Source organism: Prorops nasuta, unplaced genomic scaffold (genome assembly GCF_024137725.1).
Source record: "Prorops nasuta isolate Cenicafe-Biocafe unplaced genomic scaffold, Cenicafe_Pnas_1.2 PNAS00001, whole genome shotgun sequence".
Taxonomy (NCBI): Eukaryota; Metazoa; Arthropoda; class Insecta; order Hymenoptera; family Bethylidae; genus Prorops; species Prorops nasuta.
In genome coordinates this window covers 13,323,351-13,395,439 of record NW_027116798.1, presented here as the reverse complement: position 1 = coordinate 13,395,439, position 72,089 = coordinate 13,323,351, and the positions used below count along the sequence as shown (strand labels likewise).

Sequence of the window (72,089 nt, the reverse complement as noted above, 5' to 3'; positions counted from 1 at the left end):
TACTAAAAGTATGTCGTTGAGTGATAGACCACTCTTAGTTTTAGCGGACGCGTTAAATACGACACGTATTTTCTGTTTTCCATTCTCGAGTTTGAACAATGCGTGATGAGACAGGTAAACCAAGGAGTCTGCGTCAATCGCGTTTGTTGTGACCTTCTCCATATGTCCTAACTCCTCGTATTCTCTAATGAATTTAGCATAGCTTTCGGACTACTCAGGAGATTTGTTAATACGACAGAGATCTCGCTTTAAAGCTGATTCGGCTATGCTGCGACAGGTTCCCAATGCCGATTTGGAGGACTCTGTCTTGAAAGGCAATGCAACCTGATAACGGCCCGATGGTAATTGAGTAACGGTGCTCACGAAAATATCATAGAATAATTGATCTACAGGGGTCAGACTACAGCTACTAGCAACTTCTTCAATCTCCCATAAATCTCGAAGCGTTTTATCGAGGTCACAACAATGAAGAACGTTTACCGTAGCAGTATTCACGTGAGACGCAAGCGTACCAGACACAACCCAGCCAAATAACGTAGCTTGGGCTATCAGCGTATGGTTCGATGAATGAATTGTTTGATTCAGTACAAGCTGAGGATAATAATCGGCACCAATTAAAATATCAAGTAGATTTTTAGCAGAAGCATATTCGTCCGCTAGGTCCAGAGAACCTAATTGGGGGAATTCAAGAGGTGAATAAGACCGAGGACGATAATTCGTGATTTTTGGTAAAATTAATGCCGTCACCTTGAGTGAGGCTTCATCGGGTTTAACTGACTGTAAGATGAGTTCAGCTTCGCTCGAGACGCTATGCACAGCACCTCCTGTTACTCCGTAAATCGTTGCATTAACTTTGTGACGTGTAACTCTTAATAACTGGGCTAGGTTTTCCGTAATGAAAAACGTTTCTGAGCCCGGGTCGTCTAAGCCTCTAATAATAATTTGGCGGCCATTTGGTGCTTTTGCTTGCGCGAGAAAAGTCGCAAGAAGTACCGTGCGTTTATCCATAGCACTCACATGAGCAACCACCGAAGTCGAGGACTGATCAATGGTTAGAAGACTGGTGGGTGCACTAGATTGAGATAGATTGCGCTGAGGCGACGGATTAGATTGTTTCTCAAAATGCAAAAGCGTATGATGTGCCTTGGAACATTTTGTACACCGAGAATTGCTTCGGCAAGACGATATCGAATGTCCAGGTCTCAAGCAATTGATACAAAGTGAGTTGTTTAGCGCTGCTTTATACCTGGCTTGAGGGTTCAAGGCAATAAAACTTTTTCATTGATAGAAAGGATGATCCGCGTCACAATAAAAGCATTTTGTTTTGTCAACAGTTGCGTTGTGTGACTTCAACGACTGAGGACGAGAAGTTTTATATGTGGTTTGTTTACCACCTTTGAATTTGGTACTAACCGATTCGAGCATATTAATCTGGTCGGTGATAAAATCTACAAACTGAGTGAAAGAAGGATATTTTAATACACGTCTTATTTCCTTCTCCCACTCCACACTAAGAACTTGATCTAGCTTGTTTGTGAGTATGTGGACCAGTATGGCACTCCAACCATCAACTGGATATCCTAATTTCCTCAAGGAGTCAAGCGCAACTATAGTTGTATCGCGCAGTGTTTTCATGGATATGAGATTGTCAGAATAGACTTTTAGAATGAGCGTTAGTTTGCCAAGAAGGTTGGACGTAATGATTCGTTCATTTGTGTACCTAACTATCAACGCATTCCATGCTGTTAAGTAACTATCGTGACTGGCGGCTAAGGATTGAATTACTGAGCTAGCTTCTCCTTGAAGACATGCTTTTAAATATTGAAATTTTAGAACACCTGGTAATGTCGAATTATCGTGAATCATTGATTTGAAGGAGTCATAGAATGTTGACCACTCAGAATAATCACCACTAAACTTGGGTAAATCTAACTTAGGAAGTTTCAATGAGGGAGCATGGGTCTGCCTAGCTGTGGTAGGAGCGACTTGCTCACCGTTTAAAATCTCGATTTGTTCTAAAATGTATTCTTCTGCAGTCAAATACGCCGTGATAGCTCGCTCATAAGTATTCTGCGTCGTATAGTTAAGTTGTTGCAAATCTTTCTCCGACAAATAATTGGTAATCGTTACGTGATTCGAATGTATTTTCGCGAGTTTCCTTCGCACTAGCCAGACGACTATTTAAATAAGAAACGGTAAAATTACTTACACCACGGTTTTTGGTGTTGACTAGTAGACGATCTAATTCTGTGCGATAAAGGTCAACGTGACCCGCGCACATGAGTATTTCCTCCTGCGTTACCATTTTGCCACCAGAGACACTTTCCCAGCTACTTCGAAGAATCACCAATCAAAATTCAACTCAATTGAATATGTACCGATTATATCCGGCTCGAATGACCAGAAATTTGTTGGAAAGTTGACTGGATGATATCTTCTAATAATTATAGGAGAGGAGGACTCTAGATGATAAAATAACGCTGAGAAAATCTGGTATAAAGTTTGTTTATTTAATATCCAGGTAATACAGAATACAGAGAATAAACATCGCTCACAAGGAATCTGAGTATATCGTAATAACACACCCACAATAACGCACTGACTAGCTACGTAATCCCAACCTTGGATAAGACCCCAGGTCCCCGAGTAGGATACCTCGCACTTGAGATTCCCAGGCAACGAAGTTAGAGCAGAAAGGACGACGTTCTCCTGGAGACCAAGAAACCGACGTGGAAGAAGAATTGCGAGCTAGGAGTCCTAGTGGTGTCGCAGGAAGGAAGGAATGGCTAAGCTGCTAATGATACAAATGTTTTGACAGAGTCTAGAGCCTAGACTGACTGAAACGAGCCGCGCTTATCACGGAACTCTTGGGCAGTTATATATACAATGGGCCCAAATCATAGCGAGAGAGAGAGAGAGAGAGAGAGAGCTCCGCGCCGTGGGCGACCTATCGACCTCTGTTGGAGGTAGGACCAAGAGAGGCAGAGTGTGAGCGGGAGTGAGAGAGCCTGAGAGTCCCAGACCACTCGCACCGACACTCCAATCTCCAACATCAGTAAAATGTGCAGTGAGCGATTGCGCATTAATATGGCAAACCATTGGTCGACGGAGGACGAGGATGTCAATTTAATGTAGCTATAACGGATGAGTGGATAGACACCGGACGAGAGGAATAATTTTTCCTAATCTTAATGATACGCTGTCATCAATTCATGGAAACTGATAACGTAATTTGCGTGAGGCCTCAATGGTAGCAGTAAAAAGTTTATGCAATTCCACAGGCAGCTGTCGATTAATATAAATAGGAGAACTTGGAAAACTACTGTCCAAGGTGGATGCCTTTAGAGAAGGAGTAGAACGCTTAGCTGCAAGGAAAGCAGAGGTAATTGCCGGTGAGCCTAATTCAACTACCAGAGTGCTGGGACGATCGGTTTTCTCAGCCCGAAGCCGACGGAGACGCTTAATGGCAGAATGTTCGAGACTGACCTTGTGATTCCTGGACAACTTCAATAAAAGCTCCACATCCGCAATCGTCTCATGTACAGGAATGCCAGAGAATCTCAAATTCGTATGAGACTGCTGAAACTCGATACGCATGAGTCGAGTGGATAAGTCAGCAACTGCCTCATCATGGTTAGAGTTTGTAGGCGGGTTGGTCTCAATTAATGATACCCTTTCACGTAGTTCAGCCAAATCAGTTTCATTCTTAGCCACACGCTCCGATATGTCATTCATGCGAGACGGAAGTAGTTGAATGTTGCTGTTTATGGTGTCCATATGGTTTAATTTATCCATCATGGGCATCATGGAGTCGATCCTAGTATTTACCCCATTAATGAGGGTATTAATGAGACCAGCCAAGGAGCTGTTGTCCACAGAAGCATCAGCTGGCTCAGTTGGCACCTTGAGAGATAACAACAATACGGCAGAGTAGGCTGATAATAGAACAGGTCCTCTCCCGCTAAGAATTAAGATGTCCCAACAATTAGATGGAGGTTAGAAACGAATCCAATACTTCAATGCCAGATTTCAGACTTAATACTCCAAGACTTTGTTGAGTAAATATCTCAGAATAAAGCAGGAGATCTCACAAAGCAAATCCGCAATAACACGCCCAAGTAGGGCAAGAACAGATAGCAGTATCGTGTTTGAAAGTAAGAGCAAAATAGTGACAAGTAGGTCTACTTACAGAGAGCGAGAGAGCGAGAGAGAGAGAGAGAGAGAGAGAGAGAGAGAGAGAGAGAGATAGCCAGCCCTTACGAGCTGAAAAAGGGGTGAATATTCGTTTGGTTAGGAGTCGTGTAATGTCCCGGGGTGTGCTAGGGCTTCAGGGCTCGTAGCACCGATCGGTTTTACAGGGAACCGCTGTTCCTGCTCACCTGTTACGGGTAAGCGGGCAACCTAGCGAAATGGTCATTCCGTCGGACCTATAAACGAAAATCATAGTGTGTAGAGGCGCGAATTAAAAAATGTTCGCGATTACCTAAGTTCATTGTCAGTTTCACAGTTGACGTGATCGTTCCCTTGAGTCGGTTCAAAACCGCGGATTTAGTATAAATTCCGTGAGGACTCGCGACCTTAGAATCAGAACCAATACTATCCGGGTGGTTGTGTGATAGAGTACGCGGGAACTTAGTGAGTGTGAATAACCGTCGAGTAACGCGCACGCGCGAGAATAGGGACTCCTCCGCGTAGTAGTTGGCGCGAGGAATACCGCGCGACTAAGTAGATTCCGTCGCGAACGCCGACTAGTGGCTCGAGCGCGAGGCTAGCTACTTCATCATCGGGACTTCAGCCGCGTTCGCACAACTTAGGCGCAGTGAAGCCAGACTGGGTCTAAAATGCTTCCCTACTCTGCCTCCATAGGCTCACTAACACGTAGAGTTACTGAAGCATCCGTGAGAGCACCCTACTTCTGCCTCCTCGAACGTTGCACGCATACCATTACGGCAGTACGTGCATGTTTCGGTCTCCTTCGTATAGCTTCGGTATATTTAGAGTACGAGAAAGAGAGGTATACTTTTTTCGGAACTCTTTTTCTCGCGCTCCACCTTCGTTCGTTTAGCCAACGAGTCTAAACGAGAGAAGCCGAACTAGCCGAAGAAAATTATGGAATGTCTTTTTCGCGGCCAGCTATGATAAAAGCTGACCACACGCTAAATGAGAATATCAAGATAAAATATTTATAAACAAACAGCCATTAACTTATTAGATTTTATAATAAATAAGGAAATGCGATGATGTTACGTAATATTGGACAATTTTTTTAAGACTCATATGTAACGTATTATTGTTAAAAATATTTTATTTTCTTAATTTATTATTTAATTTAGTAGGTTAATGGTAATAAAAAAAAATTCATGACGAAAAAAAAAATTAAAAAAGTTTGCATGAATCTGCGGGAATCGAACCCGAGTCCACGTAAGTAGCAAGCAAGCGCCTTACCATCTGCGCTACGGGACGCACTTGTTAACCAAGAAGCTTAGTGGCCTGTTAGATCGATGGAAGCTTTCTCTATGAAATTCAATTTGCAGAATAAAATATCAATTATAATCGTATATATATTTATTTCGTATGTCTTTTCCTAATGAAATAAAATATTTTTTTTGCATATATCTAATCATTAATGACTTTAACAGCTGTAGCTTCAAAAAGTGACTCCAAAATTACGAAGAATATTTTTTATGCCTGTGGAATTAAAAATAAGTAATCCTAGATTTGTATTTGGGATTTAATTTATTATTTCTATTGCAATCAATTTATTTTGAAATAGCTCATATATAGAAAAACGATTCATCGTTCTTGACAAATAAACGCGCATGACTGACAGAGATAAGACGATGTAGCCAAACAAAGTATTTATATAGCATATATACTGTATTAAAAGGCTATTAGAATATAAAACTTACATATTGAGTAAGTACAACAGAGATAGCCTGTGTTATGCAGCGAATAGGTAAACTAAAGCTTGCGCTAGAGAGAGAGCCCGCTATTTAAAGTGCGAGAAGAAGACAGACTGATAAACACACAACATTCGGGTAAATGCCGCAAAAACCAAAGGCTATTGAACCCAGAGTAATTGCTTTGAAATCAAACAGCTGATCTGTCAAATAGATCGAAAAATGATTCCTTCTTCTCTAATATTCACATATGGAAGGAGAAAATCATTTTAACTTTAAACATAGCACAATTGTAAGTAACAATATTTCTTAAAGATATAAATGCATATATTGATGCTCTGTGGGTATAATAAGTATTTATTTTAGCAGACACATAGACATCCACTGTTATTATCGGACAATCATTTTCTGATTATGTCTGTATTGATATTTATTAACTCCTTTGTGTTTCAAAGTTAAAGGAGTATATGCGTCAGTATCCGAAAGATACTTATATATGTTTCCAACGATTTATTAACCAACTGTTTTACATTTATTTTAACGTTTATTGGGATGGGATTTATTTTTATTTTTTTTAAAGAGGTTAAAATGCCTTAATGCACACCATGAAGCAGACTTATCATTATAATTCTTGTCTCCTTGCTGGTAGTGTGAGACTCACGACCCCCAGGAATTACCATTGCTCCGATTATTTCAAAGTTGGTTCAAGCTCCCTGATTCTTTAAGGTCTAAACACTACCCACTAAACAATCCTCCTTTCATTACCCTTCACAAATTCGAAGAATTATTACGAAAATAGGATAGGATAAGATGAATATGTAGACCTGATTACATTTTAATATAAATTTTATTTAAAAATTGAAATAAAAATTTTTTATTTCCCCGCACCTCTGTTTTCCTGCACCTCATCCATTTCCTCTCCATCCTCCTCTTCCACGACCTCCATTGAATCCTCTCCTTCCTCTCGATCCTCCTCTTCCTCTAAATCCTCCTCCTCCTCTTCCTCTCCCAACTCCTCCACCGCGCATTTGCGCCCAATGGCGCCGGGCCTTACCCCCTCACGAAGTTCCCGCAATATAATACATGTAATGAATTAATAATTAATTTAATAATAGAATTTTTCCTTTTTTATTCAAGTACAATTATTTATAAACGTATACAGAGTTCAAGAAAATTTAAATTTTTTTATCAAATGGCTGAAAGTATTTTAAAAAATTTTTAATCTTCAACAACTGCAGTTTTTTATTGCAATTTTTTATACATTAAGGAATGAATCTGAACCTATACCTATTTCAACCAGTTGGACCGCGGGTATGATAATTTTAATAATTTAATAAATATGTATGCTTACGGGTTCGCTCGTCTGTGGCCACCGCCTGCCCCATTCCCTCACCCACATCGTTTTGTGGGTGGGAGGGCCTTTCTCCCGGCCACTCCAGCTGCGGCTGTTGCTGCCGTTGTTGTTGCTGTTGCTGCTGTGGCTATGTCTGAGGCTGTGGCTGTTGCTGTTACTGGCGCACCAGCAACGCGCACACCATTCGCTCCAAGGTTTGGAGCCGTTCGCCAATGCTGCGGTTGTCGTCTATTGATGATACAAATTATAATAAAAAATGAATATAATTTTATAATTTAAAATTATTTAGATTATGAGAGAAATATGCTTACTTTCTGAGGCTTCCTCTATGTATGGCATTCCGGAAAACAAAACAAACGAATTTTTAAACCAAGAATAATACACACTGTTTTGATAAGAATTGCGATTATCTTTCAAATTTTAGAAAATTGATATTTTAAAGTTAAAGTTTTTAATTGTAACACTCAAACAAAAATATTATTATAAATTGTTTTTAAGTATTAAAATTTGTCATTAAATCTGAATATTTAGGACAAAATGAAGTTAGAGTACTTACGCTTCAAACTGACGGGCCAGCTGATCCATTGGAAATGAGGCATCTATTTCAACCAGACCTCACACTGGCTGCCAATATTTGTTTACTTTCGCACCAAATTGATACTGGTAAAGGCTCACGCTTAAGGCTTAAGCAGGATGATCCAGTTATATGTGTTATGTATCTCTTATTAGAAAATGCAAACAATAACATGATTCTCCAGCTAATGTATATATTCATCGTTCAGTCGGTTTCAATCGTCTACATTGAACGACTTAAAATAATAACGCGAATAAAGATTACACAAATTGAGTAATTAAGTGACCGTGTTGTGCCTTTTAAAAATTATTAGTTTTTGAAAAGATATTTATAATAATTACTAGGTTCATTCAAGTGTTTTAACTTTGGTGACTAGTGATTTTTATTAAAGAAACGATAAAGGATTACCTGTAGAGGAATACATTAATATTGTGAGTACAATATATTAATAATAATATAAATAGAAAATGGAAGAAAAGAGGAAATCATTAATCTCCAGACGGAAGCGTTTTCAACCTCAATGGTTTGATGAAAACCCTTCTTGGAAGATTTGGCTACGGAGCGTCCCCAACGACGATTATAAATTTTTTTGCGTTGCTTGCAAAAAATATTTTGAAACCGGTAAAGCAAAAGTTATTCAGCATGCTAATTCCAAAATTCATAAAGTAAAAATAAAAGAATTAGATATTGTAGAAGACGAGGAAATGACATATCCTGGTACTTCTAAAGAAGGTCGCCTTGATTTCAATGATAAAGTTAAAGTCACTGAAATCAAGCTAGCAACTTTCTTCGTGGAACATAATATTCCATTTACGTACAGTGCAGAGTTGTTGACAATCTTCAAAGAAATTGGTAAGGAACCGGATGTTCTGCAATCAATGTCTTTGGGGAAAACAAAACTAAGAAATATTATTACTAATGTCTTATGTCCTTATGAAACTGCACGGATAACTACTAAGTTACAAAATCATAAGTTTTCCGTATTTGAGGATGAAACTTCAGACATTAGTAATGAGAAAAAATGACACTACTTACGCGATACGTGGACAGTAAATCATTACGCGTGGAAGTAAATTTACTTCAATTAATAAACTTAGATGCAAGCGACTGTTCAGCAGATAAACTGTTTAAAGCATTTAGTAGTGAACTTATAAAAAAAGAAATACCAATATCACAGATAATTGGATTAAGCTGTTATAATGCATCGGTAATGGTTGGAAAGCACGATTCATTCCAAACTAGACTTTTAAAGAATTGTCCACGATTAGTAACAATGCCATGCATTTGTCACTCCTCTGCACTAGTAGCTTCTAATGCATGTAAAACTTTGCCAGTAGAATGCGGAAACTTTATAAAAAAAAAGTCACTTTTATAAATGGAATTCCTAAAAGGACAGCTATTTTTAAAGATTTTCAGCAATCTTTTGAGAAAGAGACTAAAAATTTATTAAAATATGCAGAAACGCGTTGGCTCTCTCGTCATACATGCATAGAACGGATTTTAGAACAATGGAACATTATTCATACTTTTTTAGTAGAACAAATGTCAGAAAATAAAAGTCAAGCAGAAGAAATGCTTTTATTAATGAATAATCCAGAAACAAAGGTTTACTTATATTTTCTGGAAAATGTATTGAAAAAATTTAATTCTTTTAATGCATTTTTTCAAGCAAGCGAAACTAGAATTCATGTACTGCATAAATCGTGCATGAAATTCTTAATGTTTTTGTTACAAAAATTTATCAAGCCTGCTTTATTAAAAGATGAAATCTTAATTCCTTATTTACGGAATTTTGATTTTGGAAGAACTGATAACCAGCTTCCCCTTCAGTCAATAGATTTCGGCCCTGATTGTGCTGAATATTTAGAAGATGGATTGATTGAAGAAAAATTGAACGAAGAACAAATTCAATTAATTCGTCAAAACTGTTTATCTTTCTTAATAAAAGCCAGTCAAGAGGTTCGTAATCGTTTTCCAATATTTGATAAATTTTTGGAAAATCTAAATATATTTCAAATGGAAAAAGCATTTTTTGATGAGGATCGAGAAACCAGTAGTATAAAATTACTGGAAATTTGCCGTCGTTTATGATATTTTGATGAACATTCAATCAAAATTGAATGGACATCTCTATATTCTAATGAAACATGTGATGTAAAGACATACTGGTCGAAATTATCATTCGATAATATGTGGCAAGCAATATGTTCAACAAAAAATAGCAATAAAGAGCTGAGATATCCACAATTACGAGCATTACTAAATTTAGTAAGATCTCTTCCTCATTCAAACGCGGAAGCAGAAAGATGTTTTTCTATCATACCTGATAGTAAAACAAGAAAAAGAAATAAAGTTTCACATGAAACATTGATTGCAATTTGCGTAGTAAAATACGCCCTTCGATCCAAAGAAGAAACATCACTATCAATGACTGTAACAAAACAGCACTTAGAATTAATGAAAAATTCATTATATTCTTCAAAACTTGTTACAGCTAAAAGTAACTTAAATCTGCATGCATATGAAGATAGTGATGATGGTATCAAAGTATAATAAAATGTGAAAGGAAAGTCTGCACTTAGCGACTACTTTGCAAAGCTTCAACAAATTATTTCAGTCTGCATTTAGCGACTACTTTGCAAAGCTTCAACAAATTATATCAGTCTGAATTTAGCAACTACTTTGCAAAGCTTCAACAAATTATTTCAGTCTGCATTTAGCGACTACTTTGCAAAGCTTCAACAAATTATTTCAGTCTGCATTTAGTGACTACTTTGCAAAGTTTCAACAAATTATTTCAGTCTGCATTTAGCGACTACTTTGCAAAGCAAAATGAATAAAATCATTACAATTGTAAAGAGTAATGAAAGGAGGATTGTTTAGTGGGTAGTGTTTAGACCTTAAAGAGCCAGGGAGCTTGAAACATCTTTGAAATAATCGGAGCAATGGTAATTCCTGGGGGTCGTGAGTCTCACACTACCAGCAAGGAGACAAGAATTATAATGATAAGTCTGCTTGATGGTGTGCATAAAGGCATTTTAACCTCTTTAAAAAAAGAAAAAAAAATCCCATCCCAATAAACGTTAAAATAAATGTAAAACAGTTGGTTAATAAATCGTTGGAAACATATATAAGTATCTTTCGGATACAGAAGCATATACTCCTTTAACTTTGAAACACAAAGGAGTTAATAAATATCAATACAGATGTAATCAGAAAATGATTGTCCGATAATAACAGTGGATGTCTATGTGTATGCTAAAATAAATACTTATTATATCTACAGAGCATCAATATATGCATTTATATCTTTAAGAAATATTGTCACTTACAATTGTGCTATGTTTAAAGTCAAAATGATTTTCTCCTTCCATATGTGAATATTAGAGAAGAAGGAATCATTTTTCGATCTATTTGACAGATCAGCTGTTTGATTTCAAAGCAATTACTCTGGGTTCAATAGCCTTTGGTTTTTGCGGCATTTACCCGAATGTTGTGTGTTTATCAGTCTGTCTTCTTCTCGCACTTTAAATAGCGGGCTCTCTCTCTAGCGCAAGCTTTTGTTTACCTATTCGCTGCATAACACAGGCTATCTCTGTTGTACTTACTCAATATGTAAGTTTTATATTCTAATAGCCTTTTAATACAGTATATATGCTATATAAATACTTTGTTTGGCTACATCGTCTTATCTCTGTCAGTCATGCGCGTTTATTTGTCAAGAACGATGAATCGTTTTTCTATATATGAGCTATTTCAAAATAAATTGATCGCAATAGAAATAATAAATTAAATCCCAAATACAAATATAGGGTTACTTATTTTTAATTCCACAGGCATCAAAAATATTCTTCGTAATGTTGGAGTCACTTTTTGAAGCTACAGCTGTTAAAGTCATTAATGATTAGATATATGCAAAAAAAATATTTTATTTCATTAGGAAAAGACATACGAAATAAATATATATACGATTATAATTGATATTTTATTCTGCAAATTGAATTTCATAGAGAAAGCTTCCATCGATCTAACAGGCCACTAAGCTTCTTGGTTAACAAGTGCGTCCCGTAGCGCAGATGGTAAGGCGTTTGCTTGCTACTTACGTGGACTCGGGTTCGATTCCCGCAGATTCATGCAAACTTTTTTAATTTTTTTTTTCGTCATGAATTTTTTTGTATTACCATTAACCTACTAGATTAAATAATAAATTAAGAAAATAAAATATTTTTAACAATAATACGTTACATATGAGTCTTAAGAAAATTGACCAATGTTACGTAATATCATCGCATTTCCTTATTTATTATAAAATCTAATAAGTTAATGGCTGTTTGTTTATAAATATTTTATCTTTATATTCTCATTTAGCGTGTGGTCAGCTTCTATCATAGCTGGCCGCGAAAAAGACATTTCATAATTTTCTTCGGCTAGCTCGGCTTCTCTCGTTTAGTCTCGTTGGCTAAACGAACGAAGGTGGAGCGCGAGAAAGAGAGGTCCGAGAAAAGTATACCTCTCTTTCTCGTACTCGAAATATACCGGAGCTATACGAAGGAGACCGAAACATGCACGTACTGCCGTAATGGTATGCGTGCAACGTTCGAGGAGGCAGAAGTGGGGTGCTCTCACGGATGCTTCAGTAGCTCTACGTGTTAGTGAGCCTATGGGGGCAGAGTGGGGAAGCATTTTAGACCCAGTCTGGCTTCACTGCTTAGGCGGCGCCCACATTCGGGACTTCGCGTTAGTGTAACTAAACCGCGCTATATAGACCATTGTATTATACTGGTTACGAAAGTTATAATAAAGAGAGTTTAACCGGAATTGGAAAATTACTAATTTTAGCACCTCATCCCCTAAAGTTGCATACGAGGGTTAGAACCCCCTCTGTTAAAATAAACATTCGGTTTTATATTAATAGTACATCAAAGGCGCCCGGATCTTGTAGGAAGTCGCCCATTAGCACGCGAACGCGATCGGTGAGGGATCACACCTCCCTCCTCTTCTATGCTATCCTCCTGGATAGACAGTAGCATCACAACGCGAATAATTAATATTATTCTTTTATATATATCTAAAAATATAGATAATTAAACGCTTACGTTATTTAAAAATAAGCAGATTTTTTGCTTTTCTTACATTTAATTCTATCTGTAGGATCATAGCGGAGAATTTTTAACTCTCATTTTGAATAATTTAATCGAATCTCTTAATATTAATTCAAAATGATACTTGAAAAACAAAAAAACAATCAAGGAAATGTAACGTAGGGGTCAGCCACCTTGCCGAACCAAAGTAGATCGCACGCATCCGTGTGCAATACCGGTAGTATTGCACATTGCTGATACCCGGACTTCTTTTCCGGAAGTGCGTCAAACTTTGGGCATCGGCCGTGGATGTCGAGACTTTTCGGTTGTCAATGTGTCAAAAGATCATGGCGTTACTGACGACACATGACCTATTAAGCCTCCTATATATATGCGAGTTCCGCGACCTTCGAGTTGAGTCTTCTTCTATGCAAGCATAGCCGCTGCCGGATCATCCGCGTTCCAAGGTCGTAACTATAGTGTTCGTTCCACGGGAGCACAGTACTCCACCATATTTTAGTAAATCTCTTGCCCAATCGCCGTGTACTGGTAGTTCAGTCTAGTAATATTCAATCCGAACCAAATCGTATAGTAATCATCGCGAGTGCGCATCTTTCAGTCGTGCCTGACACGTACCGTTCTGAAAGATAACAACAACTATTACGAACTGATCATAGTTAACTAGTGCGAGTATTCCACAACCATAAGAGAGTCTAGTCTCTCTAATAGTTGTGACGAATAGTAAATAAGACTGCGAAAGCTGTTGCAGAATAATTAGCGTTTACTGTAAGTATAATTGTAATACCTGAAAATACATAGTTTTGTGTCAAATCTGCTGTTCCAACGTATGTTTTTACATATTATCATTCACCCCGAATCTTGCCAATTCATTACATTCTTACCGCTCGGAGTGTAATATTTTAGTTCATTGTACTGTGAGTCGCAAAGCTCAATCAGCGCTTCTACTGACCCAGACCGTAGTGTCAAGTCAGCCGAAACTCGACCGATAGGCGACCACGACTATCCAGTACGTAACAAATCTGGTGACAGCAATGGGATTTCGCAGGAAATTCTGCTCCCATAGAATTTCCTCAGGGTGTGAACAGCTTTTTTGACACAGTTTTATTCACAATTTTCTACTAACTTCCTATATAAAATGGCTGTTACCCCTACACGATCACCACCTGGGCCTCCACTTCTTCCATACGCTGACGATAGCAACGGCGGCAATGTGTCCGGTTATTTAAATGTTTCCAACGGAATTTGCTCTCCCCGAGGAAAGGTGTTAATTCAACTTCAAACAGTACCCTCATATAATGGCTCCCGCGACGATCTGGGACCTTTTATAGAAAATTTAGAAAATATTTATTCCACCCTGTCGGACGCCGCACGTCAGGAATTCGTTCCGTTGGTATTGGCAAAGCTAGTTGGTTATACTCGTGTGAACGTTACTGGTAAATGGTTCCCTACAGTCAAGGACTTGATCACTCAGTTTCGAGGAAAATTTCAGCCTTCCCGGACTTTCATAGATTTGGTCACACAATTGTAACGTTATTCCCGTCAGTGTGAGGGGCCACTTACACTACGGGTTTTCCCATTACCTTCGCCCGTCCTTATTTATCGGTATCAGGGCGCCAGTTGGTCAGTTGGGTGGCCAACAACCCTACGTTATCATTTGAGTCTTTCGACTCCATGCTCTATGCATCTTATACGGCCCTGCGGCCATGCATTTGGACAGTAGCGGTAGCCAGGGTCGCTCAGTATGCTAGGTCGTGGAGAGAGGGGAGGGTTCCTTGCGGAAGTCCGAGCCTCGCAGGCCTACCTGCTGAGGGACATATATCTATCCCTCACCACCCACACACAGGTGGTGGTGAGGAGTGCGGGAAAATGCGGTATCATTGCCAAGCATAGAGTTTGCCAGGAGTGGACCACCACAGAGGCAATGTTCGCGGCCCGTCCAGCCATAGCGCAAGCCTATGGAATTACGGAGGGCACCGGGACACATTCCAACGGGCCAACTACGCCCCAGCACAACCCACTATGTATTGACCGGTATCTAGTCGTGACGTACAATGACCGGCAGAAATGGCGTCCCTTGATGCGTTTAGGAACCGCATTTTAGGATCCTTCACTGTATACTCTATTCTGCTAGGCGGAGATAGGGGAATGGAACGCGATAACTATAGTAGTTAGTTTATCTCGCTCTAAATGCGTGAGTGCGAGAGAGAGAGCTTTATACGGCATAGCAGGGCAAGCCAGGCGTCCCGAGGCTTATTTCTATCTGTGCCATTGCCTATGGCTATCTCTCTCGCTCGGTAAGAATCATTCGTCCGTCCTTGTTTAGGTCAGTTCTACGCCAATGGATACTCTCTAAAGAAGATTTTCTCAGGCGACACCATTGAAGACTGCGATTACAGCGGGGATTTTAAAATACTGTGCACCTGTCACTGTCAAACGTCAGTATGAAAGATTATTGTCGTTTACAGCGTTTGGTGCAATTAACATTATAAGTCTGGATTATTATGTGATATTCTGTAATGCACATATATATATACATATGTTAATTTACTTTTAATTTTTTAAACCAATAAGTTATTGGCATTATAGAAGAAACTCATTTAAATATAAGAATATACTGGTTTCCACTTATGTAACTTTTCTTGTAAATATAACATAATTTTAATTAATAAAATTCACTCGTTTATTAATCAGACAAAGAAGAGTTATTTCTTTTAAATTTTAACATGTATAGAATAATATCCTAAACGCGCACACTTAACTAATTATTATTAGAGAAATATTTTTATAATCGTTACACATTGATAATAATATATCTTAATATCCTTCAGTTTAAAATATCATTTACATTGAAGAAATCTTGATCAATGGTCATGAAGAGTTCGTGGCTCAATGGCTAGGTCGCTTGCCTCGAAGATTAGTTAAAGCGCTTTTGTCGGTGGCTCGAGTCCCGCGGGAGATATTTTTTTTTCGTTTTAAAAGCATTATTATCTTTTCTTTTTGTTAATTATTTGGAAGCATTGCTACTGCCTCCAAACATATTTTTGCAAACCTTAAAATATATAATGTTATATTTATGCTTTTTTTGTAATCTAATCCATATGAGCAGGAGCTCGCTTCTTCGGCATTTGTTTTTGTGCATTACAGAATATCACATAATAATACAGACTTATAATGTTAATTGCACCAAACGCTGTAAGCGACAATAATCTTTCATACTGACGTTTGACAGTGACAGGTGCACAGTATTTTAAAATCCCCGCTGTAATCGCTGTCTTCAATGGTGTCGCCTGAGAAAATCTTCTTTAGAGAGTATCCATTGGCGTAGAACTGACCTAAACAAGGGCGGACGAATGATTCTTACCGAGCGAGAGAGATAGCCATAGGCAATGGTACAGATAGAAATAAGCCTCGGGACGCCTGGCTTGCCCTGCTATGCCGTATAAAGCTCTCTCTCTCGCACTCACGCATTTAGAGCGAGATAAACTAACTACTATAGTTATCGCGTTCCATTCCCCTATCTCCGCCTAGCAGAATAGAGTATACAGTGAAGGATCCTAAAATGCGGTTCCTAAACGCATCAAGGGACGCCATTTCTGCCGGTCATTGTACGTGCAGGCTGGCCTATAGCACACGCCTCACGTACGCGAACGGACCCATGGCTACTGAGTACCGCGCACGCGCTCACCAGCACGCACGGAAACATCAGCACAGTCCCATGGTCGCGTTCCGACTGCCTGTTATGGCAGTCTGCGCACGACATTCGCGCAGCCTGCTTGAAGCGCGTAACCAGCGTTCAAGCCAGACTCGATGTTCTATCCCCTCTCCTCGTGGTGACTTATAGACACGGTCATTCTTTTTAGAACTATCCAAGGCCGTTTCTCCTTATCTCAGGTTGCCTGGTTTGTTTGGGGCATGGCCTTGCCTTACTTCCCAGGACAACCTAGACATCGTTTCCTGGAGCGCCGGTCTTTTCATCCGGGCCTCTGCCTGTCAACGAGGTTTATCCTCGACGTTAGCTATAATCTTCTCGTGAGCCAATCTCACGAGTCGGTAATGTAGGGATTAATAATATCCACTGTTCGGTAGCTTTTATACTTTTTATTCGGTATCTCGTATACGTAACGGGGAACTTCATTACACATTTTATCACTCTAACTGTCAATAATTTAGAGAATTCACAACACAAAACCAGCAAAATCAAGCAAGAAATCGATATTACTTGCTTTCAATAGAAATCAATTTTTGATAAACAAAGAAAAAAGAGAAGGTTTATTTCGACCTCTAAATTACAAAATCGCACAACCGGAGACCTATTCAACTAATCCGTTCCAATGACCGTTTATTGTGACACTTTAAACGGCAATAATCATCTATCGAACACCTGCTGATATTTGGCAATGTCAATCATATTGTTCTTTTACTGAGAATGTTCGTTGGGGGACTTAAAATGAGACTAAAATATTTAAATCTTATAGTCAACCTCCTGAGTATAGTAACAATACAGGGTGTTCGTTACAAAAGTTTCCAGCTGATTATCTCGAAATCCAATAATTTTTCAAAAAATGTTTCATACAAAAGTTTTATGGTTCAGAAGAGGACATAAAATGTTATCATTAGTTTGATTTTCAAATTGTGTTTGAAAAACATAAGAAGGTCACCTTGAGTTTTCTAAATAACCTACCATTTTTTATTGCATATTCTCTTAGCTTATCTCAAGAGCTTTCCAAAACACTATATGAAAGTAACATTCCTTCTAGCAGTTCACTAGATATCTCAAGTTAAAAGTACATGTAGGTGTGAATTTGCTCAAAGTAGTGTGCGTACCGCTGTGCACATTCTCGTAAAATTGCGTCTCATTTGTCATTACAAACCAGCAAAAGTTTCAAAATTTCTTACAGAACAAAAAATATGCATTCTTCTTGTGAATTAGCTTTAATAACAATAGATTAACGAATGACCTTCATAATGTCAATTATTAATTGCAAACGTCAAAACAGTCTATTTCTCAATTGATCAGATGTATTAATTCCTTCGGTGCAAATTTTAATGTATGTTTAGGCATGATTTAGTATTTAATACTTTTCCTCACATTGCCGTCTGTAGATATTTACTTCAAGAATCTGCTCCAAATACTTGCAACTTTAAGAAGCAATTCTATGTCTATTCAAAAATTTTAGGCTCAAAATTTTTTCTGTTTAAATCTACCTATTTGCGTGAATATGTTCACTTTCGAAACTGAAACAAATTAAAAATGATTTACGATTTTCCATTAATGATTCCACTTTGGCTACTTTTATGCGAACATATTTGACTAACACAGCGAGATAGATACTTCTTCATTAGTTCCTCGAATCACAACATATAAACCAAATTAATGTTTCATTTCTCTTGTTGTTAATTACAGTAGATTAAACCTACTGGAGATACTACTTAAAAAAGATGCATCATTAAAAGTACCTTCTGGGTGATGTGGAAATCTATTAAGAATCTGTCATTTGATCATTGAAACAGTCTACAACATTAAAACAGATAGATATATAAGTACAGGTATATCTTTCATGTAAAAAAATGGTAAATATTATTGTATTCGTACGTATATTTATTTTTAGTAGCAGAACTACTATAGAGAAAATAATACTGCAATTTGCGTACTTTTAATAGTTACAAATTCAATACACAGGGCCACAACACTATTCTTTTATAGGTCGAATAAATTAAATGTTTATTAAAATCAACTAATAACATTAGTGTAACACTTTCGACTTATATTAGTAGACATGCTAGGCCGGTTCTGGCCCCCCCCCACTCCTGTCCACTCGGCTGAGCCTGGTTGCGAGGTAGTGGGGGGAGCCAAGAAGTGCTAAGCGGTGGTGGTGGGGGAAATCGGAGGCTCCACGTGAGCTCGCAGCAAGTATGGGCGAGAGGGTTGCGGGTGTGCGGGAGGATACTTGCAGCATTTTGACATCACACCCCCACTCCTCTGACGTCAGGTCTCAGTTAGTAAAAGCAATTTCCTAGATGGTAAAACAGATTCTCCCTGCGTTTTTTTTTTGCTCGCGTAACCTTGAATCTTTGCAGCATGCTACTACCCCGTTGAACCCCCTTTACCCTAAATGTAGCTGAGTATGTTACTTTTTTCCATAGCTCAGCAATTTTTGAACTAATATATAATAGCATGCACAAACACACAATTGATTCAAAGCATACTTGGTGCAATGTACTGTTCCGTTTTCTCGGTTAAATAAATCCGAGGATAGGGGCCAGGGGACGCGTCAGTTTAACACAAATTTTTCGAAAGATCGTAATCAAAACGATGGTTCCTACATTCGTGGACTTTCAAGGGTTTCGATTGAAAGATAATTCTTTTATAGTGAAAGAGTTTGCAGTTTTGCGCGATAAAAAAGTGTTTCACATTTTATTTTCACCACCATTTCCATATTCTTGGTTAAATGAGGCAGAGATAAAACAAGCAAAGTAAGTGAAATTGTTTAATTAAAACAGAAGCTTTTTACTGTAATATTTTTATTTTTACTTCTAGCTGGTTATATTATAACCATCACGGCTTAAATTGGACAGATGGCTATTCACCGTATTATAGGTATAAAGATGTTATAAGGAAATATGTGATAAATGAAGAAGAACAACAAGAGATATTCGTGAAAGGACTAGAAAAAAGGAATTGGCTTAGTGGTATCTCTGATTATACAATAAGTAATGCAGATGAATGCGAGTGGGGAGATTTCAAATTGAAAGACAGCAAAGACAAGTTGGATCTTTCTATGTGCATGAATCATGAAGGTTTATGTGCATTGAAAAATGTTTATTTTATGAAATGTATGTATGAAAGAGAAATGTACAATAAATAAGAAACAAAATAAAATTACGTTTCAGTTATTTAAACAGATTCCTACAACAGTCTTTTTGAAACGATTTTTAACACGTGTTTAAATTGAAGAATAAGCATATCGAGTTTCTACAGTAATTCTATTTTAAAACTAATTTTTACATACACACACATACACGCACACACACACATACCAATTGATGACTAAGTATATTAAATTTCATCTCAATATGTGAATTATAAAAAGATGTATCATGGATGAAATGTTTCACTCATTCCACTATAATCGGACTCGAATCAATCTTCCTCTTCTCCCATTTTTCGCATCAATTTTACATTCTCAAAATGTATACCGAACTTCGAAAAAAGTTTAGCTTAATTAAAACTGAGCACGAGTACTCTACATGGGTACGTGAATGTCGTGACCGTATCCAGGAGCTGAGGAACGATAATCGGAATGCATCAGTGGGTACACGACAGAAACATTTTGCTGAAATCGCGAACATCAAGTGCCTTCTGCTTCGTGCATCAAAGGATAAAAGCTCCATTAAATTTGGTTCTGGTTCTCATAATGCGGGAGAACTTATCTGGGAGGAGCTCGAATCAGCGTTTAATAGCCGAATATGTAGTGGTATGGTGATAAATAGTAGTTACATAGAACCACGCAGCTTTCTATTAGATGCAGAAGAAATTGTGTACACCCGTGTAAACCAAGTATTTGATAGTGTAAATAGTGTTAAGATAAACTGTGTATTTAATGGACAATTTGTTTCTAAGGACATTAGTGATGATAAGCATGTATGTACAAAGAATAGCGTATTGTATAAAACTGATAATTTTAAGGAATGGTATAGGCTAAATATTGTAGAGATTTTACTAAAAGAGTTGAGTGAGTTTCAAGAACGTGATAGTGGTTGGGCTCTGGAGAAAATTCTGAGTTTAATAGTTAATATTAATCATTACAATCCACTACATGCTGGATGCAGAATTGAGCTTCCAGCCGCTATTTTACATAAAAAAGCTGTGATAAACATAGACAATGAAGATAGCGCATGTTTCGCATGGGCTGTGACAGTGGCACTATTTCCAGCAATTCCACCTGCCAAATCCTACCGAATATCCTCCTATCCACATTATCGGTCTGTTTTAGATGTAGGAAGTATAACGTTTCCGACCACTCTAAAACAAATTCCGAAATTTGAGGTGGATAATGACATTTCAGTTAATGTCTTTACCATGGAGGAGGTAGAGGAGGAACATGATTGTAAAGCCAAAGTGAACATTGTACCGCTTCAGATAACAAAGATGAAACGTTCTAGGCATGTTAACCTCCTCCTCATCACGGATGACCAGGGAACTGCACACTTTCTTTGTATAAGAAATCTTCCAAGGTTGATAAGCAGCCAAATAAGTAAAAGAGAACACAGTGCTCATATTTGTGATCGGTAAGTAAGAATTATACTAGAGATATTAATATTTTATAAAAAAATACTAATAATATCAATAATTCATTTCAGCTGTTTACACTATTTCCGTACTGCAGATAAGCTACAGTCGCATGAGAGGGATTGTGTGCAGCTTAATGACAACCTGCACGTAATTCTACCAAGGAAAGCTGAAGACTGCTGGGTATCTTTTAAAAACCAGAAGAACAGTGAAAGAGTGCCGTTTGTCGTCTATGCAGACTTTGAATGTTTACTACAGAAAATTGACAATAGTAGTAATAGTAGTAAAAATAGTTACGATTATCAGAAACATGTACCTTTTAGTGTAGGGTATTATTTGAAAAGTGCTCGCGATGCGTCACTCTCATGTTATAATTCACATCGAGGTGCTAATTGCATCGAATGGTTCGTATGCGAGCTCGAGAGCATTGCACGCATCGTCAGCGAAAAATTGAAGACTGTAATACCGATGAATACTCTTAGTGATGTTGAAATTTCGCGGCACTACAGTGAACCTAATTGTCACATTTGTGGAAAACCGTTTCTTCCAAATCAAGTGCGTATTCGCGATCATGATCACCAAACTGGTAGATATAGAGGACCGGCTCATAATAATTGCAACTTAAACTTTAAAGACTCGCATGTTATTCCCGTAATATTCCATAATTTATCCGGCTATGATTCACATTTTATTTTTGAGACGATCGTGAATACGTTTGAGGGATCGGTATATTTGCTGCCTGTAAATAAGGAAAAATACACTTCATTTAGTAAATATCTGCGAAAGTATAATATACAGCTAAGATTCATCGATTCGTTCAAATTTATGGCATCCAGTTTGGATAAATTGAGTTCATATCTGAATAGATCTCAGCTGAAAAATTTAGAGTCACAATTTTCGGAATTAAGTATTGAACAGTTCAGCCTGCTTACGAGAAAAGGTATTTTTCCTTACGATTATGTGGATAACATTACTCGCTTGGAAGAAACGGTTTTACCTGCACGAGAGTTGTTCTACAATAGACTGTCCGATAGCGATATCACGGAAGAAGCATATAATCATGCCAAAGAGGTATGGACCAAATTCTCTGTGACAACACTCGGGGAGTACAGCGATCTTTATTTGAAGACCGATGTCCTATTGTTGGCCGATGTTTTCGAGAGTTTTCGCGATAGCTGCATGAAAAATTATAGTTTAGATCCCGCTCACTATTATACGCTTCCAGGCTTCACTTGGGACGCGATGCTCAAGCATACGGGAATCCGTCTGGAACTCTTCACCGATGTGGACATGTTGCTTTTTATTGAACGCGGTATACGCGGTGGTTTGAGCCAGTGCTCCCACCGCTATGAGAGGGCCAACAATCGGTACATGCGAAACTACGATCCGGCGGAACCGTCGAAATACTTGATGTATTACGACGTTAATAATCTATATGGATGGGCAATGTGTCAACCGTTGCCTACCCACGGTTTCCAATGGATCGATGACGCTGCCAATCTCGACATCCTTAATGTGTCCGAGGATTCGTCCGAAGGCTATATTTTGGAGGTGGACTTGGAATATCCACGCGAGCTTCACGACAAACACTCCGATCTACCATTCTGCCCGGTGCGTGAGAAGCCGCTAGGTTCACACCAGGAGAAACTGCTCGCAACCGTCGACGATAAGACGCGTTATGTGATACACTACCGTGCTCTACAGCATTGTATACGTAACGGTATCGTCTTAAAACGCATTTATCGCGGTTTAAAGTTCCGGCAGTCCACCTGGCTGAAGGCGTATATCGAATTAAATACACGCTTGCGGACAGCCTCGAAAAACGATTTCGAGAAGAATCTCTTCAAGCTAATGAACAATGCAGTATTTGGTAAGACTATGGAAAATGTTAGGAATAGAGTTGACGTGAGGCTCGTAACCAAGTGGGAGGGAAGATACGGGGCGGAAGCGTTGATTTCCAAACCGAATTTTCACAGTCGTGCGATATTTAAAGAGAATTTGGTCGCTATTCAATTGTCGAAATTATCCGCGAAGTTTGATAAGCCCGTGTACGTGGGCATGAGCATTTTAGATATTTCAAAGACCTGTCTGTATGAATTCCATTACGATTATATGCTTCCTACATTCGGCAGTAAATGTAAAGCGATGTATACCGACACGGACAGTCTAGTGTACAGTATCGAGTGTGACGATGTTTACTCGGTCATGAAACGTGATCTGGTCAAATTCGACACCAGCGATTACCCTGCTGATAATCGGTACGGCTTACCTCGAGTCAATAAAAAAGTGCCTGGGCTAATGAAGGATGAGAACAATGGAAAGATCATGACCGAGTTCGTTGGATTGAGAGCGAAAATGTATACCTTTAAGGTGCAGGACTGTACGAAAATTACCAAAAAGGCTAAGGGGGTCAAAGGTTATGTTATCGATAGAAACATAACTTTTGACGACTACAAGGATTGTTTGGATAATTTCACCGTACAGTCCCGTAACCAAAATTTAATTCGTTCGAAATTGCACAAGGTGTTTTCCACTACTCAGCGAAAAATTGCTCTCAGTCCGTATGACGATAAACGTCACATAACACCCGGTTCTGTAGCGACTCTACCTTGGGGACATTATAGGTTAAAAGAGTAGATTTTAATAGCTGTATTTATTGTATTATAATATATTACATAAATTATTATTATTACAAAACATTATTCTTATTTATCCACGAATTATGCGTTTTATCCATTCCTAACCATTTTACAAATACCTTATTCCCTTTCTTACGCAATATCTTCTCTACCAAGTATACATCAGGATTACCTGTTTTTAAAAGTTCATATTCATAAAATCCACCATGTATGTCTGTACCACGAGAATCTCTAAGTAGATACGTGGCAGGATTTGTCCTTTGCACTTTTGTAATTTGAAATATTTCAGTAGTCCAGTTCAGTGTGTAACCTTTAGCAAACGCATTTTTGTATTTACTGATTCGCACGAAATCACCAGCCTTGAACTTGGTACGTCCAACGATCTTAATGTTGCTATATACAGTAGCAAGCAGATGCTCAGCATGCTCAGGTTTCACGTCAACGGGCCGCATTCCTATAGTACGATGTCTTCGCGCGTTATAATCATCTACCAGCTGTTGCAGTATATTTCGCCATTTGTAACTACCGTCCAGTGTAAAACGTTTCCACATTTCGGTTTTTAACGTTCGATTCCAACGCTCGACTATTGACGCTTTTAACGTGCTGTACGTGGAGTAATGATTTATTCCACGTTTTTTCATGAGCAGTTGAAACTCGTTGTTGTAAAATTCTTTACCATTATCAGTTTGCAAATTTTTGGGACATCTTCCACTCTTTAAAATTTTTCCCATAGCTGTGGTCACTTCCTTACCACTTTTTGTCTTAAGCGCTACTGCCCAACCATACTTCGATAAGGTATCAATCACTGTCAGAATATAGTGATGACCAGTATCAACGTAATAACGCATATCAACAAGGTCAGCCTGTCAGAGATCATCGAAACCACGTATTATGACTTTTCGTCGTGGAAAATTTCTTCTCGCAGGGACATGTAACTCTTGCACCAGTTGTTTCTTTTCTTCACTCACGATTTTCCCTGATTCTCTTTTTACAACCTTTCCCCCAGGCACATATAATTTCTGTTTCTTTTTTTCACTCATGATTCTTTTTCTTTCGAAAGCAATCGATTATCATGAGTATAAAATGTATGATGCATCCTAAACATTCACTTTTTGGATCCATCATTAATCTTGCTGTTTGTTTGCAAAAGTTTTGACTCAATCTCCTGTATTTTTTTATTTATTCTTTCTTCAATTTTCTCCTCCAATTTAGCTAAACTGTGTTGCAAGAACTTTATATTCACAGCACATGTATTATTATCAGAATCAATAGTCAAATTTACTATTTTTTTATTATTCAAATCCAGTGCTCTTTTAGTCACATTTAATGTACCAATATTAAATTCTTTCCTTTCGTTAAAACCACTACCAAATTTGTTAATTGACATATTGACGTGTGGTACGCAACTGAAGAAAATGTTTATAAACTGTACCCTTTTATAGAATAAGATCCTCTTCACGCAACTCTTCTATTATTGACTGTATTTCATTATGGTGGTTTGTATGACCTGCGGTGGTTGATGCAATTAAAAGTCGCAATCGATCAACTAATTCATTAGGATCGTTCCAATGTATATAGTTTGCAGGCTCATCAGTAACACGCATAAATCCACTACCAGCTATCACTCGTTGTGATGGCACTTTATTGTAAATTAGTGGTTGAATAATTTTCTTATACTTTGGACCCTTATTCCCTTGAACCTGTTGGTAACTATCATTTGCTCTTTTATATGATTTAGTTTGTTCAAGGATTTGCTTATATATGATTTTGTCATCAATGGTGTAGAGCTTTCTATCAGGCTCTTTCATGAAGATTAATTCAAAAAGACCTCTCGTACCAATATAGCGCTTTTTATTAATTAAAATATCACCTTCATGACTAATATCAAATGTACATCTTCCCATCACATATTGGTTCCTTTCATCTAATGTAACTCCGAAACCGTGATCGATTTGATCTTTATTATCGAAAAGGAGCAACTGCATATAATGACGTGCAATACGTGGAAATGATCTCCAATCTATGGAATGATTTATTTGTTTTTTGAGCAATCCTAAGGTTTCCTGTCTTGATGTTGAATGTGATGATGCAGACTCTTGTCCAGGCTCTGAATGTAAAGAAGCAGATTCTTGTCCAGGCTCTGAATGTAATGATGTAGATTCTGGCATTGATTTAATTGGTAATACTGATTTATCAAAAGTAGATTTTTCATCATTATCATCATCATCATAGATCATCAATGATTTATTTGTAAGAGTGCCGTCATTGTTATGTAATTTCTTTTTTTTCTTGATAATATACTCATTAGGGGTTGAAGTATGATAACGCTTCCGCTTCTTATCATGATTTGTATCAATGTTTAAGTCATAAGATTCTTCATTGTTATTATCTGTTTGCATAACTAGTTTTTTCAGTGGATCAACTATTGGTTTAAAAGTTTCATTCAATCTACTTTCCACCATTGATCTTTCCAATTTCAGTGCACGGTGTTTTTAACGAATCACCTCACTCGTTTCAGCAATCTTCTTAAGTAGTGACTTTTCATCCATTTTTATTGTTTAACGAGTCAATGTACTAGTTCTATCGATCTTTATAGCTGTTCAATCAACTAGTTTAGCAGTTCAACCGACCGGTTCAGCGGTTCAACCGACCTGTTTAGCGGTTCAACCGACCTGTTTAGCGGTTCAACCGACCGGTTCAGCGGTTCAACCGACCTGTTCAGCGGTTCAACCGACCTGTTCAGCTGTTCGACCGACCGGTTCAGCGGTTCAAATGACCGGTTCAAATGACCGGTTCAGCGGTTCGACCGACCGGTTCAGCGGTTCAACCGACCTGTTCAGCTGTTCGATCGACCGGTTCAGCGGTTCAAATGACCGGTTCAGCGGTTCACCTGACCGGTTCAGCGGTTCGACCGACCGGTTCAGCGGTTCGTCTGACCGGTTCAGCGGTTCGACCGACCGGTTCAGCGGTTCAAATGACCGGTTCAGCGGTTCGACCAACCGGTTCAGCTGTTCAATCGACCAGTTCAGCGGTTTAATCGACCGGTTTAGCGGTTCGACCAACCTGTTTAGCGATTCAATTAACCCGTTTATCTCTATAACTGATTTGCTTAATAATGTATTTACACTGTTCAATGCTCTACGTTAGACTAACACTTTTCAGCACTGATATGATGCTTTATGCTATTCGATGGTTGCATATTCATCGAAACCCTTCCGATATCGACCATTTTGCATACCACTGTCCTTATCAATTACTAAAAATCCATAATCTTCCTGCCAACACTTTGAACACAATTCGCAAAATTTTTCAAATGTCATATCAGTGTTTACATGATCTTTGTAAACATGCTTCAAGTTAGTCCCATCCTGCTTAAAAATGATTATCATATTTGCATTGTCACGAATCAGATGTTTTGGGATTTTGGCATAGGTCTGACAAAGATAGAAGCAATCGATGCTCGAGTGCCGACCCATTGAAAAGTAGTCTCTTATATTGTCCTGCTTATCGCTTGCCACATCATCAAATATAAAGATTGAATTTGGTAATGCATCTGTCACACTTATAACCTCACTATTATTTGAAAATTGATGATAACCAATTTTCTCCATATCTGTCAATAGCTGTTCCAAGTAACGGTACTTCGGTTGCTGTAACGATTTCGAGTAAACGTACAGGTTGTCAAATCTTACACCGTGAGGACTCTCAATAAGACTTAGCAATACGTTTGTTTTCCCACAATTTGAGGGTCCGCAAACTATACAGCGTATAGTTGACGGTAGCAAAGTTCCATGACGTTTCATATCACTAACGGTGGCAATGTGATAATCGGTATTAGAGATATTGATACTTAATGGTTGCTTTACGAAATGCATTCTCGAACGACTGTGAGGTTAAATCTTAATTGCTAGAGCTATTTATAGGCATGAAATCAGAGAATTGAATCAGTTTTCATTATGCCTGCATTTGTGTTGGATGTTACAAGTTTGGAGGAGTTAAGCAGTGATCAATTGGAATACGTACCGAAAATTGTACTTTTAAAATACTTTTCACACAGTATTGACAGATATTGGAATAAATTACCCAAGCATATTCGTGCAGATCCTGAGGTTCAAAAATATCGCTATTGTTTACAACATTTCAATCTACCTAATACTACTCATGCGGATGGACTACCACCGTTGATAAAAGATTGTTATACATGTCGTGCGTTGGATGTGGATCATTTCTCAATAAAACAATAAACAAACTACCGATTGAGCTTCATTTACCGGGATACAATTACTGTGGACCAGGAACTCGACTTCAAGAACGATTAGCACGCGGTGATCGAGGTGTGAACCAGCTGGACGAAGCCTGTCTGGAACACGATATCGCATATTCGCAATACAAAGACCTATCGCAGCGTCATCAAGCTGATAAAGTGCTCGCAAAACGTGCACGTAGACGTATCACAGCTGGTGACGCAACCTTGGGTGAGCGTGCTGCAGCAACAGCTGTCTGGGCGTCTATGAACGCAAAGCGTAAACTTGGTTTAGGATTACAAACAGATATGGTGAGGAAAGCAGCAGTGAGAAAAACTGGAAATAGTGCTGTAAAAAAACGTAAAATTCGAGTGCCTAAAAAACGGGGCGGCTTGTTGCCTCTGCTCCCACTGCTAGGTGCGGTGGGAGCACTAGCAGGTGGAGCATCAGGTATAGCGAAAGCTGTAAACGATGCCAAAGCTGCGAAAAAACAGTTGGAAGAAATGCAGCGTCACAATCGTATGATAGAAGCAACTGCAAGAGACGGACGGGGGCTGTATCTCGCACCGTACAAACGAAGCGGAGGAGGCGTAGCAAAAAAATCAATGTCAAAGAAGCGAACAAAAAAGTAACTGTACACGGTCTACCAAGATCTGGTGCTACAAGTAATATTCAATTATCTCACGTATGTCATGATATGCCAAATTTCCGTGGAGTCTTTATGCGTACAAGTCTACCACGAAACGGTCCATGGTCTAATGAATGTGCAATCGTTAACCTTGACGATTCTAATGGTCCAGGCACTCACTGGGTTGCCTACGTTAAATGCAATAATCTTGTAAAGTATTTCGATTCTTTCGGTAATCTGAAACCACCGACTGAACTTGTTCGGTACTTCGGTCCGCTTAGTACAATTTATTACAATCATGACCAATATCAGTCGTATGATACGAGCATTTGTGGTCAGTTGTGTGTTAAATTTCTAAGAGAACAGACAAAATGTCTTTAACATTTACGCTATCAGGACACGGTCATGTGTTGGAATCAAATTTTTTCCCTCCGATTAATCTAGACGACGGTCACTATGAACTGGGGCTCGTAGATTTTCAAAGTTTCTACTCGATCGCCAATGTAGATGAGACGAATAATAATTTTTACTTTGGTAAAAATAAACTAATAACCATACCTACAGGCTGTTATGAGTTGAGTGCGATAAATGAATACTTGCGTATGCGGATGGAGTTACCTTATGATGATAATGTTATTATTCTGCGCGCCAACAATAACACACTGAAAAGTGAAATAATGTGTAAATATTCTATTGATTTTACAAAAATTAATAATATTGGTTCTCTGCTAGGATTTTCGTCAGACCGCGTAATCCTACCAAACACTTGGGCTGAATCAGACGAGCCTGTGAACATTTTAAAAGTAAATATTCTACGTATCGAATGTAACATTACCGCTGGTGCATATACGAACGGTAGACCACGACATGTCATCCACGAATTTTTCCCAAGCGTTCCACCAGGCTATAAAATCTCGGAAACACCGAAGAACGTCATTTACTTGCCAGTCATTGCAAGGGTAATCGATCGTCTCACATTACGTATTCTCGATCAAGACAATCGTCCTGTAAATTTTGGAAAGGAGGAAATCACCATACGATTACACATTAGAAGATGTTGATTTATAAGAATACCGACGATTATAAACCAACATTACTCGATGAACCAATCAGTCAATTAGCTGCATCAGAGCTGAATACATCAGTTCAGAGTGAAATAGGGAAAAACGTGATCGGTGACAAAAAAGTTTTGACAAGAAAAAATATAAATTTTTTACACTCATTGGGTCTGACTGTGAAGAAAAGAAATAATGGATCCATTGAACGTTACCGCACAGCCTGCGTACGACAACCGCATCACTAAATTGGAAATACATGCTTACAATCCGTATGCGAATGCATCATTGGGAAATAGCGATGAAATTCGTATCCCAATACAACAGCAAGATTTGATTCTTTTGCCCAGTGGTAGTTACCTCTACATAGAGGGGAAGCTGATTGAAGGTACTCGTGCTGCTACTACACCTTTGACGGATAAAGTTATGCTCGACGCTAATTCCATGGCATTTCTGTTTGATGAAATTCGTTATGAATTGAACGGTATTGAGATTGATCGGTGCAAAAACGTTGGTATCACCACCAGTATGAAGAATCTCGTATCTTTAAGCAGTGAAGAGAGTATGAGTCTACGTCATTCTGGCTGGTTCGTTGCCACTCAAGAGCGTGAAAATGTTGCTGACACATTCAGCTTTTGCGTACCCCTGCATATGCTGTTGGGATTCTGCGAAGATTACAAACGTGTCGTTATCAATGCACGCCATGAGCTCGTTCTGATACGAGCGCGTAATGATATAAATTCAATATTTTCTTCGAATCAGTTTACCGATTCTGGGATTGAACTGCATCGAGTGCAATGGAGAATGCCTCACGTAACTTTAAATGAATTTACCAAACTACAATTTCTACGCATTATCGAGCAGAATAAAAATCTCACCATGGCTTTTCGTTCCTGGGAGCTCTACGAATATCCCCTTTTACCACAAACACAGCGACATACATGGGCTGTTAAAGCAGCTACACAATTGGAGAAGCCTCGATACGTGATACTGGCGTTTAGAAAGAATAAGAAGAACGATCAATATTCGAATGTACTTAAATTTAGCGATTGCGATGTACGTGATGTTAAAGTCTATTTAAATTCTGAATTTTATCCGTACGATCGTCTCGATACTGATTTCACGAAATCTCGCTACTCCGTACTCTATGATATGTATGTAAAATTTTTCCACTCATATTATGCTGGTGAAAAACTGTCGAAACCAATGCTCGATTACCTAAACTTCTTGCAATACGGTCCGCTCTTTGTAATTGATTGTTCACATCAGAACGAGTCAGTGAAAACCGGCACGGTCGATGTTAAGATTGAAATCGAGTGTTGGAAAAATATTCCGAGTAATACTACAGCCTATTGTTTAATTATACATGATAAAATTATAGACTATAATCCGCTTACGAATATTGTTAGAAATGTAAGTTAGATATGTAAGGTTAGAAAAAAAAATAAAGCACTTTTTAATAAATATATATAAAGCATTTTATTCACTCATTTATTATGCAAAACACTTATTGTTTAATCTTAAATTCTAAATTATTATAATTCCCGCCTAAGTATTTCATGATTAAAATATTTTGTGATGCTGCATTTATCAGCTCCGTAAACTGATCCTGCGATTCGAGTAAGGCAACCATCCGGGCAGGGAGATAAAACCAATCCTCCGTTGATAGTTTCGCTATTATCCTCATTCCATATTTAGTCTTTATTTTCATCATTTCAATTATTTCATATTCTTTATTTTCCTCGAGACTGTTTAATTTAACAAATGTCTTCTCAGGGATGAAAGCGAATGCATTAACTCCAGTTAAAAATGCCATTTTATGTAGACCCTATATTAGAGAAAACTATTATTATTATTATTATTGAAAAATTAAAACAATATTTGAATAATATATTCCTACCTTTCTTTAGCAATTGAGACTGAGGTATAAACTGATCTGAGTTTTCTTACTGGTTGTGGTTGATGCACTAACTAAAGTACTGATCGGAAGATTCTTGTTGGTTGTGCGGTCGATGCACTAGCTAAAGTTTGAACAGATTGAAGCTGGTTCAGTATTATTCGAATCCATTTATATAGAAAAAATTGTTGATGGAGGGGGTAAAATTCATTGATGGAAGGGGTAAATAATTTTTTGTTGAAAACGTGTGCAGATTTTTAACATGTCATTAACACTGATTAGTAAGATGATATACTGCTGATTAATCAAATTATGATTCTATTAAAAGAATATGCATGAATCATTCAAGCACATTTTGATGATCTTCAATGTGTTAGCGATCAACATATTTGTAAAGATCTATCATCTGGATAAAATATATATTAAAATTTCGTAAAAAAATATGATCTCGCTGAAGATCTCAATTTCACCCCCCACACGTATGACATATCGTTATACGGTAAGGTCCAGCGTGGAGCGTCTAAGAGGTACTTAATTTTCATCACGTGCTGATATTTAATACGACAAAGATATTTGTATATCTGAAGCACGCTTCTCTCTCGCTGAAATTTGATGCATCAAAAGTATTTGTACATCCAAAACATACATCGTTCATACAAATCTTTCTAATATGTATTATATTTAAGAATTAAACGACCTAGGCTTATTAATAAAATCATTCTTCTATTAAAAGCATGCGTATGATTGTATATCTGAAGCATCAAAAGTATTTGCACATCCGAAACATACATCGTTCATACAAATCTTTCTAATATATATCATATTTAAGAATTAAACGACATAGGCTTATTAATAAAATTATTCTTCTTCTTTTATTAAAAGCATGTGTATGTGTTATACCTTAAACGTTTCTGCCTTGAAACTCTATTACGTTGATTCTCACGATGATTTTGGTTTCATCGCTTAGCAAGATGATGATATGTGTTTGCTTATCTAAAGTAGGGTGTAATTCCATCAAACGAAATAAAATATGAATGATAAGTACACACACCTCCAACGTTTCTGTTGAAAGGGTGTCTTTTATTAAGGTAGTTGGTGGTGGAAATGTTTTAAATACTTGAGTAGCTCTAAACAGTTCATTAGATTTTTGTTTCATCCTCTGTTTTAACAGTTTAAAGTAAAGGAGACATTTTGAAGAAAAACTATTTCAATGGTTAATATTAAAGTTATATACAATTGTAGTGACAATATATTAAATGAAATTGAAAGGGATATGAACTTATTATTTGAATTACTATTTCAAATTAATACAAATATGCAACGTTGTGAGGAAATTATAAGTGATGATTGTAGCGAGGAATATATTGATGTTATTGAAATAATCGACGGTGAGAACGAGACAATGATTGAAGATGAAGTAACTGAAGTATTGACCGCAGATGATTCTGATGATGTTAATACTGTAATTCAAATAATTGACAGTGATAATAGTGATGATATTGAGCACAATTTTTCGATTTTTGCAAATAATAAAGTTACTGGAATAATCAACAGAGAGAATGACATGATAATTGAAGATGAAGTAAACGAAGTATTCAATGTAGATGATTCTAATGATGCTAATACTGTAATTGAAATAATTGACAGTGGTAATAGTGATAATAGTGATGATTGTAGCGAGGAATGTATTGATGTTATTGAAATGATCAACGGTGAGAACGAGACAATGGTTGAAGATAAAGTAACTGAAGTATTGACCGCAGATGATTTTGATGATGCTAATACTGTAATTCAAATAATTAACAGTGATAATAGTGATGATATTGAGGACAATTTTTCGATTTATGAAAATAATAAAGTTACTGGAATAATCGACAGCGAGAATGACATGATAATTGAAGATGAAGTAAACGAAGTATTCAATGTAGATGATTCTGATGATGCTGATACTGTAATTGAAATAATTGACAGTGATAATAGTGATGATATTGAGGACAATTTCTCGATTTTTGAAAATAATAAAGTTACTGGAATAATCGACAGCGAGAATGTCATGATAACTGAAGATGAAGTAAACGAATAGGTGTATATTTATAGCATTCTAGCCTTTACGTAGTAATATTGAATGCATATGATGATTGTATGTACTTTTCAGTTAACACTGACATCTGTCAAGAACGCTTTAAAAAGGTCTTATAGCAGGAATTACTATCTCATAGTTACGAAGTTTCGAATTAAAAATATCATTTTAAAATAGAGTAGTCTTTTTAAAAAAAGCATGTTATATGTGTGAACCAGCAGCTTTATTACCGTGGCTTCAAGCACTGAAAGGAGAAGATTGGGTCAAGAAAAACGAGATGTAATTGTTGAACTATTATCTTCTGAAAATATATAACTTAAAAAAATGTAACATTGTACATTTATATTATCAACATTTTAATCAATGTATATTTCAATAATACCATTTTATAATTAACTGTTATTACAATAAAAACATATAATAAGGTTTATTTTTGTTTTGTTGATTTATAAAATTGTGTTTGTGCATGCTATTATATATTAGTTCAAAAATTGCTGAGCTATGGAAAAAAGTAACATACTCAGCTACATTTAGGGTAAAGGGGGTTCAACGGGGTAGTAGCATGCTGCAAAGATTCAAGGTTACGCGAGCAAAAAAAAACGCAGGGAGAATCTGTTTTACCATCTAGGAAATTGCTTTTACTAACTGAGACCTGACGTCAGAGGAGTGGGGGTGTGATGTAAAAATGCTGCAAGTATCCTCCCGCACCCCCGCAACCCTCTCGCCCATACTTGCTGCGAGCTCACGTGGAGCCTCCGATTTCCCCCACCACCACCGCTTAGCACTTCTTGGCTCCCCCCACTACCTCGCAACCAGGCTCAGCCGAGTGGACAGGAGTGGGGGGGGCCAGAACCGGCCTAGCATGTCTACTTATATTATTTTGTAATAATATATTTAAAATGACGTTAAGCCTATAAATGGTATATAATTTATACTAATATAACATTTTTATTCATATGGAATTTTTTCAGCATAAACAATAATACTAATGCTGATAAACATTAATTTGGTGCCACGTGTATTATTTGAACCAGTGATGATAGAAAGCGGGTATTCGTTCCCCCCACTATGCAACCATAGGCTCACTACGACTCCGAAAGCCTTCTGGAAATTCTGGCATGCGTGAGACATCTCCACTCGTGTCCCTTATCGCTGATCACATATACCATCACAGCGATGCATACGTGTCTCGGATTCCGCCGCTTGACTTCGGCCACTTCGTTGAACGTAAGTACGAAAGAGAGCGGTATACTTTTCTCGGACCTCTCTTTCTCGCGCTCGATCTTCGTTTGTTTAGCCAACGAGCAAAGCCGTGCTAGCCGAAACAAATTAAGAAATATCTTTTCTGGCAGCTATGATAAAAAAGCTGGCCACGTTGATTGAATATTAAAATAATATTTATAAGCAGCCATTAACTTATTAGATTTTATAATAAATAAGGAAATGCGATCATTTTCCGTAACATTGATCAATATTGTTGAGACTCATATGTTACGTATTATTTTTAAAAATATTTCATATTCTTAATTTATTATTTAATCTAGTAGATTAATGGTAATAAAAAAAAAATATCATTAAGAAAACAAAATTTAAAAAAATTGCAAGAGTTCGGGAATCGAACCCGAGCCCGCGATAACAGCAGGCAATCGCCTTACCATCTACGCTGTGGCACTTATTTGGCAGCTTAGAAGCAAAGTCGCAAGTCAGTAGAGGAGCAATGCGGTTCCAATGACAGGGAGTGGGGGAAGCTGTTTTGTGGTGTGGAAGGGGGATGGGCGGGGATAAGACTCTCTTAGTATGGTAGTGGTGGGGATGAGGAAGGAAAGGGTCTTATAGTGGGATCGATTTTGGTTAGGGAGGGTGGGGGTATTTTTCACCCTATGTCACAGTTGGAAGGTCTTATAGTGGGACCGAGTTTGGTTAGGTAGGGGGTATTCCTCACCCTATGTCACAGTTGGAAAGTCTTATAGTGGGACCGAGTTTGGTTAAGGAGGGGATATTTTTCACCCAATGGTACCGTTGGTTAGTTATCCTACGGGGACCTAAGTTATCCTACGGGGTCCTAGTTGAGGGACGGTTTTTTCACCGTTCGAAGTCGATGGTTAGTTACCTTACGTAGCCTAACTATTTCCGACTCTGCTACACAGATAAACTAGGTTGAGTTAATTGCTAGTTCAAGTAGTCACCGCTAGGTGACTGCCTTCCTTAATCTTCTTTCGTGCTAATGGTATTTTAATATTACGTAATAACACACACGGGTGAACTAGTTCAATTTAATTGATAGTACCAGTAATTGCCACTAGGTGGCTACCGCAATCTCCCCTTTACTCGTTAGTTAAATTGTAGATAGCTATTGTGATAAGTTGCTGATATCGTGCAAGGAATTAACTTTCCATCGAACATGGAATTATAACTTTGCATGACTTTAACTAAACCTATGCAGCGGATCACAAAATATCCTTTAAATAAAAAGGATACAATTTTAATAGTCTCCCCTATTGGGGAGAATAACAATTTTACATCAATTTCAGAAATATTAACATTTTTGCTAGGACAACTTATTAAGTCCTAGCTGTTACTAAATCTATGTATCTTATAAAAGAGATTGCAGTTTCAAGATTTTCTTAGTTCAACGTGCTACTTCACTATGTCCATAAATAAATTCGGATCTGGTTTCAATACCGTTAAAGACAGAAATTATTCACATAAAATTGACAATGATACGTTAAAGTTTGATAAAAAAAGGAATGCATTTAATGCCAAGAAGAAAATAATTTCAAACTTAGAATGTGATGTTACTGATGAGACAAGTGCTGTGAATATGGCTGCCCTGTTACGTAATTCGATGACTGTACGTGATAGCTTAGTGAGAGAATTGTTTGAATACAGTGAAAAGCTAACTCACTATTACCTAAAAGGTAACCGCCTTGAGGAAAAAGTTACAACTCTGCTGAAAAAAACTGATGAAATTGATGAAAAAATTAATGATATTAGTGAAAGAATTAATCAATTGAATGATACAGTCGATTATATTGAAAATAAATTGGATCGAAAAGTTGAGGCATTACGGAAAGATATGTATGGTAGATTGAAAATTGTTGCAAATTATATCTCTAATGAGCATCAAAAAGAGGAAATCACGACTGCCAATGAGAAGAAAAGAGAAAATGATTGGAATTATGCTCTAAAGAAACTTATATTACCGCCAGTGATTGATGAGCTATTGTAAACATAATACGTAGTGGAATAGTCATGGGAAGTGAGGAGAAGAAACAATTGGTAGAAGAGTTACATGACAGACGGAATTTATTTATATATATATATATATAAAATGAAATGTTTTTACAATTAAACTTATAATTAAACAAATATACATAAAATTTATATAAATGATAAAAACTTATAATTGATCGGATATACAAATATATACAAAATGAAGGAAATATACATCAATTTATACAAATATATAAAATTAAATGTTTTACAATTAAACTAATAATTAAACTTATATCAATATATATATATATATATATATATATATATTTTATTCAATCATCTGAAACGGAGAAATCCAGTTAATATTTTACAAATTGTAAGTTTAACATTTGATACTCACATCTATTTGTTGATGTACCCATCGTGCGAAAACGTTTACCTCTTGATATACACAATGTATAGGCTTTCTCGTATGATTGGTGAACATTTTTACGTGTAGTTTACACGGGGTGTTGCAAGGTTTTATAGTGGCTATCAAATTATCAAATTTAGGACAACCAAACCTTTCCAAATTTGTATTTGGGATATCCAAGTAATTCAGAACATCCCGTTCTACATGCCCCCCTTTATAAGCTACTAGGGGGTATTCACAATCTAATTTAATGCTATTCACAAATTTGTAAATATCTTCTTGATTATAATGTTCATATCCTGTGTTGCAATATTTTATCCCGTGAATATTTTTGAAGACGAAATTTACGCTTTTTTGGTCCTTAATCAATAAACTTTTATACGGCTCATGAACACGAAATGCACCGTAATTCGTATTTCCCGTAGTTAAATTTTTGATTGCCACTTCTTTATGCACAAACTTTCTGTTTATCATAAACCCGTCAAAATCGATTATATGTGTAATATGTAACAGTGAAAACATTTTTAAAATGGAATGTTATTTGTCGTACGAATCAAACGTTCAAGCAATACTGATGCCTGTCCTACGATTTCTTCGAGCTTTTAAGCACTGTTAGGGAGGTGTCAACAATTTTTTTAATCTACGGTAGGAAGATGCCTATACTACTCTTAGAAAAACGGAAACGTCATTGGCTCTAAGAGAGAATATTTTCTGCCCTATGCTACATGTAGTGGGCGGTAATTCTAAGATGCTTTAAGGGTTGACAAAACTTTTATCCTACGGTGGGGAAATGACTGACCTGCCATTCTTGGAAGAACGGAAACGTCATTGGTCCTCAAGAAAATATTTATGACCTATGCTACGTATAGTGGGAGATAGTTTTGACCTATGGTGAGGATAGTAGGAGGGATGTTGAAAAATTAGCTTGAAGAGAGGGAGAAATTTTCATGAAACATGCATATTTAAATAGAATTATTTTAGTATAAAAAACGTAGGCATAATGACACCATCGTTCGTTGATTTTCAAGGATTCCGTTTGACGGATAAGTCGTTTATAATCAAAGAATTTGCTGTTATACAAGAACAAAAAGTGTTCCATATTTTATTTTCACCGCCCTATTCATATTTGTGGCTAAGTGAAGAGGAGTGAAAGTGGACATAGTAAGTATATGAAAAAGAAAAAATATATATTATTTTTGTTAATTATAATGTTTCTTTTTTAGCTGGTTCTTTCTAAATTATCACGGCTTAAATTGGGCGGATGGCTACTCACCCTACTATAAATATAAAGGTATTATAAGGAAGTATATTTATGATGATGAGGATGAGATTTTTGTGAAAGGAATTGAAAATACAAATTGGTTAAGAGATATTTGTAATTTAGAAATAACTAATGTAGATAATTTTATGTGGGGGGATTTTGATTTAGAAGGTAGCTTGCATAATTCACATCTTCCAACATGTTTGAATCACGAAGGTGTATGTGCCTTAAAAAATGTCTATTATATGAAATATATGTATGAGCAAAAATCTGGAATATATGTATAACTGAAAAACGCTTGCATCTATTTTCTAACATGTCGTTACCTGTCCTCAATGTTCTCTTACCCTCTGAAGTGTTTCAGAGATCCTTTATCTAAAGAGAGCTCAGTTTCTCACCCACTTTTCCTCAGTTCCTGATTAGTCCTCTCGAAGGAAAGAACAAAAGATGTCTCTACGATATAGAGTTTTGAAAACGCAAGAAGAATATCGCGAGTGGGTACGCGAGTGTCGTGAATATATTCATAAACTCAGAATCTCTAATCGCAACGCACCTATAGGCACACTGCAGAAAAATTTTGCAGAAATTGCACAAATACAGTGTCTTCTACTTAGAGCAGCTAAGGATAAGAGTTATTGTTTGAATCATGCTCTCAAGAATCCTGATTTAGGAAATCAGCATAATTATCATGAGTGGGTACGCAAGTGTCGTGATTATATTCGAAGTTTAAGAGATGCTAATAGATCTGCCGCTCCCGATACAGTACACAAAAATCTGACTGAAATAACAACTATCCAGCGTCTACTTCTGCATGCGGCAAAAAATAAGAAATCAATTGGAGTGAGAAAGCTTATTTGGAAAGATCTCGAGTCTTCATTTAAATCTTGAATATGTAGCGGAATGGTTGTAAATTATAATTATATAGAACCACGTGATTTTCTAACAGGTGCAAAAGACTTAGTACAGACCTACACAGAAAAAGTTTTTAATAACGTGAACGCAGTTAAGATAAATTGCATCTTTAACGGACAATTTATTTGTAAAGAGATAAGTGATATTAAACATATCTCAACCCGCAATGCAGTTTTATATAAAACTGATAGTTTTAGTGATTGGTACTATACAAATATAATAGACAAAATTCTAAAAGAATTGAGTGAGTTTCAAGAGCGTGATAGTGGATGGGCGTTGGAAAAAATTCTGAATTTAATTATAAATATAAATTATTATAACCCGCTGCATATAGGTTGTGCAATCGAGCTTCCAGAATCTATTAAGAATAAACAGGCTGTGATAAACATACACAGTGATGATAATACATGTTTTGCATGGGCTGTAACGGCTGCACTCTATCCGGCAAAACCGAATACTCATGCACAAAGAAAATCTTCATATCCTCATTTTACAACTGTTTTCGACGTTAGAAGTATAACGTTTCCGACTACATTAAAACAGATTCCGAAATTTGAGGAAGATAATGATGTCTCTGTTAATATTTTTACTATGGTGGAAGAGACTGAGACGAATGAGAATACAATCATAGCACCTCTACAATTAACAAAATGCAAGAGGACCAGACACGCTAATCTTCTTCTTCTTCTCGAGCATCAAGGAGCAGCAGCACATTTTATATGCATCAGGAACCTTTCCAGACTGCTAAATGGACAGCTTACTAGAGGAAAACGCTCTCATCTTATTTGTGATCGGTATGTTTTACTGTATATATATATTGTAACGTGGTGGAAACCCGTTACAGAAAAATGATTATTGTTAGCTCTTCTTCGGTCTCCCCCTTAGTGCCTCCCGTCCCCTGTATGTATGTGTGTGAGTGAGTGAGTGAGCATAGATGAACCTTCCGTGTGATGGTAATGTAGTTACCCGCTGAAGGGATATTGTAATTGCCATCCACGGAAGGAGAGTAAATGTTTTTAGGACAGGGTATGATTGCGGATTGAGCGAATGTCAGTAGGTTGTATATTATTTAGGATTAAATATTATATTTCTAATGGTAAATTTTATTCGTAGTTATAAGACCGATTCCCTGCTCCAACATGAGCTAGAAAACTGTTATTGTCCTATCCTTTACGCTCCCATGCCCGAATACCTATAATGCCCTCTCTCCCTAACCTTCCTGCCGAGCGCGGTTGTTTACGCGACGCTCCTACCGTCCCCTTACCCAGTCTCCCCGCCGAGCGCTTCGTCGGTTCCTTCCCGTTACCGCGCCGCGCCTCGAGCGCCAGGCAGCGAGTCCCAGTCCCCTCCCCTTACCGCGCTGACGCCTCGCGCGCCTAGCTGCGTTCTCCCCGGCCCGCGCCACTACCGGCCCATCGTTGCCGACCCCGCACCGCATTGCCCCGCTGCCGAACCACGAAGCCATAGTGTCGTCTGCTGCTAAGGACGACTACGCAGGATTCTAGCGCAGGAGCTAGCCAGCCGGCTATCATGCCAAGTATATGGGTGATTAGCCGGAACGGCGAGAAATATGGATCGCGGATCCATACCTAATTAATGATTGGTCCCTGGATCCCGATCACAACTATGACACCCCGGAATGAGGGAAATGATTGAGAGGACGGAGGAATATCCGTCAAATTGGGCCAGATCTTGTTCTACTATCAGAGCATCAGTACGTGGTCTAAGTAGAGAGCTGGGTCGTCGCCGCAATTATTGAAATTCGGTGTAATTCAATATTGCGGGCCCCAGCCATCGATTCATTGGAGTTTGACGCGGAGTTCTCGTGGCGGACGTCGTGGGATCGCTGGATTTCATCGTCGGAGCCGCCGGAGAATTTTCCCTCGCCCCTTTCCCTTCCCCTTTTTGCCTCCCCTAGTTTTCCTGTTAATTAGTGGTTAATGAAATCATTGTGCGCGTATAATAAGTGTGCCAGGACATCGCGGGAGGCCTCTCCCCCCGAGATTAGTTAGTGTTAATAAAGATTGTGTCCTCGCAGTTGGATCGTGTGTATTACTCATTTATTTTAACCCGGAATTCCTTTTCCGCAGGTTACAAATTGGCGCCCAACGTGGGGCCCCGCCGCGTAGAGTGTCCGAAGTGCCCGCGAGTGCAGTGATTTCATTAAAAAAGTGCAGTTTCCGAATTTTCTCCTGGTCTTCCCCTACTCCCCCCCCCCCCCTCCCCTACTGGGTTCGGCCGTTGGCTCTGGCGGTGACCTCCCGCGTTTCCGTGCGTCGCGGGTGCGGGTCGAGTGCTCGTGACCTCTAGTGTTTGTTTTTATTTTCGAACTTCAGAAGTTTTCGCGAGTGATTCAAACTGTTCAAATTGAAAATTTGCCGCTGCCTGCCTGCCTTGCCGACCGCCGCCGCCACCGCCATCTGCCGCCGCCGCTGCTGCACCTGCCGCCACCCGCCTTACCGACGTCTCTCTTCCCCCACCGCCAACGGAGTGCTGGGACCGCTGCTTCCCTGGTCGGCGTAAAAGGTAGGTGATGAGCATTTCTCCACCCTCCCCTCCCTGTTTTTCCCTCGAAACATATCGCGACGTAGTTCGTACCCTCCCCCTACAGGTCGTGTTATTAATTTTACGGTCCTACGGGCTACAAATTTCCGGGTCTCCCTCAATTCTTCGCGATCGACTTTTCAGGTTTCGTAGTCGTTTTTTGTTCGGAGACATGTCCATTCCGTGGGAAATGGACCTTGACGTTCGGGCCGCCGGGAACAGAACCGAATCTTTCGAGAGTGACAATAGTGGGAATTCCTACTATTGGGACTCCATGCTCGCGCCGGACGTAATGCCTCCCCCACGAACGAACTTGACCTTCCCCTTAGATTGCGGCCTACCCCCCTCCGCTAATATAATTGCCACCCCTGCGCCAAGACTACCCTTAGCTCCCCCCGTGGAACCCCGCAACCCCCATGGATCTCGGGAGATCCATTTAATTGATCTATCGGGCGACGAGATCCCTCCCACCCCTCGACGGGAGGTGATTCAACCCCGTCGCAATGCCGTTAGTTTTTCCTCCCCCGTAGCGACCACTATGGCCGAAGAATCGACTTCGCGTTTACAGGAATCCACCAGGACGGAAGCAGCTTCCCGGAACAACCCCTTTCACCCTTGTTCATTTTCAGGAAGAACGGAACCTCGCTACGAGAATTTGCCCTTAGCCCCCCCTCCCGCCGATCAACCCCCGCCCCTGCCGCGTAAATTTCCGTCATTTCAGGACCCTAGCGCCCCGGATCGTGTGACGCTACCCAGAACGCTACCCGCCACCCCTTTGACGCACCCCTCCCCTACCCCCTACCAACCTGCCTTCCCCCCTCCCTCCCGAACTACCCCTCTTCTCCGCAACCCTTCCCCCAGGTGGAATCCTGCCTCGATCCTCCATAGTACCTACACTATGGCCCCGTCCCGTCCCAATCCCCCTCCTCCCCTGGCAACCCCTAGATGGCACGGACCGAACCAGTATGAAGCGACGTCGCCTATGGCCCGTCAGGCTTCATACCCAGTACGTTCTAACGCCGAGTCTAGTGCCCCTTACTTCCCGACCCATACTCCCACCCCTATGCTCACCCCTACCCCAATCCCGGAACATTCCCAACAACCCCCTCAGCCTAGCACCCTTCGAGAGTTTGATCCTTATTACTTAAATTCCTCCCACCTATCAGAGACCCTTACCCCGGAAATGCGCGCGTGGGATAGTCTCTCTAAATATATCCCTGTGTTCACCGGACAATTCGACGAGGACCCTCGAGAGTTCCTGGCTTCCTTGCACGAGTTGATCCAAGGTCGAAATCTAGCGGCTCCGGCCGTCTTACGCGCTCTCCCCTCTGCCCTCGCCGGAACCGCGTTAACCTGGTTCCGACTGGAAAGTCCCGCATGGACAGGATATTACGATTTCGTCAAGGCTTTCTGCAAAACCTTCGCCGTCAAATACCCCGCCCACGTAATCCGACGAGAAGCCACCGCTCGAACCCAAGGACCACAGGAACGACCGCTGGACTTCATTATGAAAATTAGGAGAATTTTGGGACGAATGGACCCCCCTATGGAATTGGAGCAGCAACTGGACCTGGCCTACCACAATCTCCTTCCCCTGTATCGCCAGAAGATAGCTAGAGAAGAGCTGTCCAGTTTCCAGGACCTGATCAACGAGTGCCATCGAGTGGACACCAGAAGGTTGGCTGATCGTTCCAAACATCCTCCCCCTCCCCTGCCCTCTGCGTCCCTATTCCCTACTGAGGCGTATAACCCCCTTACCAGCCCTCGTAATCCTGCCGCCCCCATTGAAGCCGAATTAACCCTAGTCCAAGGAAAAGAACCTACCCTCACCGTCACTCTCAGTTCCCCGACCCCCAATAAACCCTCCTCCCCGACATCCCCCCAGTCCAAACCCTCCAAAGGCCCCCGCAACAAACCCGCAAAAATTCCTCAAAACAGTACCCCTCCTACCCTGCCGAACACTCCTCTCGATCCTAATCAACCCCTTCCTGGAAGCCCAGCCACTGGAGATACGGATTCCCAAAAGATGAGGCCACCCCCGAACACCTGCTGGAATTGTCATCGCCCAGGACATCATTTTCCCCAGTGCTCCCACCCACGAGGGAAATTCTGTTGCCGTTGTGGACGGATGGGCACGGTCACTAAGACCTGCCCCAACTGTAAAGATAAGCCGAGCCCGGGAAACGAATGATCGGGACATCGTTAGGACTCGACGATTCAACTCCCGCCCCCAAGAGTCCCAATACCGCCCTGGATTCCCTCCCCGAACTCTCCCCTGCCTCCCCCATCGAACATGATCCCAGATATTTCCTAAATTTACGCATTGGCCAACACACCTTCCCCGCTCTGCTGGATAGCGGTGCTGCCCGCTCATATTTCGGGAAGAGAATAGGAGACCTCCTGAAAAACCACCTACGCCACATAGTAGCATATATACAAGTTGCTAATGGAGCCGTCGAACCAGCCCAAGGAGAAGCCCGAGTCCGATTCCACTTGGACGGGCAGACAGAAGTCCTGGCGATTCGGGTGTGCCAAGCCCTAGGATACGACTGCATCCTAGGAGTGGATTTTTTGGAAGCCCTGCAGATTACCCTGGACTTCGCAAACCTGACGTGGCGCACTCCTAACTCCCCCTCTCGACCCTTACGCCCTCCCTCTCCTACCGAACCCCCCGTTGAACTTACCCTTGATGGCCTAGCCCTAGTTGCTCCCTCTCCTAGCGAAAAGGAGACCCTCCAAACCCTCTGCCGAACCCTGATGCCCATTTCCGACCAATCCCTCCCCCCTACTCCCCTCACCTCCCATTATATTGATATCCAAGGTCACCCTCCCATTAAACAACGTCCCCGCCGTCTATCCCCTGCCATGCTAAAGGTTGCGCACGCAGAGGTACGGGACATGCTGGCCGCTGGAATAATTGAAACATCCAGTAGTGCATGGAGCAGCTGTCCCGTCATTATCAAGAAAAGGACTGGCAAATTTCGCTTTTGCATCGACTACCGAGATGTCAACCGCGTAACCAAGAAGGACGCCTACCCCCTGCCCAACATCGATGCCATCCTCGACGGATTAAGAACAGCCCGTTACATCACCAAATTCGACCTGAGCCAAGCTTACTTCCAAGTCCCCGTTGACCCCGAATCCCGAGAAATAACTGCCTTTACCGTCCCCGGAGCCGGCCTCTTCCAGTTCACCCGAATGCCCTTTGGCCTTACCAACGCCCCCGCCACCTTCCAGCGACTGATGGACCGACTCATCAAACCCGAATGATCCACCCACGTCTTCGCATACCTGGATGACATCATTATCGTCAACGAAACCTTCGAAGAACATGCGGAGTACGTGGAGAAAGTCCTAAAAGCACTAAAAGCCGCTAACTTGACCGTCAACCCAGAAAAGAGCGAGCTATGCTGTCAGCAGGTCAGTTACCTGGGCTACATCATCGATAAGGAAGGATTGAAGGCCGACCCCGAAAAGATCGCCCCCGTCGTACAATACCCCGCCCCGCGAAACATCAAGGAACTACAACGCTTTCTGGGGATGGTGGGTTGGTACGCCCGCTTCATAGACAAATTCTCCGAGCACAAGGTCCCCCTAACGCAGCTCCTGAAGAAAGACGCACCCTGGAAGTGGGAAGAAGCACAACAAACCGCCTTCGAAACCTTAAAGTCCGCTCTGTCCTCTACCCCTGTCCTCCTCCGCCCTGATTTTTCCAAACCCTTTATAGTCCAGACCGATGCCAGCAACTCCGCGATAGGAGCGGTCCTGACACAAATGAGCAGCGGAGCGGAGCTTCCGGTGGTGTTCGCGAGCCGAGTGCTGAGCCCCGCGGAACGAAACTACTCCACGACGGAAAAAGAGTGTTTGGCGGTATTGTGGGCCGTGAAGAAGTTCCGCCCCTATATAGAGGGTACGGCATTCCGAGTAATTACCGACCATAGTAGTTTGCGGTGGTTGCAGCGGCTACGCGATCCCACTGGGAGGCTCGCCCGTTGGGCATTGGCCTTGCAATCGTTCGATATGACGATCGAACATAAGAAAGGCTCTGCTAATGTTGTCCCTGATGCCCTCTCCCGCATGTATCCCTCCCTTGTCACCGCCCTGGCCACCATAGGCTCTTCCCAAAATCATTGGTATTTGAATCGCTTGAAGAATGTACAAGAAGCTCCTTGGAAATACCCGGATTGGAAAGTTCACGAGGACAAGTTGTACTACCATCGCCCAAATCTACTGATAGAACCCGCCATGGAAGATATGAATGCCTGGAAATTAGTATTGCCTCCCGAAAGCCGCCCCCGAGCCCTTAGCGACGCACACGATCCTCCCCAGTCCGGCCATTTAGGAATCGAAAAGACTTATGCCCGCCTAGCCCAAGATTTCTATTGGCCAGGAATTTATCACTCCGTAGTGAAGTATATCCGAACTTGCCGTGCTTGTCAGACCCACAAACAGTCCACTCAAGGCCCCCCAGGACTGATGAGAGAACGAGTCGTCGAAGAACCATGGACCCTCGTAGCTGCAGACGTTATGGGACCGCTTCCGCAAAGCAAAAACCAGAACAAATATCTGTTGGTCTTTCAGGACACCTTCACCAAGTACGTAGAGTTGAAAGCTTTGCGGAAGGCGGATGGCAGATCTATCGCTGCCGCTTTTTCTTCCCTTATAGTCCATCGCTGGGGATGTCCGACGTTCTTCCTGACCGACAACGGCACGGAGTTCGTCAACAAGGATATTAAAGCTCTTACAGAAGCTTACGGAATTACCCAAATCACCACCCCCCCCCCTACCACGCCCAAGCCAACCCTGTAGAGCGCGTAAACCGGACCCTAAAGACCATGCTCGCGATGTACGTTGAGGGAGACCACCGCGAATGGGACAAAAAACTCGAAGCGCTGCAGTTTGCCCTAAATACGTCAACGCAGAGTTCGACCCAATTTTCCCCCGCGTTTCTCAATTTTGGCCGCCACCCCTTACCGATCCGAACCCTCGCAAAAGAACCCTCCCCTACCGAATACGAACCCCGCGATACCGTAACCTGGGCAGACAGGGTTACTAATTTAGGACATTTGAGGGACTTGGTCCGGAAGAATTTAGGTGAAGCCACCCTCCGCCAAGCAGCCCGGTATGACCAAGGACGACGGAACGTCGAGTTCAAGGAGGGCGACCAAGTCTTGCGCAAATATTACGTACTCTCGTCTGGCACCCAGGGATTTGCCTCGAAACTGGCCCCCAAATTCATAGGCCCCTATCTCATTGACACGGTCCTGTCCCCATCAGTATACCGCCTCAAGGCCGAGGACGGCACTCTAGTGAAACGAGTGCACGTCAAAGATCTGAAACCCTACTTTGCTACCCCAACCGATAACCCTCCTCCCGTCGTATCTCCACGCGATCACCCCCGCCCCCGATTTCAGAAAAAGACCACAGTGCAGGATCGGAGTTCGAGCGACGCCAGGCCGAGAGGAACACCCTCCAGTACGGAGTCCACACCGGCACTTCAGCGACCCCGGACCCCGGTTACCGTCCCCAAACCCCCGAATAACGAACGCCCACCCCCTCGCTCCCCCGTCCGACTTCGGCCCCGAACCCAACGTCCACCCCCCCGCTAATCTGTTAATATTAAGAACCGCCACAACCCCGCTAATTGGTTTTTGCCCATTTACAGGATGCTGCCACACCATCGGACCGGACCGAGGAGGATGTTGGGCCGGGAGGGTCGGACTCCGCCGGGGAGCCCACCCCGATCCCCGACCGAGCCCGGGCCCTCCTTCGGCGTCCGCGATCCCTTTCCCCCGGCCCGCGAATTATATTATCCCCCGATTGTCGCCGGCGACGAGGCCGGCGGGATCCAGCCCCTCCCGCCAATGACGGAGGAGCTTCGTCGGAAGCTTCACTTGTCTTGGCGGGAGGCGGCTAAGCCGCGGCCGCTGCAGCTCCCCACCAAGGAGGAGGCTGCTGCGGTGCGGACCGCGGCCCGGGAGGTACGGGAGGCGCTGGAGAAGCTAGAACCTCCGCGCCGATTCCGCCTCCCGGAGATGGATCCCGCCGACCTCGACGCCTATTACTCCCCGATAGCGTCAATGGAGCCCTACCAATCCTCCCCCCCCCTTCCCAGTCCCCCCGTCGCCCCGTTACCCCTGAACCTCCCCGCCCGCCCCGCCACGTCCATTTCTCCCTGCCCCCCGTCCCTGGTCCGCCGTCCTCTCGCCCGCCCGTACCCCCTTTCCGTCCCACTTGTCCTTCTCCCGTCCCCGGCTCCTCCGGCTCCCTCCTCCGCCCCCCCTCTGCCGTAATGTCCCCCCTTCCCCCCTTCCAGCCCCATGCTGCCCCGGTCCGCCCCCTAATGCCTCCCCGAACCTCCCCTCGTTCCTTCGCCCCTGCACCATCCACCATCCCTCCCCTAATGTCCCTCAATATCTCCCCCCCTCCCCAACTATCCCGTCCCAGTCCTCCCCGCGGCCCTATGACCCCTCTTCTGTCCCTACAGACCTCCCCTCCCCCTCCTTCCTCCCTCACATCCCCCTCTCCCCCTTCCTCCCCTATTCCCTCTTTCCCTCCCGCTCCCCGACGTCAGCCGTCCCCGGGCCCCACTCCCGCGGGAGCGGGGGTCACCCCCACCCACCGGCCCAACCCCAAGGGGTGCTGGGCTTGCGGCGGGAGTGGGCATTCCTTCCGGGGATGCCCACAACCCAACCGCCTTCTTTTTTGTTTCGGTTGTGGGTGGGAGGGGGTGACCAACGCCACCTGCCCCCATTGTCGCCGCTCGTAAGGAGCCCGGCCGACTGACGCCGATCCCCTGTCCGTCCTATCCCCCCCCCCCCCCTATGTGTCTATGTTGAGATAGTCCCCTATATGTGTTGCCCTTAGCCCGTTGCCCCAGCCGCCCGAAAAATAGCCGATACCCCGCCGCCCTAAGAAGCCAGCCCCTGAACCGTTGCGCCTAAATAGTTCGAAATTTACAGTATTATGTGGATTTGCTTAAGTTGCAGTGGATGAGAGCGGTCAGTCGCTATTTCAAATACCGCAGCAGTCTCGATCGCCCAGTCCCCCTCAAGCTGTTGCGGCTTTGGGCAAGCCAATTAGTTTCGGGAAAGTAACCCCGGACGGGGAAAAGCCCCCCCCGGTTCCAACACACCTCCTCTTTCCTCATCCAGGAGCTCATCGCCGACCAAGCCGTCCAGGTAAGCGTTTATTTCAATATTATTGGCATGGTGGTGGCGTGTGTGGTGTGTGTGTGGTTGTGTGGATCTGCGCACTGGTTGCAGCGGTCACTCCGCGCGAAGTTAGCACTCGACTCGCGTCCGCGTTCCGCCGGAACTCCCCCCATCCGCTGCCGCGGGTCTCCCCCCGCTACCTGAAGGTAGTAACGTAGAAATTTAAGGACAAATTGGGCCACAGAAGCCCTAAGGGCTCGACGACCCAATTTTCTCCACGGTTCTCCCAGGAAGGGAAATTTTTGATTATTTTGTTAATGGGCAAAAGCCCTAGTAGTCGGTGCAGTGGCACCTAGATAAATTAAGAGCTCCTGTAGTTCTGGTGGCACGACAGTGCCAGATTTTAGTTTGATAGTTAAGAAGGCGCGTAGCGCCACCCCTTTGAGTTGTATCGAGTCAGGAGCGCGATAATGCGCTAGATATTCCGAATTATGTACAGTTAGTAGTAAGTTACGTTGTCCTTCCGCATAAGGACCCTTTAGTAGATTAAGCATATTTCCCCCCCTTTTTTATAGAAAATTTGAAAATTTCCGAGGCACATTCTCCCGCGATGGCTTAGAGAGTAAGTTGTTGTAAATAGTAGGTTAAGTTAGTATAGCACCCCCTACCCCCCCGAGGTCCGAGCTAAGTGGGGAGGAGTTGTAACGTGGTGGAAACCCGTTACAGAAAAATGATTATTGTTAGCTCTTCTTCGGTCTCCCCCTTAGTGCCTCCCGTCCCCTGGATGTATGTGTGTGAGTGAGTGAGTGAGCATAGATGAACCTTCCGTGTGATGGTAATGTAGTTACCCGCTGAAGGGATATTGTAATTGCCATCCACGGAAGGAGAGTAAATGTTTTTAGGACAGGGTATGATTGCGGATTGAGCGAATGTCAGTAGGTTGTATATTATTTAGGATTAAATATTATATTTCTAATGGTAAATTTTATTCGTAGTTATAAGACCGATTCCCTGCTCCAACATGAGCTAGAAAACTGTTATTGTCCTATCCTTTACGCTCCCATGCCCGAATGCCTATAATGCCCTCTCTCCCTAACCTTCCTGCCGAGCGCGGTTGTTTACGCGACGCTCCTACCGTCCCCTTACCCAGTCTCCCCGCCGAGCGCTTCGTCGGTTCCTTCCCGTTACCGCGCCGCGCCTCGAGCGCCAGGCAGCGAGTCCCAGTCCCCTCCCCTTACCGCGCTGACGCCTCGCGCGCCTAGCTGCGTTCTCCCCGGCCCGCGCCACTACCGGCCCATCGTTGCCGACCCCGCACCGCATTGCCCCGCTGCCGAACCACGAAGCCATAGTGTCGTCTGCTGCTAAGGACGACTACGCAGGATTCTAGCGCAGGAGCTAGCCAGCCGGCTATCATGCCAAGTATATGTGTGCGAAACAGTGCCCCAAGTTGGCTCCGAACCTGTGGTCAGAAAGGAAGGTCTTATTCTAGAATAAAATTCAAGGCAGAGGTAATAGGTAAAAGTGTTCTTTATTCAAATAAATAAAAAATATACAAACGTTTACAAATTAATTTTATGTACAAGAAAAACCGCGATATTTACAATGGCGAAGGCCTAGGGAATTTGCTGCCGTTAAATTCTGGGGAATTTCTTTTCGCAGAAGATTCCCCAGAACCCCAAGACTCGAAATTCCCCAGGAGGTACGCGGATTTAAGCCTCCTCGGGACTGGACAATTTCCCTGGGTTGTTCCCCAGCAAAATCTCCAGCCGAGGAGAAAGGCAAAGGTGGAGAAGAGGTGTTAGGGAAGGGGAAGTCCCCTTACCCTGCAGCCTACCGCTCCACAAGCTATAGTGGCTCCGAGCCACCCCAACCCCTAGGGTGAATTCTATCCCTCCCGTTACCCGACTCTATCGAGAGCCCTGGATGTGAGGGTCGGAACACTGGGTCCGAGGTAGTCCTCGGAGGCAGTGTGGAGGGGAAGGAGAGGGTTTAATTCCTCCCGGGAAGTCCCCGGAGAAATCTCCCTTTCGGAGGGAGGAAATGCCGCAGAGGGGAAGTCCCCTCTTGGTAGGCAGTGGGTAGTGGGTGATACTTACCAAAGTATGCTCCCAATGAGTTCGCCAGTGGAGGCGCTCTTAGATGGCCGTGGAGGCGCTGCCGATGAGGCGTCAAAAAAGTGCCGATGAAGGCTTCGGAAACTGCTGCTGTTGCTGCTGCTACGCAGGCTGTCGAGCGAGTTTGGGGTGCGATGGGTCCTTATCAAGGACCCATCTATATAATTACGCGACACTAATCTTGCCAGCGAGAGAGCTGCCGCGGGCGCTGGCCACCTAGTGGCCAAGCGCGCAAGTAGTGTCGCTTCGCGGCCGCGACGCGCCAGGGCCAGAAGACGCGCAAGCGCGCCGCGGAGAGAGAGACAGATAGAGCGGCTAGACGCTGTCGGTCTAGCCGTCTATTGTGAGCGCAATAGAGATGGGAGATATAACAGAGAAATGCGGAATCTACTTCGCAACATTTTCTGCTTCTCCCAATCTCGAACAATATGGGTGATTAGCCGGAACGGCGAGAAATATGGATCGCGGATCCATACCTAATTAATGATTGGTCCCTGGATCCCGATCACAACTATGACACCCCGGAATGAGGGAAATGATTGAGAGGACGGAGGAATATCCGTCAAATTGGGCCAGATCTTGTTCTACTATCAGAGCATCAGTACGTGGTCTAAGTAGAGAGCTGGGTCGTCGCCGCAATTATTGAAATTCGGTGTAATTCAATATTGCGGGCCCCAGCCATCGATTCATTGGAGTTTGACGCGGAGTTCTCGTGGCGGACGTCGTGGGATCGCTGGATTTCATCGTCGGAGCCGCCGGAGAATTTTCCCTCGCCCCTTTCCCTTCCCCTTTTTGCCTCCCCTAGTTTTCCTGTTAATTAGTGGTTAATGAAATCATTGTGCGCGTATAATAAGTGTGCCAGGACATCGCGGGAGGCCTCTCCCCCCGAGATTAGTTAGTGTTAATAAAGATTGTGTCCTCGCAGTTGGATCGTGTGTATTACTCATTTATTTTAACCCGGAATTCCTTTTCCGCAGGTTACAATATATATGTATTAAATCTAATTTGGACGTTACAATATATATATTTCATTTTACTTAAGTCTATGCCATATTGCCTGAAGGTAGAAGGAGAAGGATGGCTAAGTGGAAAGAACATCATTATTTATTTTGCTGTTTATTCGCTAAGTTTTGTATCTCTATCTCTCTTTCTTTGCAACGGGAATATAAGATTTTGTCTACTCAGGGCCTAAAAACAGCCTTAAACGGCTTAACCGGATCTCTGTTACCTGGCTGCTTCATGCACATTCCTAGAACGATTTAATTAACGGATCATTTGTATCTGCTGGTAAACGTCGAAAGTAATGAATATATTTTTTAGATTTTATATAGGTAGAGAGGGAAACGTTAAGCAAATCAGTTTTTATTTTTGTTGTTGTAAATGGTATAACTGAAATTATTATTTAAAACTTTTAAAAGTACATAGGCTACCTTTAATATTTAATAATCTGTCCAATAGCCATTCCGGTCGATAACTTGATTCAAATGACGAGGAATAGAATCGATTAGGTTGTCCAGAAAATCCGGCCTATGACTTAATCCTTCCCAGATATTTCTAGCGTTCTCCATTATTGCTTTCCTTATCCTACTCATTGGCGGAATCCATTGCTATGACATTTCTGCCCAAATGTTCTGAATAATATTAAGGTCAGGACACTGTGCAAGCCACTGCACCACTTGGATCTCAGGGTGTTCGTTAAACCTCTGAGAAGTTTCTCGTGAAGTGTGCACCGCACTATTATCTTGTACTAAGCGAATGATTAGCATTTCTTCTACAAAATATAGAGAGCGAACGCTGAGAATTAGTACTTCATCTAAAATACTAATATATTCTGCAGAATTCATCAGTGGGGAGATTTCTACTAATTCGCCCGTTGCGTAGCCAGGTATCCACCCCCATGCACCGCACGTTATATGTCCAGAATATTTTTGTTGAACAACATATTTTGGGTTTAATCGTGAGTCTTCCCGACTAGAACTTTTCGTTAGGTATATGTTAGGGCCGAAATAGGTTACCTAATCCTGTCGTTAGGGCCTAATGTGGAAACCAAATATGGCCGAATTAGGCGTGTAATGCTTGCAACACTAGGCGCCTCTTACGACTTCCAATTCGGGCCTAATGTGGCATATGTATCACAGCCTATCTGTGGTAAAGTAAACTGCTAAAGAGCCTAATATTTGCCTAAGAAAAAGTATTATTTGTATATATATTATAAATTGAATAAACATTGCCTTCTATTTTTGAGTTTTATAACTAATTTTATTAAAATATTCTTTCAACTTTCGCAATGTATTGCTTTTGTATGATGTTATCATTATTATCACTGATTATAATTATTTTGTATAATTATTTGAAGTCACACGTCCTTTTAAACAAGGTATTACCAGCCATAGTAATAAAAACAATTATATGGTTTTATAGGATAATAGATATTATAATATATTATTGTATCAATAAAGATAAAGAATATCTTAAAATATAACACTATTAGTATATTGGGAAATTCAAATTTTAGTTTTTCCAGTAAACATTTAACTTTGGTTAAAAAAGGAGGTTGCTTAAGGGAAACTATCTTCAAATGTATTATGAAGTCTTGATCTCAAGATATTTTAGTTGAATAGATACGCTTTCCAGGATAACTTCGAATCAAAAGTGAGTTCCAATTTTTTCTCGATTTTTGGAGATTTTAATTTATAAACCCTTAGTTGGAGGTATTACTGTTGTTGGAGATTGGATATGTGTTGGTGCGAGCAGTCGGGGCCTTTCGGGCTGTCTCGCTTCTACACACTCTCCCTCTCTTTCCTCTCCTACTTTCACTTGACGTCACTAGATGGCCACGGCCATGGCGAGCTGTCTCGCTCGCATGATTTAGTTTAGAATATATTTAAGCGCCAACTGGCCTGGCACTAGCGCGGCTCGTCATATATGGTCTAGAATCTAGACTTTGTCAAGCAGGAAAGCTTAGCCATCCTTATACCTATCTGCGACTCTACTAGGACTCCTAGATCGTAAATCTGTTCCCTTTAGCGCTTTCGTGGTCTCCATGAGGACGGTATCCTTTCTTTTGTAGCTACGTTGCCTGAGTGTCTCAGGTACGTAGCATCCTGTCCTGGGCCCTGGGTTCTCAGCAAGGTTGGGATTTTGCATAATACAGTTTGTGGGTGTGATTTATCCAAGTACATTATCTATTTGGCTTTTCGGAGCAATACTCAATTCTTCAGCCTATAGGTAATTCATTATTTGTACATAGCTTAAAGGTATTTTTAAATAAATGATTTAATATAGATCAACTCAATCGTTATTTATTTCGTTCACTGAAACCTTCCTTTTCTTGGTTCGCAGAGAACTTTACCTAATCAATTTTCATATAACTGTAATTTTTATTCTCGCTATTGGGGGAACACAGATTCGAACGTGCCTCACGACTACCATTCCAATCTCTTGAGTGGTGTATTACCAAAGCTACAGCTTTTATAATTTTGTGCTCCGGTATCAAATCCTCTTTTGAGTTTGAAAATTTATTAATAAAAACTTCTAGAATAGAGAATCCTTTTTGTTATCTTCATCATGATTAATAATGATAATATAATATCATAATTTGCAAAACACAAGATGTCCCATGAATGATGGCCATGCCAATACTATCGGATAGGGGACAAAAAACTAAGTAAAAAAGTTGTAAACATTTTTTTTCTAGCACCTTTACTTAAAAAGTTATTTGCAATTAAAGATTATCCATTACAGCTGAAGCCTTTCTTAAAGAGAATGATTGTTTTGGTCGCATTATAAGGCAAAAAATGTTATGATTCTATGGATTAAAATACTAAGAAAAACACAAAGCCAAACATCTCCACTAAAACCTATGAAGTGTTTGAAGGCCGATCGGCAGTTTCGATTGCGAGCGCCATAAAAACAATCAAAACATAAACACTGGCGAGAAAAGCTATAAGCTAAGATTGAAAATTTTACAGCTTTCGTTTAACAAAGTTATTATTTATATTTTTGAATTGTTCGTATTTTTACGATGAAAATGAATCCAAACGCAACATAATTACGTCAATTGTAAAGTTAATTGAAAGTTTTAATTATTTGATAATATCGCTAAAAAAGCCGTAATTATGTCACGTTTGGATTCATTTTCATCGTAAAAATACGCATAATTCAAAAATATAAATAATAATTTTGTTAAACGAAAGTTGTAAAAGTTTCAATCTTAGCTTATAACTTTTCTCGACAGTGTTTATGTTTTGATTATTTTTATATCGCTCATATATACTCGAAACTCGGCCGCTCCTTTTTTAATAGTCTCAAGTGGATGTTTGTTCTTGTGTCTTTCTTACTATTCTGATGCACAGAATCTTAGCATTTTTGGCCTTATATAATCATCCTCTTTGAGAACGCCTATTACAATCGAGAATATTTAATTGCAAATAACTTTTTAACCAAAAGTGCTAGCCAAACAGTTTTTAGAACTTTTTTACTTAGATTTTTGTCCCCTATCCGATGTTACTGACATGGCCATCATTCGTGGGACAGCCAGTATATTAATCTTTAAAATACCTCTTATTATTTTGAACAAAGAAGTGCTTTTTAAAATATATAATTTGTTTTCGTTAGGCTTCACAGGATTAAATTTTGCAGCAAGTTTACTACTGATAAAATGTCGTATAATTATACCAGCCTTACAAGCCATAGAGATATTTTTATTTACTATAAGAGTATTTTTTTGCTTCTGTAATTATAAATTATTACATTTTAACAATTAAATAAATACTTCCCAAACAAAATAAAATCAAAAACGAAAGAGAGCAAACCTTTACTATTGATGATCGACATTCAGAATCCGCTGTGATTTTATCTTCCAATGCATCAAAATCATCTTTTGTATTACATGGTAAGTTCAAATTATTGTAGATATCAACATCATTAATTTCATGATTTTCCTTTCCACGATCTTGTATTAAGCTTTTAATCACAATCATCATACTTGTCAATTGATCAATTTGATTTTTGATAGAGGACAATTGTACATTGATTTTAGGTATAGCTTCTACTAATAATAATATTTTTTCTTTGTGTGTACAGCATACATTATCTGCAATAGTGAAAACTGCTATAGTCTAAAAATTAAATAAAAGCTATAATTTTACATTAAATAATTTATTACTTTTCTCTATTGCGTTTTCTTTGCAATTTTCAAATAAAATCGGTGACTCATTATCAATGGCAACATCTGTTTCAACAATAGAAACTTTTGATGAAGTAGACATTGCTTCTGAATCTAAAAATATATTTAAATATTTGATTATAAAGATTTAGACATAATCTTTGAATAATTAAACATATTCACTTCAATACATACAGAAATATCTCCTTAAAATTATAAAAGAAACCCAAATAAACATAGAAAATACTTTTTGGTAATTTTAGCTGTGGAATATACAGGGTGAGGCACTTAAGCCGTCCCAGAATACGGATGTAAAAAGACGCGTATTTATTTAACTATAAAAGATATTCAATTTTTGCATAGGACATTTTCGAAGCCTCTTGTTATTGATTTCAGAAAGGTCCAATGCAAAAATTGAATATATTTTATAGTTAAACATATACGCGACTTTCTGTATCCATATTCTTGGGCGACTTAAGAGGAATCCGTATACTGACATTACAGAGCAAAACTCTTGCCAAACGTAACTCCGTCATTTCTTACCCGATTTACAAATTTATATACCTTTTTTAAATCGCTAGAAGGACACCGAGGGCTTCTCGTTGACCGATTTTTGAAAAAATGAGAACTGTAAAAAATGTGGAAAAAAGTTAAATTCGAAAAATCGGCCAACGTGAAGCCCTAGATCTCCTTCTGGCGTTTTCAAAAGGTATATAAATTTGTAAATCGGTTCAGAAATGACGGAGCTAACGTTTGGCAAAAGTTTTGCTCTGTACTGTCAACATACGGATTCCCCTTAAGTACCTCACCCTGTATATAAATATTCAGAGATTATGGTCGTTTTCATTTATGTACTGGCAGTACTAGCAGTGTCAAATCTAGCGTTCGTTTATAAGCCGCAGTACACTTTTGCAGTCTTGTGAAATGTTAATGACGTCATAGATTTGTGCGTCATTTCCTGCTGCGAATACTGTGTGTACAGAGGTAGTGTGATCACAGTATTTTAATATGGCGTCGCCCATAGAAGTTGTCATATTACTCGATAATGACAACAATATTCAATACCAAATAAGTCTCTCGAAGGAAGATGCCGAAAGAGCAAGAAATGGTGAATGCATTACATTCTTGGTTAATATATATAATTTATTAATTTATATCATTTTAATTTTTCTTCAGATCAATCTTTTGCCTATAATTTATTACAAAAGGCAAAAAGTTCAAGTAGCTGCAGCATCTACAATAAAGAAAATGTCGATGACAACATGATTAATGGTAGATCATTATGAAAGATTTTTTAGTATGCATGAAATTCTTGTAATATATTTTAAAATGTAATAAATTAACACATTGTTATCAGCAAATACATACATTTTATTTTACAGATGAAGCGTTCGAAATAAATAATAATAGAGAAGATAGATTAACTAATATAATTAGTGGGTTTGATACTCGTTTAGAAGAAGAAGGTGTTGATGATCCATCAACAGAAAATGCTGACAATATTGGAAGCTCTAATGATTGGTTTAATAAATTTATTTTTATCTAATATATATACCAATAGTAATTATTTTCTTTTTAAAGAACATTATATATGGACAAGCAAAGGAACTAAGCTTCTTCTAAACATTTATGAATTGTAACGCTGCTCTATTTATCTGGGGAAGGATATTCTCAATTCCATTTCTATTCAGTTTTCCTTTACTTTTACTATGCAATATTACTACAGCACATTAGGTCTCGCCTTTCCCCTTCTACCCGCCTAACGGGGGGAAACATCAGGCTAGTATTGAGCAGTTACTACATAAATACTCTTTTCCTTTTGTCGGGCAGGCGATATACAAAAAAAAAGACTTATTTCTCACTTGCCAGGGGGGATGATTTCTTTCTCAATACACTCCTTGAGCATGCTGGGCGCCAGGCTCCACTGGGCCTCCCCTGGCTAGGCTTATTCGCAACAAATTTTTTTACATTAAAGTTTTTCCACTTGTCCGCGCTCTGCCTGCCCACTAATGCAACCACTTTCTACGTTAATTAAGGCTCGTCCCGGCACGAGAACCCAGGCTCAGGATCGCCTGAGCTGGCAAACAAGGCAGTGATTTTTCGCTGAGGCTTATTCGTGCTTTTTTCTGCCTACTCAGTTACGGGATGTTACACTAGCTTATTACTCCCGCGTAGGCTAATTTTTCCCCGGGCCTCATTTAATGATCGCGACAAAGAAAAGTTGATCCGATCACGCACTTTTTAAGCTCTACGACTCCCCCGGCCGGTTACACATGGCCGGGTAGAGTTTTCGCAAGTTGAAAATAACCTTTACAGGTACCTGTTCTTTTACCGCTCGAATCCGCTCAAAGGGCTACTCCGGCCTATCAGGCGTCTTCTAGGTCCTCGGGCTCACTTTTTGGCCTAATCCGTCTTTTTTCCCTTCTCCTGCGACAAAAATCTCCAAAATTTGCTTCGTAGTGAAGAGTACTCGCTGCTTGGTTAACTAGGAATGAGGCTCCTCCTAGGAGCTATTTCCGAGGGGCCCACAGGCGGCGCTACTAGGCTAGTACATCCCCAAGGTTGCCAAGTCTGCCATCTTGAATAGTACTACGCTCTATAGTAAGTGAATTTTGATATAAGGAATGCAGACTGCACAAAGTATACTGCCAGCGGAAATACGTCAGTCGCCATCTTAAATGCAGAACGTAATATATAAAAAATTATATATATTATATTCACAGCCTGTCACCGTGAACGGCGTGAACGAAGACAAATGTTAGTATACGGAAAATGAAGTGTAATAATGAAATAAAGAGTAGTGACAGCTTTAATCTATCTGACAGCTGATGTACTTATGGTATAAGTGAATAAATAAATTAAAAATGCTTTTCCTAAATTGATTTTTAATTTTTATAAAATGGTCAAATTTAGCCATTAATTAATTAGATTTGGTAATAAATACAAAAAATGCGTTTTATTATAACAATTGAGTTGAGGTAAAATAAACTCAATGTTTTTATATTAATCTGTTAACAAATGCATTTTTTTATTTATTATTAAGTCCAATAAGTTAATGGTTATTAAAAAAAAAAAATTCCTTGTAATGAAAAAAAAAATGAAAAAATTTTAAACTTCACCAAGACTCGAATCCGAGCCCAGCGCATGACAAACGGCAACCTTACCGCCTGCGCTACAAGGCTCACTTGATAGACCAAGAACAAAACAGCGTTTTAAAGACTAACTACAATTCTTTCATTAATTCGTCATAAATGATCAAGACATAGCTGTAATAATAAATACATTTATCTACACAGAATTATTGTACTAAATTTATTCTTTTTAATTTGAAGCATACATTTTGCATGAAGATATGATAATTTAAGGGTAACCATTCAGTACTTTAAATACATTAAACTATTCATATGCTCATCTATCATAAATTATACCATTACACGTGTAACATATATTATAATATTATTTAATTAATTTATGACAATGGAGCATATGAACAGCTTAATGTATTTAGAGTACTGAATGGTTACCCTTAAACTATCGTATCTGCATGCAAAATGTATGCTTCAAATTAAAAACAATAAATTTAGTGCAATAATGCCGTGTATATAAATGTATTGATTATTACAGTCAATTCTTGATCGTTTATGACGAGTTAATGAAAGAAATGTAGTCAGTCTTTAAAACGCTGTTTTGCTCTTGGTACATCAAGTGAGCGCTGTAGCGCAGGCGGGTAAGGTTGCCGTTTGTCATGCGGTGGGCTCGGGTTCGAATCTTGGTGAAGTTTAAAAGTTTTTCATTTTTTTTTTCATTACAAGGAATTTTTTTTTTTTAATAACCATTAATTTATTGGACTCAATAATAAATAAAAATGCATTTGTTAACAGAATAATATAAAAACATTGAGTTTATTTTACCTCAACTCATTTGTTATAATAAAACGCATTTACTGTATTTATTACCAAATCTAATTAATTAATGGCTACATTTGACCATTTTATAAAAATTAAAAATCAATTTAGGAAAAGCATTTTTATTTGCTTTGAGTTTTTAGGTAAACGCAGCATCACTTCACACGGATGACATGTAAAAATGTCACGGTTAGCGGTAGTCGCTCTTCTTCTAAAACCAATGTTGCCTGAAGTCCAAATCACACCTATGCTGTCCAGGCATAGCTGTGTTTGTACCGCTACCGCTGCTGGCTAGCGCTTATCTTCATTTTTGTTGCTAAAAGCTTGATTCTGGCATCACTGCCGTGTGGAACTATTAGTTTGCTAATAAAAGCAGAGGCTTAATTTTAAGAGATTGCAACATATACTAATTAATATAGATACAATTGTAAAAAGAAAACAAAAATTTTATTTTACATATATTAACTTTAAATAAAATCCCACAAAGTACTGTAAAATATCTTACATGTTATATTATATATCTAATCTGTCAGCTTCTTTATTTTAATATTCATCTCAATTATCACAGTTTGATCCTCAGCGATGACACAGTAATCACACTATGGTGAATCTATTCTTTTTTTTTAATGTTCGATTCACATAGCTTCATCCTCAGCAGTGATACAGTAAACACACATTACTATAATTTAATCTGAAACAAAATCCCACAAAGTACTATAAAACATCTTACATTTTATATTATATATCTATTCTGTCATTTTCCTTATTTATTATTGTATTTACCCAAAATTGCTGACTCGTTTATTTTAATATCTGTCTCAATTAACACAGTTTAATCCTCATCAGCGATGACACAGAAACAACATTATGGTGAATCTATTCTTTTTGTTTTAATGCTCAATCCACATAGCTCCATTCTCAGCATTGACATAGTAAACACTTTACAATAATTTAGTCTGAAACAAAATCCCAAAAAGTACTATATAAAATCTTACATTTGAAATTATAAATATAATCTGTCAGCTTCTTTATTTGTATCGTATTTACCCAATGTGACTTGTTTATTTTAATATTCATCTCAATTAACACAGTTTGATCCTCAGCGATGACACAGTAACCATAATATGGTGAATCTATTCCTTTCATTTTAATGTTCAATCCACATAGCTCCATCCTCAGTAGTGACATAGTAAACACATTACTATAATTTAATCTGAAATAAAATCCCAGAAAGTACTATAAAATATCTTACATTTTATATTATATATCTAATTTGTCAGCTTCTTTATTTATTATTGTATTTACCCAGTTTTTTCACTCGTTTATTTTATTATCCGTCTCAATTAACATAGTTTGAATCTCAACGATGACACAATAACCACATTATGTTTAGTCTATTCCTTTATTTTAATTTTGAAAATCCGCATAGCTCCATCCTCAGCACAGTGACATAGTAAACACATTACTATAATTTAATCTGAAATAAAATCCCACAAAGTACCACAAAATATTTATATCTTACATTTTATATTATAAAATTTATTGTTATACTTATCTAAAATGTTAAGTCCTTTATATACTTTTAAAAATTATTTTTATGTACATTTTACAAATTTCTTCACTTTATTTATTCACTTATACCATCAGTATATCAGCTGTCAGTAAGATTAAAACTGTCACTTACTCATTATTTCTTTATATTACTTTATAACTTGTGGCATGTACTACGATACAATAATACTAACATTTGTCTTGGCTCACGGACCATGCATTATGTATTTTGACATATTGTCTATATTGCAGCCCCTCTACAGTCTCTACTCTCTGACGTATTTCCGCCGACCAGTAGTATCAGCAGCGACTATAGCGTAGTACCCAAAATAGTACTACGCTATAGGATATGTCGCTTTTGGGTACTACGGTAGTACCGAAAGTACTATACTTGGCAACCTTGAGTACAGCGGCGCTGTTCACCTCCCGCCGCGGCGCGACATTCGAATAAACTTATTAACGGGTGGATCCTTATAGAATCCACAACGTTACAGAATCTTATGAAAAAGAATGAACAAATGGTAAAATATCAGTCAAGCGTTGCTGGGAAACTGTATCCAAAAAGATGAGCAAACAAGGCTATGAAATCTCCGGTCAAAAATGTTTGACTAGGTTTCAAACACTCAAAAGAACATACAAGAAAATAGCAGACAGTAATAAAAAATCTGGCAATAGCAGTTGTAAGAAATGGGAGTATTTTGATATATTTTCATTTATTCTATATAAAATTTAGTATAATTTGCTTAAGAAGTTGGAATTTATAATACAAACATTTGAATTAAATAACTATTTTATTTTCTGATTATGCATGACTTGTTTAATAAACGTCCATGGATAAAACCTCTATCCACAGGTGGTACAAGCACTGGAGATTCATCTGATTCAAAGGAACCCGAAAAGGATACAGTGTAACGTGGCCAATCCTACGCGGTTGGATGGCGTCACAAACTTAAGTGCTAGAACCTTCCTCTCGCTATCGGTTGCTCCCTCGAGTTTGACTATTTTAAAGATTAGACTCGAGGTCGACAAATGGGCACTTTTATGAGCATGTTAGACTAGGAATTTACAGCCAAGGTCGGGAGAGACTCCAGGATCGCTGCAGAATCCCGCCACCACGAGAAGGTCAGAAGTTTCATTTAGCCCTTATATGACTTTTATTTATCGCGTCACCAGGTGGTGATATTTAGTCATCTATCTCGAGTTGCACTTTTTGGCCTTCTTCTCACCCATTATGCCTTTTATAACTTGTAATCGCTTGTGCGGCGTGTCGACCAGAGTGGGGCACTTGCCTCTCCGCTCCCCTAACCCCTTGCCACCTACCGGGGAAACCACCCCACCCTCCAGGGCCTCGGAAACAGACCCCGTAGCTACACCCTCTCGCTTCCCGGACTCCCGATAGTCGTCGCATCCCTACTCCACCAGATTGGGACCAGAACAGAAGCTCTATAGGTCGCTGCGCTCTGCCAACTAGGCCCGAGTTAACGTAGAGTACTCAGAATGTAAAGAAGGATCATGTCAGGATGGAGTATCTATCGCCTAGCCGCCATCGCTGAGAACACCTATCGACACTTGATTCCGGGGCAGCCTCAGCCTAAGACTACCGCTCCCGCTACCGCCAACGACAATATTGAGAGTCATTCAGGACGGAACTTCCGCCTGACGACAGGAAAGAAGAGAGAAGATTTAAGAGAAGAGGATGGCATGATACCGCGGATCCTCGTGAAGATTCGGTAATCCGATCGATATCCGAACCTATTAATCACTAGGTGGGGATGATCGAGAGGTACCGAGAGCACTGTACCGCTATCGCAGTCGAAATTTGGCCCTTGTTGGAATCCGAAGTGAATCTGGAGCTCTCCGAACCTGACCTACGACTGTCTCCAGGAGCCTGGTTGAATCTGCCGGACCAACTTTGTCCCGAGGAAAGCTGCCGTAATCGAGAGGAAGAGTTTGAGGTGTCGAAGCCGGAAGAATTGAGCGGATCGGTGAGTGCCTCCCTCGGGTCGACCATGCCAGTAATTGCCTAATTTGCGTTATATCGAGTCAATTCTCGTAGTTGCCAGAAAACCTTTAATTTTAGCTTTGCGTAGGATCATGGCCCGGAATTCAATACCGATACAGTGAATAATCATTAAAGTAGAGTCCCGAGAAGTCAGCTGGAGAAAAACAAATTATTTTCCTTATTATTTTAGTTATTTATCGTTGGCGGTGTCGCGCGTCGGGGCCTGCCTGTTGTAGGCTCGACATAATTTTCGATATCTTTATAGAGTCTTGCCGGGACAACATTGCCCGAGTTTTGTATCGTTTAACGGATTGATAGTCCAAGATTGAGTGTCGCCGGGCTTCAATTCCGTCTCCAGTTCTCTTTCAGCTTGAAGAGTATGTACTCCGCTTTTGAGGCGGGTGAGATAGTTAGAGTACTATTTGATTAAATATTCGCGTCTATTAATTGTCGGTATGGGTGATTGGCCGTGATCATAGGCAATATTCACCACCTGTTTTTCTCTAAAGGGAGTTGTATCCTCTTCATGTACCTCTACCTGATACTTGTAATCCTTGGAGAAATTATCATAAAGTGTAATAGTAGGTGGCGGGCCAATTGATTTGCGAATTTCGACTTTTGCTCTTATAATCTAATTCTGAGGTGTTATTGATCGTTGTAAATAGCTTATTTTGTGAATAAACCTCAGAATTTTCATTTGTAAATCATGCCTTTTCCCTTTATTCGGATTTTATCTTATTAGCTGATGATTATCTTAGCCGCTTTATCGAAAGCCTCTCCTAACCAGACCCCTCTCCCTTATCCAGATCGGGACCGAGCTAGCCCAGCATTTTGGGGAAAATTTCGCTATATCGAATCAGTGAATGTTATAGAGAATAACGTACTAGAGAAAACTGGTCTATGTGGACCTGGCGCCCAACATATCGTTTATAGAGTTTGAGTTAGAGCATTTGAGGAGAAACGTAGGAATCATCGCGTATTAGTTTTTGGCTGTATCGTATCGTTCCCCAAATACCGTTTAATAGAGTAAGCGTTATATTGCTCTACGCGGCGAGTTTTATCCACCAGGGATTTTTGCCGCGTAACAACAGCATATTCAAGTTAGTTAAATTAAGCAATTCCATTGTATTAGTGTTAAACTTATTTTTATGGCTTTTTTATTTTAGATAAACGAAAGCGAAAATTAAAAAGTGCAATGGAAGAGTACGCAGAAAAGCTTATTATTGAAAAACAAAAGAGGGGAGAGGATGCTAATAAAAGACACGAAGAGAAGATGACACAACTGAAACGACTAAAAGATATTTTCAAACGTACGGTAGAAAAATAGTTAACTATTGCTTTATTTTGATATAATTCGATATTTTAAGTTTTATGAAACTGTTTTTAATAACTGCGAGATTGTTCTTTTTTATATTGTGATTATATAAAATGTTATGTTTTAGTTATTGTGATATATAAGAAAATCTAAGACTGTTTGGTAAAGATCCTTTTATTTTATATATTTTTATAAAGTAATGAGTGTGCTATGACATTGCGTTTTTGAATTCCTTCCTCTTTATAAATATTCACAGGTTCTGCAAATTGTGTAGATCGTTCTGTTTCGTTAACTACAATAGGTATTTCAATTAAGTCATTGTTAAGAATACATATATTGTGTAAAATAATGCATGCCACGATATATGTTGGCACCAACTCTGTACGAGTCATGGGAAGTTTATCCAGTATACTTCTGAATCTGCCTTTTAATAGCCCTAAAGATCGTTCAACCATCATTATTGCAGCTGAATGGTGATAGTTATCATTTTGTTAGGCTTCCGAAAGATGACCATTATCTTTAAATGGTACCAACAAATATTTATTAATGCTGTTTGCTGCATCACCTAGAATATGACTATCCTCAGGGAAATTCTCTGGTTTTAACATATTTTCAAAACCAGATAATCGAAAGACTTTCATGTCATGTACGGATCCAACTTCCCTACAATAAGAATGAGTAAATTTTAGCGAATTGTCACATATAACCTACAATTAAATTAAATATATTAAAGAAATAAATAATGTAAATTCTAAAAATTAGAAGCAATAAAACTAAAAATTTTTGGAGTTGAATAGAATGGAATCCTTTGCGATTCACATAAGCTTCAGGAAATTGCTTTGGTGCTGCAATATGGATATGTGTTCCATCAATTGCACCAATTGTTTTAGGAAACCTGTGTCTTTCCTTAATTTTCATCATTATTTCTTTTGCTTCATCTATTGATGGCCATTTAATAAATACGTTTCTATGTTTATATAGAGCATTTATTACTTTCCTGACGCAAGCCCAAGCAGTAGATTTGCTCACATCAAATCTGTTACTGCTACATCTATATATTTAATATAATTAATAAAGCTCTCATCCATTTTTAATTAACATAAAGCTATAGCTTTATTAGGGTGGTCATTAAAAAAAAATTTTTTGCGGATCCTTAAAAAACTCTAGTATTTCATGAGAAACTACAGTGGTTGAAACCTGTGCCCTGACAAATGATGGAAACACGTGCCTCAATGCGATCAAATATAATTTTCGAAGAATTTTACAGTTTTTCGCAGATAACTCATTAAATATTCAATTCTATGAAAAGATGCATACAACCTTTTCTCTGAAGAATTAAATTCTACATAATAAAGATTCTATACATTTTTCTTCTAGAATGCATACTAATCAAGATATTCTTGAAAAATCAATCCTCTTTTTCGTTTATACACATTATATTGATAAATTTATATAAATAATTATTTTTAGTTTACCGTACAATTAACATATTTTATTAAATTAAGAGAAATAAAATGTGTAACTACAGCGAAATAAGAATAACTACTCATATGAGCATATGTCAATATAATGTGCATAAACGAAAAAGAGGATTGATTTTTCAGGAATATCTCGATTAGTATGCATTCTAGAAGAAAAATGTATACAATCTTTAATATGTAGAATTTAATTCTTCAGAGAAAAGGTTATATGCATCTTTTCATAGAATCGAATATTTAATGAGTTATCTACGAAAAACTGTAAAATGCTTCGAAAATTATATTTGATCGCATTGAGGCATGTGTTTCCATCATTTATCAGGCCACAGGTTTCAACCACTGTAGTTTCTCATTAAATACTAGTGGTTTTTGGGAATCCGTCAAAAAATTTTTTTTAACGACCACCCTAAACTGTATACAGGGTGTAAAGAAACGACCGCCTTTTCTCGTAACTGGAGGTTCGGGGTGACAAACTGAGTGCACGTGTAAAATTTCGTTCGAATCGTTCAAGAGGTTTAAAAGTTCTTTCCATTTAAAAATCACCCTTTTTCAGTCCTTTTCGAACGACTTTAACTGCATAATGGAAAGTGGAGAAAGTGAAAAACAATTGATGAGCACCCAGCTAGAATGTAAAAATTATCGATCGCGTGCGGTAATACTTTTGCTATTTAATTCTTTAATCTGGCTAATAGATTAATTTTAAAAATAACAAAATCCTTTATATTACAATTCCAATTCAATTCAGTACAAGCATCATTGACTGATTTGATGGAAAGAGCGAGTTGACGCAATGTAAAGGAAAGTATCAAAAGCTAAGATATCGCGCGAGCGCAATGATAACTTAATAGACAATGCATGAGGGCATTCTCTTTCTACTAACGAAGCTAAAGGGAATGATTCAAAATCAATACATTGATGAAGGAGAAAACTAAACTCACCCATTAAATGTTCTGCAAGTTCCTTTAAATCGAAGTTTTTGAAAAAGCTTCAAACTGGCTCCTCGATGATTTCCAGAAAGCACACTATCACTGATTTTGCATTTAAACACTTGTGAATTTAAACAAATTAGGTATTAACCTACGTTTCTTCAAAACACTGGAGAATTTGACACTTTTGAACTGTTTGAAGTAGGGTGATTAAGAGTGGTCGAAACGAATTATTGATTATTCTATCTCTCTGTGTCTCTCTTTTCAGCCTACTTCAAACAGTTCAAAAAGTGTCAAATTAACCGGTGTTTTGAAGAAACGTAGGTTAACACCTAATTTGCTTAAATTCGCGAGTTCTTAAATGCAAAATCAATGAAAGTGTGCATTCTGGAAATCATCGAGGAGCCAGTTTGAAGCTTTTTCAAAAACTTCGGTGTAAAGGAACTTGGAGAACAATAATGGGTAATTTTAATTTTTTCTATCATCAATGAATTGATTTTAAATCATTCTTTTTACCTTCGTTTGTAGAAAGAAAATGCCTTGATGTGTTTCCTATTAAATTATCAGTGCAGTCGCGTGACATCTTAGCTTTTGATACTTTCCTTTTCATTCTATCTTCTCCCTCTTTCCATCAATTCAGTCAATGATACTTGTATTGAATTGATTTGGAATTGTAATGAAAAGGATTTTGCTATTCTTAAAATTAATTTAATAGCCAAATTAATGAAAGAAATAGCAAATGTATTATTGCGCGCGATCGATAATTTTTACATTCTAGTGGGGTGTTCGTCAATTGTTTTTTCACTTTCTCCACTTTATTATGCACAGTTAAAGTCGTTCGAAAAGGACCGAAAAAGGGTGAGTTTTAAATGGAAATAACTTTTAAACCCCTTGAACGATTCGAACAAAATTTTACACGTGCATTTGGATGGTCACCCTGAACCTCCAGTTACGAGAAAAGGCGGTCGTTTCGTTACACCCTGTATACTTAAAAATTAAGAATATTACCTATATGAGTTTGTCGTTGACAACATCCAAATTGTTATTAGCAGTTGCTTTTCTGGTAATATTGGATGCCGTCCAAATATATTTGATTTCCTTTTTAAAGCAGGTGTTAATATTTCTAATAAAATCTTAAAAGTTGCACGACTTAACCTTTAAAAATAATTATTTTATTAATTTAAAAGTACATTTCAGAAAATATTACAATTCTTTTCACAGTAAACTATTATTATTTCTGCAACATTATAAAGAAAGTAACATATTTTAATTTAGGAAAGCTATATGTAAAGTATTTACCGAAAATGACTTTTGAATTCAAAATCTGTATATAAGTATACAACCTTTTCGATATAATTTTTAATTCACATCCTAGGTATTTTTGGTTGATTCTCTGATAAAATAATTAATTCATCTTCTGAGCTATCATCAGATTCACTGGAAGTTAAATATTCATTAACAATATATTTTCCTAGTATATTCAACTCCATTTTTAGCTGAATGCTGACAAGTGACACTTCTTCTTTATTTATTTAAAGGTTAGAGCTACTATTAGTAAATATATATCACACTGTAGACTACTGTAGGGCCGTTCGGTTTTACACCTACGGTTTTCATACGCAGTACACTTTCTAATATCCGAACTCTGTCGACAGTGCACTTTGTTTGATGACGTATTGCTCCTAGTACTGCCAGTACATAAACGAACACGGGCTATATAGTCTCTCTACGTTGCAAAATCTTAATACAATAGAATAAATTAAATGAAAGATTGCCGTTACCTGACTCATTATTTTCATCAAGATTAGATCTAATGATTTCTAAGGATTTTATACAAAATTATTTGATTTATCACTCCGTCTAAAATTGCTGTTATCTTTTGCATGAATGGTGTGTCTTTTAGGTGATTCCAAAGTTTCTACCGAAAAAACATTATTTACTTTTCCTTGATTTACACGTTTTTTCTCGAATTTTTTCTTCTGAAATCTTTTATAGTTTGTATTGTGTTTGAAAGATTCTTTCATGCACTTTGAATCTAAAAATGAATTCTTACTTTGTAGATTAAAAATTGTTGGAGATCGGAGATGACTAGCCCTTATAAATACCGAGTTAAAATGTTTAAAAACACTCATGGTTCGAACGGTTTAATACGGTACACAGTATTCAAGTAAACATGAGGATAACTGAACTTTGCGCCGTTTAAAACTTATTTTATCGGGTGTATAATCATTTTCTATAGTACTTCTTTTACATGGGGTATTGTATAATTTTTTACTAATATCTAAAACGTAATACTATTTGAAATAAAATGTATTTAACATTATGAGACTAAGCACTATAATGGATTATAAACCGTAAACTACGCTTACCTGATTTAATATATATATATATATATATATATATTACGATTAAATCCAATGTTTTCTAAAGCTTTGGATGCAGTATTTCTGGAAACATCAGATAATTTAAAGAGATTACAGTCTTCTGCAGCTTTTGCTTTAGCAGACTCCTCATTCTCCGTTAAGTAAGCATAGCTATTGTATTCCAAATCCGAAACCAATTCTTCCGCTTGTACATAGACTGCCGGTCAAAAGTTTAAGACCACTTGAGATATTTAGTTCAAAATCAGTCACTTCTTTAAACGCGTATAACTTCGTAACAGCGTTGCCAACTCCGCCATTTTGATTATACTGCACTGACATCACTGTACAGCGTAGTATATTCAAAATGGCAGAGTTGGCAATGCTGCTTCGTAATGAGGAAAGATACAATAAAATTCCAAACACCATTGGAAAGCTGATAAAATTTTATATATAGTGGAATTAGTTCAATGCACGGAAAACGTATAGTTATCGAATTACAATTAAATGAAAATGCTGCTATGTTTAAAATTTTTTATTTTTCGTTACGTCAATTCAACTTGTTGTAGCACTTGCAATAATTATGGTAATTATGTGAGACTTTGGTGACATAAAGTTCGAAGTTTCAGCTTTAATTGGAGCCATCAAACGTCACGATATTCATTGTATTTCCTTATGTTTATAACTTTTTTCTGAGTAATGTCGAGAAAAATTTTTGACCAAAAAACAACTGCCCAAGCATTTGAAACAATTTCAGATCGAAGAATTTGTCGGTATTGAGTGGGCTATTCTACTTGTTCCATATTGCACTTTTATTCAATTAACACAAAACACCATTAATTTTTAAATTAAATCAACGAAAGTAGAGTAATGATTAATCAAATCTATTTTATTAATTCCAAGATTTATAATTATCATATTTCTTTTAACTGAATAAAAGTGCAATATGGACCAAGTAGAATAGGTCGTTTAATACTAACGGATTCTTCAATCTGAAATTGTTTCAAATGCTTGGGCAGTTGTATTTTGGTCAAAAATTTTTCTCGACATTACTCAGAAAGAAGTAATGAAAATAAAGAAAATACAATGAACATCGTGACGTTTGATGGCTCAAATTAAAGCTGAAACTTTGAACTTTATGTCACCAAAGTTTCACATAATTACCGTAATTATTGCAAGTGCTACAACGAGTTGAATTGACGTAACGAAAAATAAAAAATTTTAAATATAGCAGCATATTTTTTTAATTGTAATTCGATAACTATACGTTTTCCGTGCATTGAGCTAATTCCACTATATGTAGAATTTTATCAGCTTTCCAATGTTTTTGGAATTTTATTGTATCTTTCCTCATTACGAAGTTATGCGCTTTTTAAGAAGTGACTGATTTTGAACCAAATTTCTCAATTGGTCTTGAACTTTTGACTGGCAGTGTATGTTTCAGTAATAAGTTTAATATAATAATATTTGCATCACAATCTTCATCATAAAGCAAAAATGTATATTATGAACATGGAAATAAAAGTTATTATCAGTTAGTTTTTTATTATATTAATTTTTATAAACTTAAAAAACTTCATAATTGTTTAATGAGATAAATTTTAACGTAATAAAAGTTAAGAAAAAGTCTTAGTATTTACATAAAAAAAGTAGGTTATGAAATGCATAACGATGATGTAAATGCTACAAAATGAGGCTGAATATAAATGGAATGCGTACTAGCTCTTCCTCTTATTTCGATGTTATAAGGTGGCCAATTGGTGTTTTTTTTTAGCTTTCCTTACCATTTCTTTTAAAAGATTGGTATTTGGTTTTGTATATGGTCCTGGCATAATTTTACACTTTATTGTATCGCTTGTTGCGTCAAAAAATATCCACTCATTTGGAACAATTTCCACTTCTTTTCTTTCTTTTTTATGATTAATAAATACAACCAATCGATATTTATATTCAATTGCATTATTATGATTCGACATTTTATAATAATTGTTATAGAATTGGATTCAAGG

At 39.2% G+C, this 72,089-nt stretch overlaps 3 protein-coding genes, 1 long non-coding RNA gene and 1 pseudogene across 4 annotated transcripts; 2 read left to right on the top strand and 3 right to left on the bottom strand.

Annotated features, from left to right (window-relative positions):
• Positions 1 to 210: 210 nt before the first annotated feature.
• On the bottom strand, positions 211 to 2,305 carry LOC136772598 (uncharacterized). Its single transcript, XM_066725685.1, has 3 exons — positions 2,210 to 2,305; positions 1,414 to 2,103; positions 211 to 1,143 (listed from the first exon to the last, which is right to left on the bottom strand). The coding sequence occupies exons 1-3, from the start codon at positions 2,303 to 2,305 to the stop codon at positions 211 to 213; spliced, it is 1,719 nt and encodes a 572-aa protein (XP_066581782.1).
• A 20,973-nt stretch (positions 2,306 to 23,278) lies between these two features.
• Positions 23,279 to 23,857, top strand: LOC136772593 (uncharacterized). Its single transcript, XM_066725672.1, has one exon. The coding sequence runs from the start codon at positions 23,279 to 23,281 to the stop codon at positions 23,855 to 23,857; it is 579 nt and encodes a 192-aa protein (XP_066581769.1).
• Positions 23,858 to 32,998: 9,141 nt separating this feature from the next.
• On the top strand, positions 32,999 to 33,766 carry LOC136772588 (homeobox-like protein HDP1). Its single transcript, XM_066725657.1, has one exon. The coding sequence runs from the start codon at positions 32,999 to 33,001 to the stop codon at positions 33,764 to 33,766; it is 768 nt and encodes a 255-aa protein (XP_066581754.1).
• Positions 33,767 to 61,092: 27,326 nt separating this feature from the next.
• Positions 61,093 to 61,634, bottom strand: LOC136774350 (uncharacterized). Its single transcript, XR_010822791.1, has 3 exons — positions 61,496 to 61,634; positions 61,232 to 61,404; positions 61,093 to 61,139 (listed from the first exon to the last, which is right to left on the bottom strand). It is a non-coding gene; the product is annotated as an uncharacterized lncRNA (long non-coding RNA).
• A 3,861-nt stretch (positions 61,635 to 65,495) lies between these two features.
• LOC136772571 (putative nuclease HARBI1) lies at positions 65,496 to 69,210 on the bottom strand (annotated as a pseudogene).
• Between the last annotated feature and the right edge of the window lie 2,879 nt (positions 69,211 to 72,089).

Coding starts and splice junctions, on each gene's coding strand:
- LOC136772598 (XM_066725685.1), bottom strand. CDS start 2,305: ATGGTAACGCAGGAGGAAATACTCATGTGCGCGGGTCACGTTGACCTT. Junction 2,104..2,209: donor TCAACACCAAAAACCGTGGT/GTAAGTAATTTT, acceptor TATTTGTCGGAG/AAAGATTTGCAACAACTTAA. Junction 1,144..1,413: donor AGATTAATATGCTCGAATCG/GTTAGTACCAAA, acceptor AAATGTTCCAAG/GCACATCATACGCTTTTGCA.
- LOC136772593 (XM_066725672.1), top strand. CDS start 23,279: ATGAGCATTTTAGATATTTCAAAGACCTGTCTGTATGAATTCCATTAC.
- LOC136772588 (XM_066725657.1), top strand. CDS start 32,999: ATGCAACGTTGTGAGGAAATTATAAGTGATGATTGTAGCGAGGAATAT.